Below are 72,089 nucleotides of genomic sequence, written 5' to 3' on the forward strand. Positions count from 1 at the left end.
AAAAAAAGAAGTTTTGATTTTAGATTAGTTTTCAATCATTTCTAGGGGGAGCACATAGATATTTCACATTTTTGGGATGTGTCTGATTAAAAAATTCATTAAAAAAATACACATTATAAAATTACCCAAAAAATTTGGGATAAACTGCATAGTGTTAGGTAACTATTGACCAAAGCGATTAAAGATTTTCAAAAAAAAAGTTAAAATTTTAGGGGGGCCACACTTTGTACTATGTTATGTTTTTTTGGAATAAACAGTACCACTTTTTGTGGCCCCCTTTTTTGAGGACCTAAAACTAAACCATTTTGGAAAAAAATAGTAGTTTAGAAACTAGATTCAAAGGACTATGACTTTTGTTTTTGTCATATCTTAAAATTTTGAGTGTAACTATCTTCAAATTCTTGTTGAAGTCTAGAAATTACTGATTTTAGGAAAAAGGTGTCCACTTATACCCCCCTTTTGGCACCACAACTTGGTGCACTTACCCATATATCCAGTAGATTGATAATCTAATATTAGTAGCAATCAACTATTTTTTTAATGTCTTCATTGGAATTGATTAGCTCCAAAGTTTTACTCAAATTTTAGCTTAAATTGAAATTGGAAGCTGACCTAGTTGATATCAATGAATGAAAAACATATATATTTCTAGAATAGACAAAGATACACACCAGGATTTCAGTTGCTTCATAAGACACATCGCATTGGCTTCCCCTAAGAGCTTGTAATGCTTCTTTAAAATCTTTATCACGACCAACCTTTGCCTAGAATGCATTGACAAAAAATGTATTAGTAAGAGTACCACATTTCAAACATGTAGGGTTTTTTAAATTAGATATTGTACAGTTCTTAAATGGTCATTTAAAAAAATCTCACATTAATATGAAAATTGAGTGTGGAAAATAAGACAATTTTGACTATTTAATACTTTTAGTTTAGAAAAAAAGTCTTAGTATGTGATGTTTAAACCGTCTCTCATTAGATACCTCAAACTTCAAAGTTACAACTACTATATGTTTCTATTATAGTAAGAAAAGACTAAAAACTAGGAAAAGAGGATGACAAAACCAAATAGAACCAAGGCAAGAGTCGACAACATATCTGTGAATTCTGAGCCTCTCAACTCAATTAATCATGAAAGATAATAATAATTGATCTTAGCTTCCACTTATAGAATCATGGCAAATGACATGATTGTCACAACTATTAAGAGATAAATGCATCCAGTGATGATTTTGTCTGGATTCCCCTTGTTAGAGTAATTAGTTGTTTTCACTTATTAATTAAATTATTTTGATTTAATTGATTAAGTTTTCTATTACTCTATTTTGCTTAGGCTATCTCGCAGGTGCATATAATCAATATTTTATTAATTATAATGTGCAACCCTAGCTTTTTTAGGCTTTAGGTTACCCTTTTTGGGTTTTAATCTCCTTTATAAGGATTGATCTCTTTGTAAATTCTTGAATCCATTGAATAATATTTTTCTTCTTCATCTCAATTTTTTAGATCAAACCCTTGCCTCTTCTTCTCTTTCTCTTCTCCATGACAAGTTTTTTGCATGCAGGTTTTCTTAAGCTTCGTGGATTTGTTATGTGCTTTTTCTCAAATCCTACATGGTATCAGAGCTAGATCTACTATAGCTTGTTCAATGTTTCAAGAAAAAGGGAGAACAAGGGTTTGGTAGATTAGATCTTGTGTTTTTTTGAGTTTTTTCTGAGAAAGCAGGGGGGTCACCAATTTTTGGAGTAGTTTGAGGCCAAATAGACATCATGGATGGATTTAGAAGGCGTCAAAACCCCCATTTTGATATTATTTTTTTTTGATTTGGACAACATTGATTTGGGAGGCAAATTTTTTTTTGCCTGACAAGGCCGTACAACCCCTGGCATGCAGATCAAGGCAAAAATTGAATAATTGCAATTTTTTTTTGAAAAAAAGTAGTTTTTGGCCGTGGCGGTTAGGAAAGCCACTAGTGATCACCAAAACCACTAGCAGCTATGGTAAACCATCGGCGGTTATCGCCAGCGGTCCTGCAGACTACTAGCGGCTTGGTGACTATTGCGGCTCCACCACCGTCGGCCGCTAGCGGCTTAGCTACCCTTTCTGTGCTCCACCTCCACCGCAATAGTAGTACATTGCCCACCCACTGCCAGGCCACTACTCTACCGGCGGTGGAGTGTTTATTTTATTTTTATTAAAAAAAAAAATTTCATGCATTTTGGAGGCCCTGGAGGTTTTTTTCTCGTAACTCGAGCATACAAATGTATTTTTTCAATCCAAAAAATGCATTCAAAAGCTAGTTCCAAGACAGATTTGTTGGTATAGGTATTTTTGGGTTTTGATGCAGTTTGGTTGCTTGTTTTGGTAGTCAAATCTAGATGTTCTATTTTACACTTCGGGAGGCATATCTTGAGCATCCAATCTTCGATTTTGGACTTCTTTATATTGTTGGAAAGCTATTTTTGTGATCTTTCCAATGATGCTAGTTGTTGTTTTAGATTCTACTCTAGGAACTTTTTATTCAGTCTTATGCATTTTTGCATTCTAGTGGATACCTTGGTTGTTTCAGGTCCGGGGATCGATTTTGTTGTTTTGGATGTTTTGTTTTGGCTTGTACTTTCTATTGTACTAGTCTTACACTTTTTTTGATCATTGTTGATATCATTTGTAAGAATCTTTATGCAAACACACTGAGATAAAGTGCCACTCTTGCATTTTGGTATCCTTTTCATCATTATGATTCGTTGTACTCGCACTATTTTATAAAGTGCCATGGGGGGGGGGGGGATAATTGTTTTCCATTTTGTGCCCTCTTTTTCTTTTACCTCATGTAGTGTCAGTGACATGTGCCTTTATAGGTGTCTATATCTCACTCTCGATGTGTCTATTTCATGTGTTGTGGGAGATTTTTTGGCCCACCTTTTCAGTTGCCTATCACCTCACCTCGTTTGCATTAAGGTAGGGTTATATTGTTGGTTCTAATGCTTCCTTGGTTTGATGGTTCATTAGTGTGAGCTATGTATTTAGTACCTGATCCTACATACTAGGCGATTGTAGTGTTTGGATACCTATGCATTTCGGTGAGATGGATCATCTACCATATAGTTATGCTTGGTTTGTGCCTTCTATTTTTGTGGAGGTTCTACAGATCAACACCTTTTGACAGAGTTTTGCGGCTTTTCATGCTTCAGTGGTTCTCTTCATGATCTATCTTTGTTCCTATCTTCTAGAACAATCTTTGCTATCTCTTTTTGGAGTAGGGTGTTTCCCATGTGGTTTTCTCTATTTCTCTAGTTTACAGAGATTTCCTTGTATTGGGTGCCTAATTAGGCCTTGTTGCCAGGACCCATTTTTCTGCTTTCATAGTTGTGCTAGGTTAGCTTACCTCCTAAGCTTCTCTTAAGGGGGGGGGGGGTGTTAGAGTAATTAGTTGTTTTCACTTATTAATCAAATCACTTTGATTTAATTAATAAAGTTGCCTATTACTCTAGTTTGCTTAAGCTATCTTGTAGGTGCATATAATTAATATTTTATTAATTATAATATGCAACCCTAGCTTTTTTAGGCTTTAGGTTACCCTTTTTGAGTTTCAATCTCATTTATAAGGATTGATCTCTTTGTAAATTCTTGAATCCATTGAATAATATTTTTCTTCTTTGTTTGAGTTTTTCAGATCAAACCCTTGCCTCTTCTTGTCTTTTTCTTCTCTCTGATAGGTTTTCTGCATGCAGGTTTTCTTGGGCTTTGTGGATTTATTATGCACTTTTTCTCAAATCCCACACCCCTCATGTAGAAAGTTAGGGAATTGATGTTTTCTGAGGGAGGGTTTGATGAAGGCCAGAGCTAGCTTATAGTAGGACCACATAGGAAGCTCATGGCCATGGCTCCAGACACACACAACACTATACCCACAATCTTGAACTGGCTACTTGTAGACTTAATGTCTACTTTCTCCATCCTACAAACACAAAAAAGTACCAATTAGACCACAAGAGTATAAAAACCCAATCTTTGAAGAAGTAGAAAACATGTGATTAGAGAGTACTACTCACTCAAAATACTCACTTTCTCACCACCTTGTTTATGAATACTTATCTTTCTCACCATCTTGTTTATGAATACTTATCTCCATACTTAGCATTATTTTGTGTCTAGAGTGTCATCAATTTTTTTAAATGTAGAATGAAATGGTTGTAAGTATGCATTTCTACCACATGCAAATGATTTTGAGATATAGACCTATGTAATCCAATCTCTCAAGGAATAGACAACACCACTTATCACGATCTTTTCCAAAACAAGATTTATCATAAAGTGATGTTAGAATAGTTACTAAAATGGTCATAAATTATATTCTTATAGTAAAATAATAATTTGACTTAAGAAAAAAACTACACAATATTAAAACATGACATCGTGCTTTAAAAACTAAAAAGGTACCTGTAACGAAGAACTTCATTTGGACTTTCTAATTGGTTGTCACTATTAACTATAAGCTTATTTTTAAAGTTTGAGCTTCACTTGGTTTCGATAATAGTTTAATATTCTCCATTAAACAAAGCCAACCACATGAAGGTGGAAGCTCATTTCATCCCCACCTCCCCCCCCTCCTCCCCAACATCACTCTAAATTCACCATTAACATTTAATAACATTCATTCATTCATCCATTTTTGAAATATAACATTCAATCATTATAATCACATGATAACATTCATTAACACATAAAACTCATTAACACACAACATTCATGAATAATTCATTAACACAAAATTCATTAACACGCAACATTCAAGAGTAAGTCATTCATGAATAATTCATTAACACAATATTCATTAACACCCAACATTCATGAATAAGTCATTAACACATAAAATTCATTAACGTACAACAATCATTTCTTTTTGGCTTTCTTGCTGTTTTTTTTTTCATGAAATTTCTAAGAGAAATATCAATGTCCTCGTCATCCCCCTTCTCTACTGGTTCTAACACGTCTCGTCCTCATCCATTTAGGAACATCATGAGGCCGCTACACCAAAGTGGGGTCCACTGCAATAACAAGTACTTCATGAGTTAAATTCACACCATTTTATATTAGTGAATTACAAGTTTTGATTTAAGTAAAAGAATTATAAATCAAAAAAATTATTTAAAAGAACAAAACATAGATTTTCTTTACTTGAATGTGCAACATGAGCTACCTGTTGATCAGTCTAAACATCCTCCGGCACTCGTTCAACACAACATAATTCTATATCCTCTAAAATATACACAAAAAGGTTACACCAATTTCAATTAAAGATCTTGAATTGTATCAATAATTACATAATTAGTTTTGAATAGCAAATGAGCACATCCATGGATAGTACGATGCACATCAGGGGCTTCATGATGTGGCGTATGATCCCTGTCATGATTAACAAGCTACATTGCAATGTCATGCACATTATTATCAAATAGATTATTGCTCAAGTATTCAATTTCTAATATATTTTTTGGCATATTTACCTATGCACATGATGCAGGAGACTATTCGGTTGGGGCAATGGAAGCTTGCTGTAGGCGTTTAGCCATGGCTACATAGCCTTGCTTGAAGGCAATTCTTTTGTGTTCTTCTGTGGACTCTAGATTAAAATTCGCACCATGCATTTTTTATTAATTAAAAAATTTATTTGCATTTTGTAAATAATTTTTCTCTACAATTCATTTATTGCTACTTACAACTTGTGCTTTGATTTTAGAATATCCCCCAGAGCCAAGTTTGTGTTGCCCAACCTTTTCAAGCCTAGCCTTTTTTGCCTTTGATGTGTTCTGAAACTTATGAAAAGTTTGAAATATGTTAGATGATATAGATATACAAATCAGTACTAATTAGTGCATTATTACATTAACGTACTAGTAGTTAATGCTATTGCATACCTTCTCACACTTGTTGGTGTAAGTTCTCTTCGATCATCCCCTTTCTCCTTTGCATCTAAAATGAACTCATTCCATTCCCTCACTGTAATAAAGGGAGGGCACTCGTACTTTGAGTTTAGGATGAGACTCTTTCTATATGAGTCCCTCACAACCTTAAGATGTTTGCAAGCTTTTTGTAACATTTTCTTATGATAAAAAATATTATTACGAAACTCATGCTCTAAATCTTTGATGAGCTGATCTTTTAATTTTTTATCTTGAAAGTTCCACCTTTTAAGAAAAAACACAAAATTGTTAGATATAGCTACTAAAAGAAAAGACCCAAATGAAAGGAAAAATGTTGCACCAATTAATGATATGAAAAAAAAATAGTGGGATAAAATTAGTTCACTTATGATGTTCCACCTTGTACGTATGGTGGGCCTGAATATTTGTAGTGTGAGGTCATAAATCTTCCTATAAAATGTATTGTTTCCTACAAAAAATGTCATGGGATAATCAATCCAAAGCTTCTTATGAATAGGTAAGTGCATATTACAATATAAAAAATAATTATTTAAAGTAATTGGAATCTTAGGATATTTTAAAAGCATCGATTCATCATCGTCAATCAACAATGACTTTTGCATAGCTCCCGTGCTAGAAACATAGGTAGCTCTAGGAAATGATGGTGAATTATCACCAATACTTGCACTATGATCTGTATCTGGCATAGTAGACGATGCATCTCCTACCAAAAAAAAAAATCCACTATGTGATGCACCCAAGATAAAAGTACAAATTATCAACTCATAATTAACACAAAACCAAATATAGAAAAACAAGGATTTACCAGCTGGATGTCCTCTTGTTGCCAACATTGTAGTTAGTAATCTTGTATGGATGTTTATCGACCTCCTAGGAGTCTCCTGCACCTGATGACCTGAACAATACATTGTTAGCAAAGACATTCTGAAATAATAAAAGTAAGAGTTAACAAGTTTTTTAATGTTTGAAATAAAAAATTCCTTGTAACTTGTCAACTAAAAGATTATTTTACTAGTGGCAGTCAGAGCTTTGCTACTATCGGCCTCACTACGTTGTCCTTGACTAGGTTTTGGATTAGTTGCCAAAAAATCCTATAACAAGAACACATATTACATATTTTACTTCACAACATAAAAGATTATTAAATATAAATCTTTATTGAACTTTTGTTATAACTAAAGATTCATTACTGCTTACTTCATAACGATGAGCTTGAGCTCTCAAATTAGATAGCCTCTTCATCATCTCCTTGGATGAAATATTTGCCTCATCCAAAATTTTCATTATTTCTAAATTAAATTTTTTTTTTCTTCAACATTATTGTTACATTGGGAGTTTTGGCAATATCGTCATCAGAAGGGGTAGCTAGTGGCTTTGTACTTACTACAGGTGGTTTTCCCTTATCCTGAACATCAGATTGTGACAGGAATATCAGTAAAACTATCATAAAAACTCAAAAATTATAAATAAAATAACATAATAATATAAATTTTTTCAACTATCTAATTTGTACAATTTCAATAAGGTTTACCCTTACTAAAGAATGGGTGGGAGTAGCATCCTCGTGGCCTCTATCATCTGTTGGATCCATATTGTCCTGTCACAAAGATTAAACATAAAAACTTTAGCTAACTGAAAGCAATAGAAAACAACAAAAAAAAATATTAACAAAATGGTATATAGTACTTATAACCCTCATGATAGTAACTTTGTTTGTATTTATGAGATTTAAATGGTAATCTATTAGTAGTTCTTCCCCGACACTTATTGATTTTATTGCACAAACAAAAACTTCATTCACTTCAAGTGCCTCAAATATGAAATTGGGTTGCTTACTAATTGAGGAAGGTTGTGTACTATTTATAAAACCTACAATATTACCTATTGCTTTTGGTCTCCCATAAATGTACATAGAAAATCTTTTACTTTGATCATTTTCTTTCCATTGTATATAATTAGCTGATAGTGCATACTTATGCATACTTTTTTTATATCGAACAATCCGCATCCAATCACTGTAATTGTAACATGGACCGACATACTTGAACAATTTGATAACTTTTTCGTAACATACCTTTATCCCACATGGAAAATAGGCCCAAACCATGTAATGAGGATGGAGAAATGCAATATATCCTCTCATTAACACAAAAATCCGTGTTAATTGGAGGTAGCTCATTGGGTACCCATTCTTTCTCAATGTGTGTGTACCGAAAGGGCACCTTATGGTGGAAATAATAAAAAATGGCTAGGTTACTAAGAGGGGAGGGGTGAATCAGTAAGCTCAAATACTTTAAATCAATTCAGCACTTAACAATATAAATCATTTACCATTCATTCATCTAATCTACTACATGCATGAGAAAAGATAAGCATTCATAACACATGAACACACTATTTCGGTGACCCAAAAAGCGTCCAAAAAGAAAGTAAAAATAGTGTGGGGATGATACCCACAAAAATTCACTAGTATAGTATAAAGTTTCCTTGTTAGGGCTTACATTGACCACTTCTGATGATCTTATCTAGATCCACCTTGTTAGAGGTTTTACAAACATACATTGAAGTATGCACTTTGTTAAGAGATTTATAAAAAGACTGTTAATTCTACCCTGTTAAAAGATTTAGAGAACTGATTCACTTGTTAGGATGAAATAGTAGATCTAACTTACAACTTGATTTCTGATTAGATCCTTGAAGTACAAATCACCTCTTGTGATTGACATATCTTTATTGCTCGTTGTATTCCTTGCTAAATACTCTGCTCTACTGTTAATACACATTACATATCCATTCCTTGATATTATCATGCATAATTTTTCATACATCCATGTTTTGCAAATGATAGAATATATTACATATATACCATTCCAATATTTACAATTACAAGGTCGGCTAAAACACAAGTAAAAAAAATATTACTAAGTTGACCAAATAGTAGAAACTCAGGTTCTAAAGGTTAACTTGGTGAACTTATGATACTCAATGTCCACTACATTACTCGACATCATCATGCACTCAGTAGAAGTAGAAGCTTGGTCCATACTAGTCACACAACATAGCTTGGAACTCAGTAACCATTGGAGACTCGATAGATATAGTGTTACTCGGTAGATACTGAATCCTTTGTTTACCTTGCTGTCACTTGATAAAAACTACACATCCATCACTTAGTAACCACTAACTTCACATCACACAAATTGATGACTCAGTAGACACTATGAAGCTTGGTAACCATTATCTGCTCAATGAACACTGTAAACTCAGTAAGCACTGCTGAACTGCACACCCACTCGGTAGCTTCAAGAATGTGAATTGAGAAATATGGTTAACACTGGATTGCTCAATATAAACTGTAGACTTGCTTAGTATAAACTATAGACCAAGTGATGAGTTTGGTAACCATACAAGATTGAATAAGTGTTGTCACTAATGAAAAATACAACATAATGCCAATAATCTCCCTACAGGATTGAATAAGTGTTGTCACTAATGACAAATACAACATAATGCCAATAATCTCCCCCTTTGGTATTAGTGACAAAAACACTTATAAGCCTTATGTACATTGACATATTGATTTTGATTTTTCAAAATTGATCTTTGTGAAGCTGTTATATATACATATCTCACATATCTCCCCCATATATATGGCATAGTATATAAATAGACTCTTCTATACATATATCAATCTATTTTCTCCCTTATTATCTCCACAAGTCTCTTATCATCTCTTACTCCCCATTTTTGACAATAATGCCAAAGAGATATGCAAAATATTCAAATAGAAACACAAAAATGTGAGAGAAATTCAAAGTATACCTTGAGAATAAGAGCCAATGTCTTATCCCAGTTGCCTTGCAAAATTTTGCAAGTGGAGAGTGCCACTTGAACTTCTACAGAAAGTTTAATCATATGATCTGCTATGGAAAAATTATTACCCTGGACCAATCTTTTTGAATATGGAACATGTTTCTACATTGAGTCCATAACTAGAAGGATCATATTTTGGATATCAATCAGTGTGGACCTGATCTTGGTTTCCTCTCTTAGCAATTCTACCTACATCTCTGACAAAAATCTCACCTTGATGTGATGTGCTGAGCTTGAACTAGGGTCAAGCTATAGCCTTCATATCTACATCAATCTTGCTCAATTTCTCCTTTATCTCCTTAGTAAACTTGGTCACATCACACAACTTGGCAAAAAGTGATATTACATTTGAAAAAGAATGTTCAAGATTGCTCAAAATTGTAGATAGCTCAACCTAGTTTATAGCAATGTGTTGAGCAATGTGCTCAAGCAACTTATTATCAAACTTTTTCTCTTCCTTCTCAATAAGCTTTTCTTGGCTAGAGGTATCCCCATTGAACTTATTTACAACTTCTTCCAACTATAACAAAATGTGTTGAGATGAGTCCACATCAACACCTATAGCCTTAGTTATTATATTCTTAGCATTTTCAATTATTGTAAATTCTCTATCTCTTTCAACTCTTATCTATTTTTGCCTTGCCTTTTGCTCCAAAAGCTGATTGACCAGTCTCATTTCGTCAACTGTGGCAGTGTCCAGATCCAACTTAGGAATGACAATTTCCTTGTCCAAATCAATGTCTTCATCAATTTCTTTACCAGTAAGCAGAAGTTTTAGAGGAGTCTTTGGTTTTACTTCTGAGCTTACTTTCTTGGACTTAGAAATGGAAACAATTGTAGAAATTGCTGGACTTGCAGTGAAAATTTGAATGGGTCCAATTGAAGGAAAATTGAAAGAAGTGCTAACTATATCCAAAACTGATGTGCTACCCAAGAATGAAGTAAAAATACGTGAAGCACAAATTGGAGTACTTACAATAGATGAATTGACTGGAACAAAAGGTGCTATCAAAGCTGTAGTAGCCAAAACTATAGAACATGATGGGGCACTTACTGTACATGCTGTTGATGAAGTTGGCACAAATGTAGAACTAGACATAGAATATACTATTGAAGTAGATGACTCTGGAGTTGATGAAGAGGGTTGCAGCTCGATAGAAACTTGTGACTCGATGATCAAACAAAACTTTCATTACTCTCGACCTAGCTTGGTTGAGTTTGTGACTAACTTTTCTCAGTGTGATCTAATTTCATGTGGTCCTTCTATATTTGAAATACTGATTTGGATCTTCTGCATTTTCATTTGGAACTGCTCAAGATATGACTTGATGATATAGTTCCAGTTCCTCCTTCATGAATCTAATTGGAAATGGTGGAGTCACCCACTTCTTGAGTGACATGGCCATCATTTGAACTATTTTTCTCGGTAGATTTGGGAATCCACTACTGTCTCATCCGCTTCTTGATGTTATCAGCTTTAGCTTTCTTTTCATCTTCAACTCTTCCTATATTCATGTAGTTCTTTGCTATATGACCAAGTTTAGTGCATGTATAACATCTTACTACTGTATCCCTCTTTCTCAAGTGATGCCTTGTGTAGTCTATGCCAATGTGTCCATATTCTCCATAATAGTGACATCTACACCAAGTATTGTAGTCCCAACCAAATATTGCCTTGACAAGTTGTTTAGCTAGATTGAATGTTTTGGATTTGCATTCGGTTGCCTTGTGACCTTGTTTCTTGCATTTATGACATTTACCTTCAAATTTTGGTTTCTCCTTGCATTCATTAGCTTTATGACCATGCTGACTACAATTGTAGCATTTTCCATTAAAATTTTCCTTTCCATTACTCCAACATTTGTTTGATGTGTGACCTAACTTACCACAATGATTGCAAGTAGGTCTTTGATTCCTTTGGGTACCTTGCTTGGAAGATTCACCTTCTTCTTTGTATCCAAGTCCTACTTTTCCTTTTTGCCTATAAAGATTCTGCTCACTTTGCTAATTCAATTGATCCATGTCTACTTGGGATTTCATCATCCTTTCATTGAGTTACTTTTCAGAAATTAGATCAGCTTTCAATCTTTCATTGATATGTCTTTTAGTGATTAAATCATTCTTTAAACTTTCATTTTTAGATCTCAAATTCATGATTTCCTCATTTGCATTTGAGAGCTGACTGATAAAAATTTCTTGCTGAAGGGATTGATTTTGATTTGCATTGTTTCTTGTTTCCAAGTCTTCACTTGCCTTATTCCTTTGTTCCAAGATTTCACACATTCTTATTGATTGAATTTCTTGTTCTCTTCTCAATTTTCTTACCTCTTCTTGTAGGGAGCCATTCTTTTCTAGGATTTCTTTGATTGCCACATTTACTTCATCTAAACTGCTTAAGGGGAAGAAGTCTTCAATATTTTCTTCAACTTACTGATGGTCATTCATTTGTTTTGCAAGTTTCTTCTTTTTAGGGATTGGGAAAGATGCTCTTTTACTTCCTTGAGTGGAGCAATGGCCATCTCCAGATCTAGCTTTTCATTATCAATAGCTTTGTCAAGTCTAAATATCTCCATTGTCCTTGATCTTTGTTCAAGCTATCAAACTTTATCCTAAGAACCAAAAAGCTCTAATACTAATTGTTGCAAATAATCAAGACTAGCTAGGTTACTGAGAGGGGAGAAGTGAATTAGTAACCTCAAAAAACTTTAAATCAATTCAACACTTAATAGTATAAATCATTTACCATTCATTCATGTAATCTACTGCATGCATGAGAAAAGATAAGCATTCATAACACATGAACACACTATTTTGGTGACGCAGAAACCTTCCAAAAAGAAAGTAAAACTAGGGTGGGGATGATACCTACAAAAATTCACTATTGCAGTATAAAGTTGGCCTATTAGGGCTTATATTGACCACTTTTGATGATCTACCCTGTTAAGAGCAATTTTGATTGCTAGATCCACCTTGTTAGAGGTTTTACAAACATATAATGAAGTATGCACTCTATTAAAATATTTATACAAAGACTGTTAAGTCTACCCTATTAAAATATTTAGAGAACTGATTCACCTGTCAGGATGAAATAGTAGATTTGACTTACAACTTGATTGCTAATTAGATCTTTGAAGTACATATCACCTCTTGTGATTGATATATCTTTGCTACTCCTTATATACCTTGCTAAATACTCTACTCTGCTATTGATTTGCATTACATATCCATTCCTTCATATTCTCATGCATACTTGTTCATACATCCATGTTTTGCAAATGATAAAATATATTACATATATACCATTCCAATATTTACAATTACAAGGTTGGCTAAAACAAAAGTAAACAAAATATTACTGAGTTAGCCAAATAGTAGAAACTCGAGTTTTGAAGGCTGACTTGGTGAACTTTTGATACTCAGCGTCCACTGCATTACTTGGCATCATCATGCACTCGATAGAAGTAGAAGCTTTGTCCATAATAGTCACACAATGTAGCTTAGAAATTAGTAACCATTGGAGACTCGGTAGATATAGTGTTACCTATTAGATACTGAATCCTTTGTTTACCTTGCTGTCACTTGGTAAACACTACACATCCATCACTCAGTAACCACTAACTTCATGCTACACAAATTGATGACTCGGTAGACACTATGAAGCTCGATGACCATTATCTACTCGGTGAACACTGTAAGCTTGGTAAACACTGCTGAAATGCACACCCACTCAGTAGCTTTAGGAATGCTTAGTGTGAACTGAGAAACATGGTTAACACTAGATTTCTTGGTATAAATTGTAGATTGAGTGATGAGTTTGGTAACCATACAGGATTGAATAAGTGTTGTCACTAATGAAAAATGCAACACAATGCTAACACCTTGATGTCGCCTTTGGTCTCATCATCATAAGAACATGACTCCCCATTAGCAAGGAAAAAATGCATGCATTTATCAATTTTTTTCTAATCTTTTGACCTCTAGTTGATCTCCCTATTTTAGCTATACTACATGAAGAGCTTTCATCTACCATTTTCTCATTTCCCTCATTCGATGTAGATAGATCTAACAAGTACCTATTTGGTGGCACCTGTAATCCATCAAATAGAAATTTGATAATATTTAAATAATATATATAGAATAATCAAGTCATGACTCATACGTGCAATTCTTCCTTGTCTATATGTGAGAGATATAAAATGTAGTAAGTTGAAAGTGATTATACAATTATATTTCTATATGGACCTTCTTTGTCTATATATACATTATATGATTATATAATATGTCTATTTATAACATACATGGTCAATGATAAATAAGAAGAATATAAGAAAATTATGTCTATTTATTGACTTATACTTGCTGATCCATGTTGATGTGCACAATCCACGCCAAAGGGGTCAAATTTCTAGCATATGTTAATCTTTTATCTTAAGTGAGCTGAAAATTACATGATACACATATGCTACAAATAACTTAGAAGACAGCATGAACAATATGCAACATCGTAAACATGAACAAATCTATGTTATATATGGAATGTAAGATTTTCAATAGAAGGGGTGACGATGTCTGTAGTCAATTGACTGTTTGTAAAAAGGGTGATAATCAGACACAATATAAACAATGGTAATTATAAATAACATATGTTGTAATCATTATAATTGAACACAATAAATATGTAATCATATTTCCTACATAGGTTAATCATTTATCTTAAGTTAGCTAAAAATTACATGATACTTGTATGCTACAAATAACTTAGAAGACAACATGAACAATATGCAACATCATAAATATGAACAAATTTACCTTATATATGGAATGCAAGATTGTCAACAGAAGGCGTGAGGATGTCTGTAGTCAATTGACTATTTGCAAAAAGGGTGATAATCAGACACAATATAAACAATGGTAATTATAAATAACATATATTATAATCATTAGAATTGAACACAATAAATATGTAATCATATTTCTTGCATATGTTATTCATTTATCTTAAGCTAGCTAAAAATTACATGATACATGCATGCTACAAATAACTTAGAAGACAACATGAACAATATGCAACATTGTAAAAACGAAAAAAATTACCTTATATATGGAATGCAAGATTGTCAACAGAAGGGGTGACAATGTCTATAGTCAATTGACTGTTTGCAAAAAGGGTAATAATCAGACACAAAATAAATAATGGTAATTATAAATAACATATATTGTAATCATTAGAATTGAATAGAATATATATGTAATCATATTTCTTTCATATGTTAATCATTTATCTTATGTTAGCTAAAAATTGCATCATATGTGTATGCTACAAATAACTTAGAAGACAACATGATCATCATCATCTTCTTCTTCATCATCCTCATCATCATCGTCCTCATCATCACGTCCATCACCATCATCATCGCCATCATCACCATCATCATTGCCATTATCATTGCCATCATCACCATCACCATCGCTATCATCATCATCACCATCACCATCATCATCATCACCATCATCTACTTCTTCATCATCTTCAATATCTTCTTCTTACATAACATTATACTTTATTGGCCTTCCTCTTGGATCATGTCTAACAACAAATGACCAACCCTGTTTATGTGGAACTTCTAAATAAAACACTTGCTCACATTGGCTTGGAAGAACATAGGGCTCATCTCCAACTGGCTCAAATGACCTTGTATTAATCATTGTAAATCCATTATCATGTTGAATAACCATTCTATCTGGATCATTTTGATTTAGTCATAACCTGTACCATTTGATAATGAATAGAACTACTTTGAAGGAGTTAAAGTCACACTCAATTATATCATCCAAGATTCCATAGTATTGATTTTGAGATTGTTGAGGATGTATGTCATTTCTAGATGATATATTGGTGACCTCAGAAACTGCAGTTATCCCAGAATCACAAGTTTTCTTTGTGTCATCCAAATTTTTTATGTGAAATTTGTGGCCATGATAGTACATAGCTTTGTGGTGCTTGACCTAAAATTTTTGAAGTGTTTGCAAATTATTTTCATCATGAGTTGATACGAAACATACGTTGAATTATGATCATTAATAAATTTCTACATACCTCTCCACCTCTTAAACCCTTTACTAGATCAACTACCATCAACATAACATTGGAATCTCCCATTGGAATCTCCATTACAATGAGCTTTTGTAACCAATGAAGCAACACCTTCCCATGTTAATGAGCAACCATTTTGTTGACATCGTTCAATCCATACCATCATCCAATCAAAGATTGTTCGCAATATACAAATGTATTGCATCCCACTCTCGACCACCTGTATAAAAAATAAATAAACCAATTATAAATAACTTATATTGAATATTTATAAGAATTAATTAACTAAAATAACATCTTATATTTACCTCTCACTTTCCTCGATCTACCTTTTCCCATCAAGTACTCCCCTTCGAATTTGTTAATTGAGTTGGGATCCCAAATACGATCTACATGGATCTTTGCTACAAACTTAGGAAGATATTCACTAATGTGCACCATGGTTTGGTATACCATATATCCCTCCACCATAGAACACTCAAGATGTGCTCTCTGTCAAACTAAGCCTTTCAAAAATTTCAAGTGCCTCTCAACCATCCACGTTGACCTGGTTGGTACAGGTCCATACAATTCAATCTCCTCAACTTGATGTATGGGGTAGTGTTCTTGTGCATTGAAAAAATTTGAAGGTAGAAACTTTTGCATTTCACACATAAGAAGAGGAATTTTTCTCTTCCAATATTTTATATCTTCTTTATTGATTTCTTTAGATGATGACCACCTCATGTATTTTCCAACGTACTGCAATATTTGTAAAATGATCTTGTCAATATTTTATAAAAGAATGCAATTAAAACTACATGTAGTATACAAATATATAGTGAATACAAAATAACATGAGTTACCTTAATAAATGTATGCCAATCATGTGTTTTCAACCTTGGCCCAAATTCACTTTTCTTTGATATGAGATTGTTTATGCTTGCAAAAAATCCTGTGGGAAATCGTATTTTTTTATGACTTCTTTTATAGCATTGCTTTGCTACTCTGACAATAACCAACTAAGTGCACTTGTATCAATCTGGTCTCCATTGTTATTTGATTGAATGTCATTTTTCATTGCATGGTTGGATTCTTCAATGTCACTACAAGTTTTGACAATTTGATCTTTGTGATGCCTTCCATCCAAGATTTTCCATAACGTCTCTGTTACATTCTTTCCAATATACATAGGATCAAACAAATGCACAATTGGGAGTTGCTCATAGTATGACAATTCAGTAAATTGCATAGGATAAATTTTTAGTCCTGTTGGAAGTTGGTCATTGATGCCTTGGCGACCTTCGCAAGCATCAATTACATCATCAGTAAACAAAACACAATATCACAATATAAATTTGAAAAAAAAACCATAAGATGGAATGACATTACCTCGATAATTTATTTTATTGTATGCCAACTTCCATAGGTGAGGTGTCATTCTTTGTGGCTTTGACGTAGTCTCTTCTTTCCCATTGAAAAGATGTTTTTTGGTAATTTGGTACTTATGATTTTTATGCAGAAAGTGTCTATTCTCATTGAACACCTACTTTCTTAAACTTTTTGAATGACGAGATTTCATCTTTGGACCACAAATTGGACATGCAAATTTTCCCTTTGTCTGAAGACCTACAAGATTGTGTATAATTGGATTAAACGTGTTAACTTTGTGTTGTCACTATAAAATACCAAAAAAAAGGTCTTAAGAAGAGAACATGCCAAAAAAATGTGTTAACCCAAGGGCATCATGTATTGTCCATACAAGCATTACATGAAATTGAAATTGTCTTTGTCCTATTGGTCTACAGATGTCATACATAGTAACCCCATTCCATAACACCATCAAGTCATCGATAAGGGGTTCAATATATACATTTATATCTTTAACTTGGTACTTACCTAGTTGAATGAACAAAAATATTACATAATTATTATGACCATTTTGATGGATTAGTAATAATAAATTAATTTAGATGACCATTACATCAAAAAAATACTTGGAACAATCAGTGTCAACATTATGTGCTCTCTCTTTATGGACAACCAAGGAGGTATGTTATTGTTGATAACAAAAATATGCCACACCGAGTAAGTAGATCTCATCTCTCCAAAAGGATTGACACCATCTGCTACCAATGAAAGCTTGAGATTACAAGGTTCTTCTTTAAAGTGTGGCCATTTTTCTCTATTTCCTTAAATGATGAACCATCTGTAGGCATTCACATAATTTCATCTTGACTTCTATTGCATGCATGGTAATCCATAAATTGTGCCAAGCTATTGCACCTGAATAATCATTGTAGACGTGGAATAATGGGACTATGCTAAAGAACCTTGTGAGACACCTTTTTTGTTAATCGATCTAATTAATATCTACTAGTATGATAGATAGGGCATTGTGTTGCAAATTCATGCTATTTAAGATATATAATATGATCATTCAGACATGCATGTATTCTTTGGTACTCCATTCCAATATCTTTCATGATGGCAGATAATTCTCAGTACAAGTGAGATAGAATGTTTGATGGTGGTAACAAACTCTCACCTATCAACCTATGACACAAATATAATTTGTTAATTTCAATAATATGAATTGCTACATGAACCAATGTTATTTGTAAGGGAACTATGAGTAAAATAATGAAAGAAGATGACATACCTTAACATACATGTCATTGCTACATTGGATAAACATTTCATAACCTTCAAGTTCAACAACAATACAACAACAAGAAGAGTTGTTTTAGAGCCTTCATATAGGGACTCGTGTGCCTTCTCAAGTATAGGTACATCAAGCTCTGCATCAACATCATCATCATTATCATCATCTTGATTATCGTGATCATCTTTATCATTGTGTTCTTCATCATCGTGGTCTTCTTCCATGTTATCATTACCTTTTACTTCAATATTCACACCTCCATGTTCCCTCATTTGGAAATTTGCACTCTCTGAATTGTCATGGTCCATAACATGAAACTCAGGGACATTGACCTATATGAAAATGGTGACCTTATATTAGCCATGACCATGATGTCATCATTAAATCATGTCTTATATAATTTATAAATTATTAAAATACATACCAATGGACAATATTCATTTCCTCCTTCAATCTAACCATGTTTCTTACAATGTTCCTCAACTATTTTGATTAGATGTCTTCAACTCTTTAAGCCCTTACAATTTTTGCAAGGACAATAACATTTTCCATCACCTTTTCTTTTTAAGTTAGACTATAGTCTACCAATTGTATCCCTATTTTTTTGTGCATTGATATCATCAAACATGGTCTTTCTTGAATAGAATGACTCATTGGTGGAAGAAGGATGATTTGTTTGCAACCTACAAATGGAGTAGTAAGAGGAAGACACATATAGAAATGAATACTAAAGCAAGACAACTAGAAAGAGGTATAGATAGAGAGATAGATTGATAAAGACATAAAGAAATATAAAAAATGAAAAGAAACAAATACTTAGTTGACCTTCTATAGCTCTACCTCTACATATTGCACTTGTTACATACAAGCATTTCCTGAGAAAATGGGTAGCAACAACCAAGAAGGGAATAGGATAGTCCATTTGGATCAAGATGAGGATGCACAAAGTAACCAAGGGGCAAGAGGGAATGTTGATCCAGAGAGAGGAGAGTCTATAATGTTTAATAGAACCTTACTAAAGACTGTCATAGAGAAAGAACCTCCCCAAAGAAAGACATTATTCAGAACTCTTTGCAAGGTAAGAGGTAAGGTCTGCAAAGTTATTGTAGATTCTGGTTCAACTAATAATATAGCCTCAGTAGAAATGGTAGAGAAGCTTGGATTGAAGAAGTTGCCTCATCCTAACCCTTATAAGGTTTCATGGCTAAATAAGAAGCAACAGGTCATAGTAAATGAACAAGTTCATGTTCAATTTCAAATAGGGGAGTACAAAGGCAAGATTGTCTATGATGTTGCAAAAATGGATGCTTGTCACCTATTGTTAGGTAGGCCCTGACAATTTGATGTCAATTCTAAGCATGATGGAAGGAGCAATGTTTACATCATCTCCAAAAATGGGAAGGAATACACGATGAGACCACTGCCAGAAGATAGGAAGGAGATCCAACATGCATATAGCGTGATGATGGTTGGAGAGAAGGAGTTTTCGAAGACCCTCAAGGTTAAAAACACCCCTTGCTTTTCCATAGTAGTAAAGCCAAAAGTTGGAGAAAAAGGAAATGAGTTAGGTCTGTGAACCAAGTAGGAGTTAGGACATGCTGGAGTGGGATCAGCCCAAGATATTTTTGAATCTTCAAGAACTTGGTAAAGGGTATCTGGAAAGGTGAAAATAAACAAGTATTATCATAGCTACAAAGGAGAAATCAAGAGCATTATAAATAATGATGAAGAAACTTAAATCCATACGGCTTCACCTCTATTTACAATTTGACCTTTCTGCATGTGAAATATGACAATATACAAAATTTCTAGTCACATTTTCACTTACAAAAGAACACCAAATATACCTTTGGTACAATATCTTCTTTAGATTCTTCACTATCAAATTCTTTAGAACTACAAGTTCCTGTGTAAAAAAAAGATGAGATGTACTAAGTATTTTTTGATGGGAAATATTTAAATAAATCAATTATTAAAAAAACAATTTATGAAATTTAGTTGCTTTATTATGTACTGAAGACTTGGATTAACCATGGAGTACCTCATCAGAAGATTCATCCTCACTTGATTCTTCTTTACCATTTTTTAAAGTTGCAACTGACCCATTCTTCACTACAATTGAGTTATTCTTTCCTAAAGCACTTGGTTTTTTATGTGTTTCCTGTAATGCACTTTGAAAAATATTAAATAGAAATTTCTTATCTCTCTTTCAAAAAGTACAAAAAAAATTTATAAAATGAAAAATGACATGATATTATAGAAATATTTAAAGATAAAAAACAAGTATCTATTAATGTTATGCTAGGAAAGTACAATGAATGTCTTCATCATTTAGAGAGCACCAATTTTTTTGTTTGATTTTCATTTTGAAATAAGGCATTTCAATTAACCATTTGCTCACTATTGAACATCAAAATTCCATAAGCTTGTGATTCCACTTAAACATGATTCTATTCTATAGATAATTATCCACAACAAAATGACTAACCTCCTCAGAAGAAGAATTCTCATGCTAGAATCTTTTGCTGGCAACTTCTTTGCGATTGCAATATTTTTTCTTACAAGATGTTTCAACTTTATCTATAGAGCATTAACACAAAAATGAGTACCATAAAGTCAAAACATATGTTATATTATCAATATGATCCCAAAAAGAAATAAAATAACTGGCATTCTTCAGATTTGGTATTTTTTCAACATAAATGTTCTAGTTCGCTCATTTAAAATCTCAGTAGGAGGGGTCTCAAAATAGTTAGATATGTTATTGAAACCAAACTCAACCCTTTAGGAGTGATCATGAATTTCCAAGTCATCAAAGTGAAAAAATTACAAAAATTGTCAATGACAACTTTGATAGCAATATTAGAAAGTCACCAAGAAATGGGGATCGATGAAGAAAGTAGGTACATGGACAATAGAATTATATAAGCTCACTTGAAATAATTTTGAGGGGTTGGAGTTCCCAGTGTATGAAATATTGACTAATAAAGCAAATTGTTTGATGAATCATTCCAAGTAATTTCTTAGTGCATTAATTAAGTTCCCATTTTATGTTTTGGTAGTTGTATATAAATTTTTTCTTCTTGGCTAGTTCACTGGCCTAGGTAGAGTAGTTGGTGCAGGAGTCCCACACACAACCAAGCCAATGGTGCAGCTTATGAAGACCACAAAGACAACAAGAGGAAATTAGGGAATTAATTGGCAAGTTATAAGAATTAGACTAATATGATGATTCAAATATTTGTAATGTCCTTAATAGGACTAAATGAAATTCTAATGGACTGTCATTGTCCAAGAACAAATAACATTGGAGTGTTTAGAGTCTAGGAATGTTAGTGATCATAAAAGATCAAAATTTGGTTAATGGTCTTTTTGTTTAAAGGGATTCCATAAAATATATGTCGATATTAGTTTGAGTTTTTTCTATTTTAAAACCAAACCATTCAACTAACTGATGACAGTTGTATTGGTTTTGAGTTAGTTTTAGGCATTTCTATATTTTTGTTTTGAGTCCCTGTTATAAGAGAGACATTCGGGTGTACGGATAGAGGAGAAAGGAAACAATAAGAAAACTCTTTTCTTTGCAATTTATTTCCATTACTTTGGATCTCCAATCAATTGGTTTGTATTCAAAAGACTTTGACAAGGTTTTATGCATGAACTACTATGTTTTATTGGATCGTTTCATAACATTGTTTTAAGTCTTGAATTAAAATAGTTAAGTCAACACAACAAGCCTACAGTTAAGTCAAGACAACAAGCCTAAAGTAGGCTTGTTGTCTTGACTTGATATGTCTTGACTTAAAATAGTTACTCTTGATTTCAATTTGCTATTGTAGTAACACCTTAGGTAGAATGAAGATCATCCCATGAACATAGAGGCCTAACCTTCATCAGATGAAATTGTTAACATGTATTATAAATTGCTAACAATGCATATTCAATTTTGTGGGGTGTAGAAGTGATCACAAGTTGAAGATATATTGGAATTGAAATTTGTATATAATAGGGAATATTTTGCCCAAATGTGGAGTGAATCCTATGTTGGAAAAATATATAACATATCAAATTTGTGTGTGGAGGTAAGAGTTTGAGGGAACTCTAGTCAAATCAGGTTTGAGTCAAGATTTAGGGACTGTGGTGTTGCAGGGCCTGAGAGGTCAATCATTTATAGTCATCTCACAACTCTGGTGTGAGTTTGGAGAGATAAGGATAGTGGGTTTTATGTCCCTTATTAAATTGATGAATTGTCATGCAAAGATGTGGGGTACATTTATGTATATCCTAGTGGTCTATGGTAACCATATACAATCCTTTGATATGTTATAAAACTCTTTAAAAAGGGTATTAGGAAGTGTCTTTAGATTGCCAAACATTTTGAGGAAAACCAAAGTTGTCCCCATTCCAAGCATGCAATAGGCCTGACAGGTAGGGTATTGTGCATTTGAGCCAAATTTATAGAAGTATGGTATTGTCTTAGAGTCTTAAAGATCCTTGTGCTAGTTAATTGGGTGTCTAAGAAACCAAGTCAGCATCTAGGAATATTGTGATTCCTTGAAAAATTTGAAGTTTTTGATAGGCACAAGTATCTAAGTCTCTTAAGTTTGCAACTATTATTGTGTATTTAATACCAACCACCCTTCCTTTGCATCAATAGTTATCATAGAAATTGCTCTAATTTGATTTCTAATTGTTGGAACACAACAACCTTTAAGAATCTATTAGGGAACTATAAATAACTTGGGGTCAATATGAAATGATCTTCTATTTTTGGAATCAATCCCTAGATGGATTCAAGCATACCCGACAAGGTGACTTGATGGTTATAGGGTTTGGATAGAGGAGTAGTTCAATTGGTTTGTGCCAATCAAGGATTGGAGTATGTATAGAAATATCTAAAGGTACAGTTTCCAACAACGAAGAAGGATTTGAATCCTTTTGTGTTCCTTTTGAATCTTTGTAAGGTCCATCAACAAGTAAAGTCTTAAAATCCTTCTAAGTAGGTTATTTTATAGGAATGAGTTGTACGGAGGGGTTGAAGAACTAAAACCTTGAAAATATTCAAGCTCTCTAAAACCATAACTTAATTGGTATCTTCTTGAGTTTTTTTTGAAATATTTCCAAAATAGAAAATTTGGAGGCCTAATTAGGGCAAAAGGCTACTAGCCCTAAAATAAGGGTTTGAGGAGATTAGTAAGAAACCATGGAATTTTTTGAGGAACAACACTTTGAATCTAATCAAATAGACTTGTATGGGATCCCTCCATCCTAATACAACACTAGTGAAGTCCTTGCTGAGTTGAATGAATCTTGATGCTTTGAGTCTTGCATCTTGTTAAAGTGAAATATTGAAGTAGGAAATTGGTAGAGACATCCTTGGAAAGAATAGGAGGATTAAGTATAGAATTATCCTAGTCTAGGGTTTTGGAGTAAATCCTAAGAAGGCTTATTAGTGAGCCTTGTGAGGTCCTAGTAAAAGTTAATTAATATTTGCTTACCATTACGACAAGTTGACTCTGACAACATTCCATACATTTTTTGGGCCCTAATTCATAGTTGTCAAATTATTTTTGTAAAAAGAGAAGCAATCAGTCTCTTCAACAAGAGAAGAGAGTTAACTAATTTGCTTCATTTCTTTACATTTTTTATGAAGATTGTAACTTTCAGATATATATGAGATTTTTAATTTCCTAAGATTTAATTTTGTTGCTTTATGTGAACTCTACTTTGCAGATTCTCAAATATGATAATAAAAGCATTCGAATTTGATATGTGTTTCAATCTTTTAGTGAAGCTTTCAATACTTACCTCATAGCTTTTGGAGGTCTTGGAGGTCTTTGAGCTCCCATTTCTATCTTTTTCTATTTTAAACCTTACAAAAATAGTGCAAATGTATACACTTTAGAGAAGTTGATGGAGGTCATCTGAATTATCAAATTCCTATTAAACCAGAGTTCAATTTATTATGATATAAGGTAGTTGACTTCATGTGAAAAATGCATCTATGATGATAATAAAATACTTAAGAAGAATTCATTATAGGCAGTAATATAAGAAATACAATAAACTTATAAAGTATAAATCTCATATCAACTACATATTATACTTACTAAATAGTGCAGAGACAATTCTTCTATAAATTGGGTAGAGCAAGTTTTTGAATAAATTATACTTTGAAATAAGGAATCACCATTTGGCCTACAATATACACCAAGCATCATGCACTCCTTGAATTTAACACAAAGTTTAGTAGAGGAGAAGCACTGCAAAGGAAAAAAATAATTCCATATTAATTGCATAATACTTACTACCTAGCACAGAGGAAGCTCTTCTGGAAAGTTCCACAAACCTCAATTAAAACTTTGTGAATGGCCTATTTCCTACTGCATAGACTCCTTCAAGTTAAAAGGTAATCAGCCAAGTTGATTTGATAAAATGCACCATCGATTATGTACAAATAAATATAAGCCTAAGATTTAATATAGAATTTATACAAAAGCCAATATAACTCCTATTAATTTAATAAATATACTTACCCATTAGTGATCTACTTGTCAAGGGAAATTCTATATAAATCTTGGATCAACCTTCTTTTGCAAGGCATTCGTCAAGTTTTACACCAGTACATTACTATGCACTATTCTGTCAAATAGTTTCTCCTCTCTCAAATTCTTCATGTAATTGCATAAGGATCCATAGTTCATGAATGTTTTACCATATCTATGCAAATCTCCCTGATAGAACTAGGATCTTCTCTATGGAGACTGAAACACTCAATATAAGCTTAGGGGAGAGTACCAGAATCCCCAATATGGCATTTAGCTATGGGATTAAAATCCAAGGACCTAGTTTTATAGGTTAAGCATTTGTTGGAATATATTATGTAATGGTCACTACTACATTTGACCCTATTTTTCAACCAAAAATTTTGACCATCAATTAAAAATGTTTAGGTTGGTTGGATTGTAGAAGGAAATTTTTCTCTTTTTTTAAAATCTAACCTGTGTTGGTTGAAATTTTGACCAACACGAGCTTTAACTTTAAATCATTTCACTGAGCATGGGAAGGAGCTGGAGTTTAAGTTTTAATTTGAAAATTTTGTCATGAAACTGAGATTGAGATTGAAGGAGCTAGTTTGATGAAGAGGCAAAAATGGTTGCACAATTCGATGTTTCTGATTTCCTATTGCTAGTCTCCATTCTAGAGGCATAGGAGTCAAGCAAAGGAGGTAGATCAGGGTTTTCTAAAGCAAGAGATGATGTTCAAAAGTAGGAATGGAGGGCATAATAAGCATGGTCATATTTCTAGGTTTGGCTATTCTTTCTTATTTTCCTGTCCTTGTTTTCGTTCTTGCTCTTTTTTGATAACTGGCCTTGTATGCTTGTGTTTTGTTCCCACGTTTACTAAAAATTTTCATTTGTTCTACAAAATTTCTCCATCAACCAGATACATGAAACTTCTAAAACTTGCCCCCCAATTTATTCTTTGTAGGGTTTGTGAACTGTCCTCAACCAGATACATGCAACTTCTAAAAAATTACCACCCCCCAATTTATTCTTTGTAGGGATTGTGAATTGTTATGTCCAATGTATTCAGATTATATTTCTACTCATGTTGAGTGTGGTGTACAATCTTTTGCATATTTTATGTTTATTATTTATAATTATATTTACAATGTTGTGAAATTTCCATAATGCTAAGGAATGGTTGCTTCTCTTAAGAATAGAATCATCTTAGGGAACAAAATGTGTTTGTTAGTTTAGGATTCTAGTGTAGGATTTTCAATTATGTTATTATTAGAATTTACATTTGCTAGCAGATACAATATAAGGTATACTTTAGACACTATAGCATTAACCATGGAGTAAAAGTTAAAGCATGGGTATAACCTCTTTTGACTCATTCACATTTTTTTTGTTGATATCTTTCTATTTTGCTTTGGTTTATATGAAGAGATACTTGGAACTCTAATAATTAAGCTACAATAGATGGTGAGCAATGAGAATCAATGACAACATACATAAAATTATTTTTCTTGTTTGATAGACCTGTTCTAGTGTTCTTGTTATAGAAAAAATACTGTCAGTTACAACAAGTAGGTATTAACTAACATATTCATCAAATACATATCTACATATAATTTGTGGTTGATTACAGGTATCAATGACATTTCTTTATAGTTCCTCCATTGTTCCATATTACTGTCACACCTTGCAGACCTTGTTCTGTGAAGTCTATATGTAAAGCTCTTTTGTACTTAAAAGTGTAGATTATTAATTTGTGATATTTTTTGGGAGTATCAATTATTCATATCAAGCCATGGTAAAAGCTTCTAGAGATGTAGATCTAACAAGAGTGACTATTTTAACTTTCTAGATATTTGCACATACATAATAGTCAACAACCTACATAACCAATTGGGATTCCTTTGATTAATAAACAACTATGGTGTTGATGGAGTTGCATATAGAATAGAAACTAAAAGGAACAAAACACCTTGATATAAGACAAGATTGATAGTTTGAGAATAAGATCACTTACATAACATATTTCTATAAATATGTAAACCTGTGAAAAGAAGCTATAGCCTTCAATTTAGCATTAATCTGGAGATTGTATAGAAGTTTTTTGTAACATGAGTTCTTGTTGTAGTGGGAAGCTAATCATATTTTACTTTTGTGGACTGTGTCTGATTTTTAAGCTATTCTATATCCTTCATTTGTGCTTTAAAATTCATAATGTCCTAGTGGAAGGTTTTGAATTTCATTTCATTTTGAAGGTTGCTACAAAAGAAATTTCAAACATTATATAGGCCTCAGTAAAATATGTTTGCAAAGTGGGACATGTTCTGGATTTCAAGAGATTAGTCATAGGTAGTATTGAAATGTTTCTTCTGCTTCTTGTAGTGCAGGCATCCTGTATTTTCTTTGTCAGGTTGGGAGAAAGATTTGTATTAGGAGACTTTGTGAGAAACTTTTACATTTTCTTGTCTCTACATACTATTGATTCACTTATTAGACTGTGTAATATGCTATTGCCACCTTTAATAAATCTCTCACTATAATGTCTCAGTCATAGACTCGAGAGAGTTTAATAGGAATAGTTTTTGATTGAAGTATGAGAGCCAGTTGATTGAAACAATATATCAGTGAAGGATAAGGAGAGTAAAAAAGTAGTAATATCAAAGCTTTAATGATTTCATCTTGTGCACTCGCTTCAAATACCCACACTGTACTGAGGAATTGTGGAATATTTGCATCAAAATCAATTTATAATAAGCCTTAGTTGTATTAGTGACCTGCCTAATATGTATGATGATAACAAGTAGATTGTAATAGTAGAATAGAGAAGCAAAAACTTAAACATGAACAAGATCATTAATCATATGATGATGACATATTGGAAATGATAAACTTATGCTTGAACAATGATAAAGTTTATTGTTAATCAATATTCTATCAAAGTTTCAAACTGATTAGGTATTGAATTAAGCTTGATAAACAATGAGCTGATACACAAACAAAAAATTGGAAAAAAATTCAGAAATCTCAATCAAGGTCCTTAGCTATCATGCTCTCTACCGATTACCCACTACTTGGGATATGTGTACCTAGTACTTGGGTACATGGGTACGAGTTCCAAGGGTATGGGTACAAGTACCCATGCAATGTTGATAGTTTATTAGAACACCAATTTTTTTTTTCTTGAAAGTGAACTTTGGTGTACAAAAAGCAATTAAAATAATTCTAATAATCCTAAGGTACAACACCCTTTTATTTTTCTTGGTCTTTCTTATATGCAAGTTCCCTCATTAGAATCCATTATTATTTGTCTTTAGAGAGAGAAAATATAAATTGGTAATGGCTGGAGTAGAATGTGGCCTTAATTTGGTCAACAAAGATAGCCCTTAGGCATTTGGTAATAGAACATGGGCCTGCTTGAGTGATAGGCCATGTAATTGTACAAGATTATAAATGATTGAATATCAACCTTCTATAGAAAAAAATGGTAAAACGCTGCTTCAGTGAGCACTCCATCATGAGGTGGAGGCCTACCTCCAGTTTTTAAATGCCTAAAAAATAAAAAAACACTTGCTTCCTTTTTACCATAGTCTTACAGTTTCTTTCTATATTTGTAGCTCTGGAAAGTGCTAGATAGTTCACTGGAGAAAAGGTCACAAGCAAGAATGTCAGCCACCAAATAGCAGCACTAAATCTAATTTTCCAATTCCATTCAAGACGGATGAAGTTAAATCTTTTGATGTAAATATATAAGAGGCAAGAAACTTCAGTTCTGGATCTCAAATGTTGGGTTCTTCTATTAGTGCCAAAGTTTCTGAAACCTTTGCTTTAGGAGTGATTGATTTGTAGAAGACTAATTCTGAAGCAACAGAAGAAATGTCAGAGATTTTGGTTTCTAATGCAACTGAACCTAGAGAACTAGTTGTTTCTATTGTTGAACCTGAAGCAAACAACTCAGATACCCATCTATCATGTAGCATCTCAACATATGTTTGTGCAAAGAATTCTCCCATGGATGGCAAGCATGGCTATCAATGTACACTCTCGAATTATTGCATTATAGGTACGAAGGCTTTACAAGATTATGTCAACTCAAATACTGGCAGCTCCTATGAAGGAATCAATCTTTCCTCTGAAAATAATGTGAATCAAGTCACCTCCTTGGTAGATGAAGTGAATCTTATCCCTTGTTTCAGTGAGAGAACAATCAAAATTTGTGATGATCCAGTGTCTCCCAGTTTCGCCAAAAATGTGACAGGTTTTCTAGTTTTTGAATAGAAAATTAATAGGTCTTTGAGCTGCACTCATGATCTTTTGAATTCTGGTGGGTTTATTACTGAAATAACTCTAGATAGTACACATGAAGGATCTAAAACAAAGAATAATATCTGTGACCATCCTCTTGATGAATCTTCAAGTACTGATCATCATATTGTTGATACTGTTATTTCTGAAAATCATATTTCAAATACTGTTAGTGAGTTATGTCATGTGGATGTTCCATTTTCTGGGAATTCTGATATTAGTATCTTTAGTTCTGCCATTTTGAGCATCAATGTCCCTTTTCTTCAGATTTCTACTAGCTTAGGTTCAGAAGGAGCTTTGCTAATCGGTGATCTTGGTTCTAGCTCATTATTGAATTTCATTAAGTTCCAAAGTCAGGAGCCAAATGAATCCAATACAAAAATTTCAAAAGATGAACTCCAAAGTTCAAACACTTCTATATTGTTCTATGATACTTATGAAATGCTAAACACACCTTAAATATAACCTACACACATATTTGCAATGCCACTCACAATTACAACATTCCTTTTTGCATTTACAGCTTTCAACTTGGAGAGTATGGAGAAGAGGAAGGAGACTTGTATAGTTTATGACACGTCACCCTAAAGTATTCACTTTACTCACACAAATGAAACTCATGGCTTTAAATCTTGAAATTCAAAATACACCTTCCTTGATGCGAAATATGAAGATTTTATACAAAATCTACAAGTGGTCCCAAGGGCACCCCAAGGAAGTTGGATACTTTGGTTTTCCTGCAAGCTTCTTCCCCTTATAAAATCCTAAACTAAACCTTATATATGATCCATTCACCCATTTCCATGACAAATCAACTACCACAATCATTTTTGCACTTACAACTATTACCTGAAGAGGAAGGAGAGAAGAGGATAGGAGCATGCATTGTCTACCACTAGTCACCCATGAATGGTCACATTTATTGCACAAATCAAACTCATGGTGTGAAATAATAAAATGAAAAATACACTTTTTGATGCCAAATATGATGCCCTTCTACACAATCTACACATGTTACTGAAGGCACCTCAGAAAAGTTGGATACAATAGATAGGTACAAGTGTTCTGTTGGAACAATATGCTTGAGTACTTTTCCCATAATAGTGTTTCAAGCTTGGAAACAAGGTTTGTTGGGTGCTATTCTTTGGTTGTTTAGCTCTGCAGCCTAAAAGATTCATTTCCATTGCTTCTATTTCTTTTGCCAAATTGGGGGTGGCTGTAGTTACAAAGTACACATTCTTTTCTCTCCTAAACATATAGTAGCTAGATAGAAATCTGCCCCTCCTTGGACACACGTATCCTATCCGTATGGATACGATATGGATACATATTAGATAACATACCCACACGAGCCTAACAAATCTTAATTTTTAGACTGTGCATGATATTGTGTGAAAATTTGACATAAACCTTCCTAAACTTATTTAACAAAACCGAAACCAAATGAGGATGAAAAATGAAATGTTTTTTCTATTTTGGGGACCCATTTTTTGGGTTATCTTTTGATGCAACTCTACAATTTTTTTTCATAGTGAATTTATTAATGTAAACTTATAAATATGTATGGAGCAATTATTTGTCTATATTGCTTTAGAAGTAATTCAAATAGGGTGAGATTACATTTGGGTTTACTTTTGGTGATGTCATTAACTGAAGTTCAAGAGACTCATTTTTTATCATTGAGTTCATCATGTAGGAATGACAATGATGCTGAATGAAAATTTTCTAACTCTTAAGTGTTTGTAGAGCCTATGGAAGCATTAATTATGTAGAGCATCTTGAGTTGGATGTTTCCTAGGGTGCATTTAGACAGTCATCATTAGCTGAGAAGCAAGAGACTCATCTTGGACAGTTGAGTCCATCACGTGGGATTGACAATCATACTGTTGAGAAAAATTGATCTAGCTCTGATGTTCTTGGAGATCGTAATGCAGAACATAATATTAGAACTTCAGTTTGGGTGTTTGTTGGATGAAGAGTTCTAGTTGTGAAGGTTTATTTTCTACTCAATGATTATGCTATATGTCTTCAACTACTAAGCTCATGTTTTTGAAGTTTAAACTTTAAAAGTAATTTAGACATTTTATCTTGCGACTTCCAATTTAATCATGTTTTGATCTTCTTTGGGTAATAATTTACACTTTTGGAAAATTTTATATTATCTTTTAATAGATTTATATTTATTCTTGGACAAATGTATAGACACCACAATGTATATGGGAGGTCCTTTGCTTATGAAAATGCATGCATCCACTATATGTAGATGCTTTTTTAATGTAAAATTGTAAGTGGATCTGCATGATAGTGGTTATTGGTTAAACATTTTTAGGTAGAAGGAAATACAGTGCATATAATGAAGGCATTGGCTAGTCGCCCCGGAGCAGGACAAAGTCTGATTGAAGATGATTCAGTTCAACTTTTATTTCAAATGGTTGCAAAAGGGGAAAATATTGGTACACTTCCTTTCAACATAGTTCAACTTCACCGACATGTTGTGCAGGTTAGATTTAGCCATAATTTATGCCAATTCTAGGAATAATATGAGGGTTTCCTTTGAAATTTTGAGCTCTCTTAATTATAAGATTTTAACTGCCATTTTAGTTGTAATGCAGATACTTGGTCTCCTTTTGGTCAATGATAATGGAAGCATAGCCAAGTACATTCACACTTGGCATTTGGTGTGTTTTTTGATGACTAATTAGGCTTATTAATTCAATGTATTCAGCAGTCAAATAATCATTCAGTGGATGAATGACCTTGAACTTATTATAGTTTTATAACTTGTTAAATATTTGATTTCTATGGATTTTAATTTTCTAAGCTAAAGTGCATGTTGATCTTTGTTACTATTAGAGTTATTTCTTTATCTAGGGGAAAAGATAAAATGATTGTTTTTTATTTCAAGTTTCAAAATTATTTTTATCAGTCGTTTGTTTCCTAGCTAGATTTTTCTTTGTTGGTTCTTGTTCATTGCTATCTCGGAACCATTCCATTAATTCTCAAAATACATCTAATCAAATGGCTAATGTAGATAGTGAACAAAGAGGAAGGTCTCTATATTGTTGCAAATATTATGAATTTGAGGTATACTTTGATTGTTATTTAGGCATTTGATGCTGAAGTTGGCTCATTCATAATATTTCTCCATCAGAACTATTCCACTTTTTGCTATGTCATATTTTAGATTTATAAAGATGGATACAGTTTCTAGCTCAAGTGGTTTATCTTTAATACACATGCTATTGGTCCAATGGAAAGTCAATTGAAGGAAGAAAAATAAACTAGAATTCCTTTCGCCATGGTGGGATCTACAGTTCAGACTCTCAGTTAATCAATTTTTATTGATTTTCCTATCAAAAAATTCAAATTTCAGGTAGAGAATCTGTAATCTCAAATATAAATTTGAGTGTTATAAAAAATAGTTGTGGAAAGAGTAACTTCAACAATTAGAACCATTTGTATCTTTCTTCATTCATTCTGGGTAATATAGTTGATGAGGATATAACCTCCTTTTGTGGTTGATGAGGGGATGCACACTAGTACATTTGAGATCATTTTTTGACCATTTATTAAATTGGTCGGTAGGGAAAGGGAAAATATGGCTTTTTTTAAATCTATGCCCATGTTGGTCAAAATTTCAACCAACATGAGCTTAATATGTAAAAAGGGAAAATGCCGCTCATTTCATTGATTCTATTCAGCTTCAACACGTGTGGGAGTTGAGGAACCAGAGCTATTTGACCAGAGATTTGCTCTGATGGGTGCATTGATCTTGAATTTATTTCACTTTTTTCCTGTTATCATTCAGTTCTAGAGAAAATAGCATCAAGGTAGGGTTTACATTTGTTGGGAAAGAGCTACATTGCACGATGTGAGATATGGGCTAACTGGGGCTCGATTTGTTAAAATAGTATTGATACTTTTTTTTTTGGCATTCGATGCGTTTTATACAGAGTTAAATTCATTATGATGTAATAATTTAGAATTCCTGAATCATTGGATATCGTAGGTAGATTGGGGTTTAGTCCAAAAAATTTAAATTTAGTATTATGCTATAAGATACCTCATGTGTTGGTACTTGATGTTGAGACTTACATGTAGGCAAGTGTCTTGCAGAAGAGTTATCACATTCATATGACAAAACAATGAACCATACTGCAACTCTTACATCTACCAAATATGGTGTTAGTAGAATGAACATGCTCAAAGCTTGCTTCTCTCGAGAAGTACTGCTTATGAAGAGAAACTCTTTTGTCTACATATTTAAAGCAGGACAAATGAGTCACTTGGATCCCAAATTTGGGGAGCTCAAGCATTCCTTTTATTTATCTTATCAGAGAAAGAAGAATGAATCCTGACAAATATATAATGCAGATTGCAATTATTGGGGCAATCACAATGATGCTATTTTTGCACACAAAAATGCACCAGCAGAACATTATAGATGGAAATCTATATATGGGAGCTATGTTCTTTAGTCTAGTGCATATGATGTTTAATAGATTTCCAGAAATGTCAATGACACTTGGCCGCCTTCCAGTTTTCTACAAGCAAAGAGACCTCCTATTCTATCCAACTTGGGCTTATGCATTACCAGCATGGATAATGAAGATCCCACTATCTTTTCTAGAAGCATTGATTTCGGTTTCAGTTACATACTATGTTATTGGCTTTGCACCAGAAGCTGAGAGGTAACTCTAAAACTCTGTATCTTTTCTCATATGCAATCTTGGATGCATAAAAGTCATTCTAATCCACTCACAAGAGGTTTAATAGTTCTTTGTGAATAATACTGTTTCATAGATGTGAGAGAAATAATAAGAAATATAATGATTTTAATCTTAACTATTATACATCACTTGCTGTATTTATAATACTGTATTGAAGTGATTCTTTTCAACACCAACATTCCATCTATGGTCAAGAGATGGACAGAATAATTAGTTCTTCAAATTACTTTACCTAAACAATACTAAGCTTGAGCCTCCTTAATTTAAACAAAGCACTTAGTAATGATCTTCATGATGATTTCAAGAACACAAAAATTGGTCTGCTGTTGTAGCAGATAATTTGGAAGCTCACAATGTATTATTTGTATCTCAATTCTACCTCTTATTTACCAAGTTCAATGATCCTTACTTATTTGTTAGAAGTTGAGTTTAGAAAATGTTACACATTGAAAAAAATAGATTCATGCTATGTAGCTCATGCTTATGATGCTCTGTACTCTGCTAGCTAGTCAAATTTGTATCCCCCACAATAGCCGATTTTGGATTTTGTAAATATTTTATTTTAATTTCCTTTTAGTTATGCAATTAGAAACATGTTAGATGAGCAAAGAGATTTTTTTAAAACTTTGAATTCTATATAGAAGTGCACACAAACATGGCTCGGTTTGTTAGGTAGAGGTGAAATCAATCTTGACACTTAATAGTTTCTTCCTACAAATCACCATCTGCTAAATCTTATCAATACATATTTGGGCCTTGAACTCTGAAGTGTCCTAGTTTTTCTCATTCCAATGTTTCTTCCATGCAGACGGAAACCAAAATTTCAATGCAAGCTTGTTTTATTCAGTTGTCTGCGATCATTTTGATGTTATTTGAGAAAACAATTTTACTTTTTCCCCCAAAAATTAACTTGTTGAAACCCGTCAGCTAAAAGATCTTTGTTCCACAAACTGGGAAGGTAGATAAGTGTTGATTTCTATTAATTACAAAACCCTCAACAAACCAGTACAAGAACTATTCACTCCATCGAATTGATTGTCTCCTTGAACAACAATAGACAAAAGACTCCACAAAGATTGTTTGTGTTGTTATGTCGTCGAATTCGTGCACAACATGCCGATGTATGATAAAAATCTTACAAAGCTAACCATGTTGATGATATTTCAATTATAGTGCTAGCTCAAAAGATCGTATTACATGTTCAAGAAGCCATCCTTAAATTTCTTTACGACATAAAAATGGGTGTGGGGAGTATTGAGTGGGTATTGGAAGGGAGTGACAAAACAAGAGTTTGGGACAATATTTTTTGAAACTAGGAGGATTCTTTAGTATGTCATGAATGCATGTGCTATGATTCAGTTTCTCTAAGTGAAGCCCGCATTCAAGAAGCCAGCCACCAAAGGTAGAAGACCTCTACGATCACTACTCAACATCTTTACTTACTAAGATATTATATGATAGAAGAATTAGTCATGTTGTTTGTATACAAATAAACCAGTGGTCATCAACCTGTTAACCTTCTTGGACTATGCCCTTTAAGATGAGATGTTGTTAAATCTTCACTAATTTTGTCCATGAATTGATACTGCTTAAATAGGCATATTCCTTTGTCTATGGGGAACATTTAAAGAAGACAACCTTTAAAAATCATTAGTCCCACATATTTTGGCTGATTAGGAATATAAGCACCTTCAATCATGTAAGGGAATGGACTCACATCATGTAAGTCTCAACATCATGTATATCTCGATTCTCATAACCCTACTCCACATGAAAATCCCCCCAGCACTACTTTAATCAAATGCATCAGGCGCGCACAATCGAGACAAAAGAAGAAAGGAGATTCTCATTTGGCTGTAGATCATCTTATTCTAGGATTACTGGAGGATTCACAGATTGTGGACAACTTTGAAGAAGCAGGCGTGAGTGCTTTGGGTGTTAAATCTAAAATTGAGAAGCTGAGGGTAGAAGGAAAGAAGTCGGAGACTAACTTTGGTCATACAAACTACCAGGCTCTGAAGATCTATGGGGGCAACCTGGTGGAACTAGCTAGGAAGCTTGACCTAGTTATTGGCAGAGATGAAGAGACCAAGAGAATCATTAGAATTCTGTGTCGGAGGACGAAGAACAATCCAGTGCTAATTGGAGAGGCTGGTGTTGGAAAGACTGTTGTGGTGGAGGGACTGGCTCAAACGATTGTTAGAGGAGATGTGCCAAGGCAAGTTGTTTTCTGCTAAACAGGTTCTTATTTTTAGCAATTTTGAAGTAAAGAAAAAGCTTAATAAGAGAGGAACATTTGACATTTATGCTAGTCTTTTTATTTTTATTTTATATACCCTAGGGCTTCCTGTAGGATAGATAGTAGTAAGCATACATTAGTACTTGCAGAAGGATTTCATAATCTGTTTTATGTCAGTTATATTATTGTTCAAACTTTACATTCGAATTTTCCTTTGGTGGCAATATATACGTTACATTGTTCTACATGGCACACCTCTTTCTAAATTAGCAATTGACAGTTCAAATGATGCAACACTATGCCCCCTTATATATTACTACAAGCTGAAATTAATAACACTGAAGCAACTTGCACAAGCTATTCTAAGCTCTAGATATCTGGTCAGCATGATTCCTTTTGCATTCTGGTTAAAGATTGGCATGTGTCCTTGTAAACTAGTTTTTCCTTTGTAAGCTAACATATAATAAAATGTTGATGCTTGGTAATATTTAAGTAGTATTAGGATAGGGATTGGCATTAAATTGCAGTTTTTGCAGTTGGTTTGGGACTTCATGAATTTGCACTTTGACATTCATAAAATTTATTTGGAATGTTGCAATGATTTGCTGGAATTTAGATTGATAGAATTGGATATGGGAGCCCTAGTTGCTGGAACAACATACAGGGGTGACTTTGAAGAAAGACTAAAATCTATTTTGAAGGAGGTGGATGAATCCCAAGGAAGAGTCATTCTTTTTATTGATGAAATACATTTGGTTCTCGATGCTGGTGAGTGTTTTTTTTTTATTGTTTTCTTTCTCCATTTGATTAAATCTAAATATGTATCATTATAATTAGTTGTCTTCAATTTGAAAAAGGGGGTTTCTCCCATGACGTGCTGAGGGTTCAATGGATGCTGCTAATTTATTGAAACCAATGCTTTCCTACGGCTATCTGAGGTGTGTGGGAGCAACTACACTGGACGAGTATCAAAAATACATAGAGAACGATGCTGCATTCGAGCGCCAATTTCAGAAAGTTGGCCCTTGATTAATTTTATTGGTGCATTTTATTTTTAGGTCTGTATCACTGTAGGATCATAGATCACCTTGTGAGTAGATTATCTCAACAAGTGTCTTTGGCAGGTGTACGTGGCTGAACCAAGTGTGGCCGACACAATCAGCATTTTGCATTGTCTGAAAGAAAAATAGGAGGGTCACCATGGTGTGAGGATCATGGATAGAGCGTTAGTGGTTGCTGCCCAGTTATCCAGTCATTATATAACTGGTAAGTTCTTCAAATATATATTCATATGATTTAAGTGGTGATAGAAAAAGATGACATTGTGTGGCAGCTCTTTAGATATGAGATTTTATCATAAATGGACAAAATTTTGATTTTAATCAAGTGATTGTGTATAATTAATTACTTGATTTTAAAGTATAAGAAGTTTGTTGAAGCTTGAGACACTAATTTTCATTGAGTAGAATGCAGACATTTTGTGGGTTTTGTGAAATTGATTAATTATTGTTTTCTTGTTTGGACTATGAACAGACCAGAATCTTCCTGACAAAGCAATTGATCTGATTGATGAGGCATGTGCAAATGTCAGAGTGCAATTAAATAGTCAACTTGAAGAAATTGATGCACTTGAATAAAAAAAAATTCAATTAGAAATTGAGCTCCACGCTCTTGAAAAGGAGAAAGACAGAGCAAGCAAGGCTTGGCTTGTGGAGGTTAGTATGGAGATCTACCTTTCTTTTAAAAAGACTGTTTTGCTATATTGCATGAGCATTGTATACACACATAGAAAGAAAAGATTACTGTGGTATGCAAGGGATTTCTATAGGATAACGTACTGTTCTTATTTTTCAAATTCCACAGGTTCAAAATGAGCTTAATGAGGTTAGAATGTTGGGATTTAATAAATGGTTATAAGAAGGTATTAATGGCCGTGGACGAACTACCCACCAAATAGCATTCTCATTGTCATATTGTGGTGAGCATTCATATCTGTAAACAAATTGGGCACCAAAATTAGTAGGAATGATCATGAGGGAGTTCCATTGTTTAACATTCAACCTTACAAGAGATGTTCTCTTGTGAATCATTCTGTGTGAAAAGATGCATCATATAGATTGATTTCATTCAATAAATGTGCAGTTGATTCCCAAAAAAGTGACATCTATATCTTTTAAAAGTTATGCTACTAAATGTTGGGCTCGATCTAGCATAATGAGCTACTTTACATTCCTCCTATGACCTTATTCTAAATCTCTCTAGGATAGATGTTTATTATTAAATCCATTCTCTACTTTGCATGTTATATAGCAGCTTGAGGTGTCCCTTATTGCTTGCATTGTGGTAATAGCCAGTGTTTGTTTGTAGAAAAAGGGTGAAGTTGAATTCCTTTTTCTAAAGAGATGAGCTACTTACTACAAACTCTCACGAGGAAACAAGAAGTTGACAAGAACATTAGGGATACATTGGACAAAGTTCTGGTTCTTCATTTTGGAAGGGCCACAGATATTGTCTGCATGCAGCTTGATGAAATTGTAATGTTTCCTCTCTAATGCCACCAACTACAATTAGGCCATCAACCCCTACCCACTACTCAAAGAAGAATGACTAAAACACAGTGGAACTATGCTTTTGGCTCCACAGTCACCGTGAAAGATCTGTAACTTTCATAATAGTTCTCTAATCTCCAAGATACATTTGTAACCACCACCTGCTGCAATTAGCAATTTGGAAATCCCTATGATGCTATAACTGTCTATTTTTCCATTTTCAAAATTGAATTCTATTTTCTGTTTTTGGGATAAGGAGCTTATTTTAGTCACATATGATCTCAAGGGGTATTAACCATCATATAGGTTAACCATTTGAAAATTTTATAGACTCCTGTTCAACTACTACACTTTATTAACAAGATCATATTTCCACAATCAGTCATAGTAGAGAGATGCATATTCTAGATTCAAATTTGTTTTATCTCCTATAGCTCTTCTCATCCTGATGATGGATCACTGAGTGTGATTCGAAATGTTGATGCCAAAATGTGGCACACAATCGAATCCAAAATATGCATCTCTCTGGTACACTTTACTTTTAGTTGTATTTTATTTTTAAGAGTGCTTACAAGTTCCATCATTGCCTTATTCTTTATTTATGAATTGTGTTTTTCATCATCAAATGTTTTGGTGTCTTGAAATTCATGTTCTATGTCATTAGCCCGTGTGAAATGACTAATAAGATTGCTCATTTCAATTTCCAATACTAAAGGTTCTTACTCTTTTGAGTTACTAGAGTTGAAGAATAAGTAATCTTTTTTTCATCAGGGTGAATTTCACTTGTTCGCTCTTGTTATGAGAAACATCTTTTGACTGTTTTATGCCCCATACCTCCTATTTCATGTCTGTCTGTTTCTTTTATTAGAAAATATCTAGAATCATAGAATGACTTGTCTGTCTTGGGTTTAACTGTAGCACTAATTATATTTTTATTAATTTTTTTTTTTCTTTCAAATGATTTCATCCCTTTGACTTGAAGAAAATAATAGCCTAGTTCCAAACACTACATGGTTTTCTTAGCCTTTGATGAGTAGTTGTTGATGCACAATGAATTATGGAAAACAGATGTCTGACACCAACCACAATTTCATTCTAAAAAGTGAAAATTATTAGTTGGGCCTGTATAATAAAGTTTTTCTTCTTTGTTCATTTACTCTTTTATTTTTTATTAATAACTTACTCATTAAAAATTATGCAGATCTTTCACCTCCACATTTTAGCCCTCTTGTGATTTGTGTCTTGCAAAAGTGCCTTTGAGTTGTCGAGTCAAGGTCCAAAAGTCAGAAGCTTTCCCACCGGACAATGATTTCATTCTATGTGGCCAGTGTGATGAACTTTATTTTGTAGGCTCAGGTGTGTATCTGTTCTTCCTCATATAGTTCATTCTGAGTTTGAAGTCAGATCCTTATGTTGACAATTGGATATTTCCTCTCACAAGATAATTCAAGGTCATTATCTTTCACAATTGTGACTACTTTTCTTCCAAAAATCAATCAAGTATATCAATTTGATCATGGTTCAGAAGATTTTCTTTGTGAATGGAGTCCATTGAGAAGTTTGCTTCATTTTTCCCAAGGCATATTATCCAAAGAGCAAGTGAGATCCAGTTTGGAATCAATAGATACTCACTTTTTGGGAAAAGGCAATCCTACTATTCAACGATCTCTTTCACAAGTGTTGTCACTTGTAGAGAATACAAATTGTGAGAGGAAATCTGGTGTAGCAACTGCATTTGCATCCTCCATAGTATCTGCAATGCCAGAGGAAATAGTGGAAAACTTTCCTTCCCTTGTTACATTATGCCATAAAGTGTTTGGAAATAACTTTTCTATCTTGTTGGCTTTGTTGTGTGCACACAGAGATCTTTTTGGTAGAATTGCTAAGGCCTGGGATGATTATTTCTTATTCAGTCTGAAGCTTGCCAGATATTTTTATCAGACAAGTAGAGATAATGGTAATCTCAAAGTACATCATGTTGATAAGCAAGACTCTTCTTTGGATGATGGGTTCAAATTTTATCAAATGAGACATAAAAGTACAGAGAAGCAGTCACTGTCTGTTTCCATGGGTGGTGGATGTTCTAATGATTCAGCTACTGTAGCTTTTGTTTCTTTTATCCAATCCATACCATTCTCTATTTTGTTTATGTTAAGTGCAAATTGTTATCAATCAAAACTTTTGATGACCGAACTCAAAGAGTCAACTTGGCGAGCATACTTGAATAGTTGACTTGGTGGGGCAAGTTGGTGAGCCAACTTAGCGAGTCCACTTGGTGAGGCGAGAGTTGAGTCAACTTGGTGCGGCGACTTGGTGAGATGACTTGGTGAGCGAACTTAAAGATTGACCTTGATGAGGTGCTTTGGTGGGGTGACTTGATGAGTGAACTTAAAGAGTCAACTTTGTGAGCATACTCGAACAATCAACTTGGTGACATGACTTGGTGGGCTAGCTTGGCGAGCTGACCTAGCATGCGTACTTGAACAGTAGACTTGGTGAGCTAACTGAAAGAGTCAAATCATTGAGGTGACTGGGTGGGAGTGACTTGGTGAGAAAACTTGGAGAGTTGACCTAGGGGATGGGCTTGGTGAGAAAACTTAAAGAGTTGACTTGGTGAGCGCACTTGAATTGTCAGCTTGGTGGGTAGACTTGGGGACTTGGTGGGACATGTGGGTGAGGTGACTTGGTGAGGCGACTTGGTGACATGAATTGGTGGGCTAGCTTGGTGAACCAACCTTAAAGAGCCAACTTTGTGAGTGTACTCAAACAATCAACTTGGTGGGCTTGGCGAGCCAACCTGGCGTGCATACTTGAACAGTAGACTTGGTGAGCTGACTTAAAGAGTCAACTTGTTGAGGTGACTCGGTGGGGGTAACTTGGTGGGCTAACCTGGAGAGTTTACCTAAGGGGCAGAATTGGTGAGTAAACTTAAAGAGTTGACTTGGTGAGCATACTTGAATTGTCAGCTTGGTGAGCTGACTATGGGAGTCGGCCTGGCAAGCTGATATGGTGAGTCGACTTAAAGTGGCGACTTGGTGGTGCAAGTTGGTGAGCTGACTTATCGAGGCCACTTGGTGAGGCAACTTGGTGAGCTGACCTACTAAGTGTACTTAAAGACTGACCTTGATGAGGTGCTTTGGTTGGGTGACTTGATGAGAAAACTTAAAGTGTAAACTTGGTGTGCTGACCAAGTGAGTTTACATGGTGAGTAAGCTTAGAGAAGCAACTCTATGGGGCAACTTTGTAAGCACACTGAGTGAGCCCACTTGCTGGGGCAAGGTGGTAAAACCACTAGGTGAGTCGACTTCATGAGCTAACTTAATGAGTCAACTCGTTGAGGTGACTGGGTGGGGGTGACTTGGTGAGCTGACCTGGAGAGTTGGCCTAGGGGGCAGACTTGGTGAGTGAACTTAGAGAGTCAACTTGGTGAGCGTACTTCAATTGTTATCTTGGTGAGATGACTTGGGGAGTTGACTTGGAAATCTAACATGGTGAGTGGGCTTAAAGTGGCAACTTGGTGGGGCAAGTTGGTGAGCCGACTTAGCGAGGCCACTTAGAGACATGACATGGCGAGCTAACTTGGTGAGCAAGCTCGATGAGCGGAACTAAAGACTGACCTTGATGAGGCACTTTGGTGGGGTGACTTGATGACCAAACTCAAAGAGTCAACTTGGTGAGCATACTTGCACTAGTGCATTTGGGTTCATTTTTCGACCTTCATTTATCAAATTTTTGACCCAATTTTTGACCAAATTTGACCAACCCATTGGTCAAAATTTATCTGGTCAAAATTTTGATGAACTCACTGGTACATGATTTGTCTCAATCATATAACTATTTATATATTTTTCATATTAGTTACTGTCAATTTTTTTTAGGCATTCTATAAAACAGTTCACATGCCTTGCGTATGATATGACATTTTGCATGCATTCTGCACTCTCTCTCATCCGGCTAATGATGGATTATGTAGAGTGATGTAAAACCATGATGCTAAAAAACACACAATCATATCCAAAATGAACTTGCACTACAAATGGATTGTGGAAATGTGATATTGGTAAAATTGCATGCATGTCTACCAGGACTATCACAACTTAAACATATATTTGTCCTAGTAGACATGCATGCAAAATTAACAATATCAGATTTCCACAATCCATTTGTAATGCAAGTTCATTTTGGATTTGATTGTGTGTGTTTTTTAGCATCATGGTTTCAGATCACTCTCCGTAATCCATCATCATCCGGATGAGAGAGTGCAGGATGCATGCAAAATGTCATATCATATGCAACGCATGTGATTTTTTTATAGAATGCCTGAAAAAAGTTTTACACCTACTTGTTGGTAGAAATTTCTACCTTCATTGGTCAAAATTTTTGACCTTCATTGGTCAAAATTTCTACCTTCATTGGTCAAAATTTTTGACCTTCATTGGTCAAAATTTCTACCTTTATTGGTTGAAAATTTTGACCTTCATTGGTCAAAATTTCTACCTTTATTGGTCGAATTTTTTTCCTTCATTGGTCAAAATTTCTACCTTTATTGGTCAAAATTTTCTACCTTCATTGGTCAAAATTTTGACCAATTCCCGGTAGAACTTGCACCATGGCTATGGAGGTTTTTCTACCAACGTATTGGTCGAAATTTTGACCAACCAGAAGGTTGGTCAAAATTTTGACTGGAAAAATTTTGACCAATGGGTTTGTCAAAGTTGGTCGAAGTTTGGTCGAAAATTGGGTCAAATTTTTGACCAATAATGGTCGAAAAATGGTCTCAAATGTACTAGTGGCATATGCATGCTATTTATTATGATAGGCAGAGAGCATTTTCTTTGCTCTTTTTTGCAGTGGAGAACGAACCATTTACTGAACTTCTGGTGGTAGATTTTCATTCCTGGCCTCAGCATGTTCATGAGAAGAAGATTCAAATTGGTCTTGCTCTAGCTGCTATAGTTAGGATACACAAACAAACAAATGATACCTTGAAGCCTCAAAATGGTCTATCTATATATCCTCTTTGGCCCATAGGTAATTGGCCCACTAGAATAGATCCAATTGGATTTCCAATTACATTAACTGTAACCAAGGATAGAGCAGCAATGATTAAACTAGTAATTGCAACACCATCCTAAGAAACACAATAAACATATTCAAAGGTTAATTCATTTAATATTCTCACAAACATTCAGGCTTTTATTATAATGATTGGTTGATGTATCAAAAATAATCTCTTATTCAAAAACTCTTAGAAGAAAGAAAGGAACCATTATTTTATTTCTAATCTCATTGTGGCATTCTTTTCCAACTGATCTAATACCTCCATCATTACTACCACATTGAAACTGGTTCTTTTCTGACTAATCTAATGTCCCTGTGGCTTTGAATATGTTAGGAATTCTCGTCTACTCTCAACAAGTATTTGAAGGATGTATGAATTTGATGTAATCATCTAAATCTCTATCCTTTATATTGATTCTTATACCCATGTGTGTATGCCAACTATATTGATCAACATGAAGGGATCTTGTAGATCAATTTGGTAATATGTCAGAGATTCAACACTCTTTATGCAATATTTAATAATGTTCCTAATTTTTGTCGCTACTATGAATAGTATTGTTCTAGCTATGGTTGACAGAATACCTCCTTTAATTGGTGGTTGTTTGATCTCCAATAGTGAATATTCTTCTGAATATAATTTCTAGATATATTCAAATGTCTATAATCTAATCCTATACAAGTTTTGTGCCTTATCTTCTTCTCTATCTTTGTCAACAACTGACTTTGATTGCTATTGATTTATTTTATTTTAATTTTGTCATGATTTCTCCTCTTGTCTGAACATATCTTGGAATCTATGACCTTTTTCTGTACTTCTTCCTTGTGTAAATATTCAACAGTTAAAGTCAAATGGCTAATTGTTCAAATACACATATCTAATGAATAAAAGGGGACTGAGGTCTAATCTCATATCCTCTCCAAAATGAGATTGAGAAACTTTATATCTAGTCAATATGGAATGATGAATCATGTTCCTCATTGATAAGTAGGAGATATTTTCCACAGCAAGTCAAATTATGATATTACTATCATGATTTAACTCATGAAGCACAGGTCAATGAGTTTGACTAAAAAAAAATTACATAGTTAAATTCTGATCGTGATATCACAATGTCCCATATTACTAATATCATGGCTACTTAGATTCTTAACAAATATTTCCTAAGGGTAATCATATTAATTCATAGTATTTGGTTATTGTGTGTATCAATGTCTCGGTGTGCATTTGTAGTGGTAATCTTACTAGTTAGCAATTTGTATGATGCCTGTTGGTGGAATTATCATGTGGCAATGATTATTCAAAGGGATATCTGTTATATTATTAATTATGTGTCTCACTAGGAAATTTATAAGGAGACATCCAATGTAGATGACTATTTCAACATTGGTATATTGTATCTAGCTAGAAGCCATGTTAGAAATACAATGCTGAACCCTTATTTCAATGTTCATGTCCCATTATCTCAGAATCATTTTTGTCAGTCTTTTCTCTTTATGTGATGTTGCCTAGCCAATTCCTATTATGCTTGTTTTATGGCAATATTATCCTTCTTGGAATATTCATGTGTAGGTCTGTGAAGGCTTCCCCAAATTATATTTTAGAGCAAAAGAAAAATTTTCCAAGGCTAAAAAAAGTGGTCAACCAGAGCCACTTTTTATTTGTCCTTCTACACAGTGGTATGCATGTGAAGAGAAGCTTGAAGGCATAGGTTCTGATTTGATTCATGTACCATTTATTTCTAGAAGACAAATGAAATTAGTACTAAAAGGAGTAGAAAGAGACCAGTTTGGTGTTTGGCATGTTTGTTTTTCTATGCACTCATCTAAAGAGGAACTTGAAGAAGCATTAATGGTTCTGAATCCCAAAGAAGTCATTTCAACCACTTCCAACTACAAAGCGATTGAACTGCAGTATGGTAGTAAGACAATTGGAAATACTCGAAAATGGTCTCAAAATGATTCAAGTTTGCAGTCTAGAACTACAAATACATTCTGTCAAGATGGTTCAATATTAGGAATCAAACAAGATAGGGTTAATGATGTAACTGCATTTCATGTTTCAAATCAACTGAAATTTATTTTGAAATGAGAGAGAAACTTAGATTTGAGAGTAGCTTTAGAAGAGAAGCATTCTCACACACACGTCTACTTTTCTTCACCACTTAAACCCATTCCTCTTTTTGGGATAACAAGATACAGTCTTCCGCCATCTCCACCTATGTCTTTTAGTGATGAGGAGGATATTTTTAGCTCTTCAGAGTGCAAGACTTCAATAAATGATGCAGGACCTTTGTCACCTTCTCATTTGCCACAATATATTAAGCATTTTATGTGTGGTGGAAAGAAAACATCTCAATTTACAAATTCAATAAGGGCTAGAAAGCTTGATGATGAATCCAGAAGCTCCACAGATCATGCAGAGGACTGCACACAGTCATCTAGAAGGATAGCTTTGCATATCAATGAGGAAGTGAAGAAGCCAGATGTATTAAGTGGCCATTCAGAAGAGAGTGAGCATCCACTTGACTATATTGACCATCCAAGTCCTAAAAAATATGGTGCAAGTGATAGTGAACAAGTAGGTTGCATGTAAATTTACATGATGGAAGAGAGCTTCCTGAGTTTTGATAGCCATTTCAAGCATCCTAGGTCACTTCATGAAAATTTTAGAAAAACGTAAAGATCATTAGATGTACCAATTTGTCAGCCCCTTTTTTCATTATTGGACCTTGCAAATATCACCGAGCAACCTAAAATTTGAAACTCTCAAAGTTAATCAATTGAAAAGAGATCACTGTGGCTTCTCATTCAAACTCCTTTCCTATTCATTTGCTAGATAAAAATTGGAGTCTAGATTAAGATAGTAGAATTTCATTCTATTATTCATTATTATAATGATTTTGTAAATTACCTTATTCTATGTACTATGATAATTATATTTTCTTATCAAGAATGTCATGACACTCAATTGCTTCAGCTCAGTGGGGCTGGCTGTATACTAGTTGAAACATTTAGTTGTACTCCAATGTAGTCCAGTTTGAAATTTAGTCAAATGTTCATTGTTCAAAAGCTATTATTATTCTATGCAATATCATATATTTTTGAATTCAAGTGCATTTAATACCGACTCAGTCTTCATGCTTATTAGCCAAAAATAATATTAGAAAGAAATTATTTAAAATTTGGCAGCATGGAGTTCCTGACATTTGCTACAGTGAATGTTTAAAAGAGAGAAATTCTTATGCAGTAGCTAAATGGTTATATCTTCTAGATCAACATGGTTATATCTTCCAGATCAATATGACCTAAACATTAGTAATGCATTTAAGCACCATACTTGAAAAGAGTTGTTCATTTGTCTTATCAAAAGAAGTTTCCTTGAATCTAAGAAAAGGATTTGGCAAATGTTTCTTTTGCATATGGTACCCATGTGGTGATACATAACATAATTAATTGTACTTGGCATAAATACAAATGTTAGTTTCACTGCCATTTTTGTGAACAATATATTTTTTGTGCTTGCAATCAATATCCCTTACTAATGTTTTTCATCCTACTTGTATAAACTAAGTCTTTTCTTGTGAACCATATTGAATTAAAGGATGCTTTTTCTTGAACAAGATTGTTATGATTTTAGCAGATGTATAAACTATCAGTGTTGGAGATCTATTTCTCATGAAACATTTTGAGTTTTTGATCACTTCATGTATAAATCTTTCAGGCTCTGAAGAAATTTCTGAATGGAGATGGCATATTAACATTAGATCCAAAAATAAATAGAAACCCTGATGCAAACTTGGTGATAGAGAAAGTGCTATTAAGGAGTGGTTAAAAGGCTTGGCAGTGATTTGATTTTATCAATCAGGTATGCTTCATGTGTCCAGAATTTGTCTACTCATAATTTAGCTCTTGTTTATGGACTATTACTATTATGAGCTTTATAAGTTTATATAGTTCATTTCTCTGTTCAAAATTTCTATTACATTTTGGTTTTCTTTGTGTTGTACATAATCCAAATTAAACCCATTTATTTCTTATTACAGGGCCACATTAGCCTTATGCTTGAAAAAAGAAGAGGAAGCCTCATGTTATAAGAGCAGAACCACAAGAGCCATAGGAGAATGTCAAAGATAGTCATGATGTGCCTATTAGCATCATGACTATCTTTGGCATTCTCCTATGGCTTGTAAGGGAGATCAGCTAGCGAAGATTCTCTGTTAGCTTTTAATATGCTTCATAGATGAGATTGCATTATATGAGATTCATTACTACACTCTGGAATGGGCTCATCTTCAATCTTCAGAAGATTGAAGATGAGCCCATTCTAAGTGTAGTAATGAATCTCAAAGCTCCTTCAGCCTGAGCATATGATGTCTTTCAGATGATCTTTCTAAAGCTGCATCAACATTGTATCCTTTAGGTGTTTGATTCTTCATCTTTCTTCTTTATTATTCTATAAAACAATTCTTATGGTTTAATTTTTTTAGCATCAATTTGTAATTTGAGTCAAAAATCTCTATATATCTTTTCTTGCCAGACAGGGTTGCTTAGTTTTTATGTAAATGTCTTTGCTTTTGCAGCTTGGACTTGAATTCACCACCAATGTTCTTTATGCTTAGCCAACAATATATTTGTACCAAGTATAGTGCATTGTAATGGTATTGTTCATACAATGTTGATGTTTACTCAAGAAGACTATTTTTATTTAGTTTTATTTGCCAAGTTTCCTTTTCAGTTTGATTTTGAGCTGGTGATGCTTGAGACTCAAATGCCTACAAATGCTTCATGCAGTGTCTTGTCTCAAGCCCTGATCACTAGGCAAGCTCCTAGCTCTTATTACAGTTTGCTTACTGCAATGTCACATCCAGTTTGCATGTGATTCTACTGACCTAAAGGATCCTTAACCACAAAAAATAATAGTCTCCTTTACCCAAGATAATACAACTTTGTTTGGATTTAAATAAGAAAATCATAGTATCATTATTAGTGAGGATTTGTATCTACTCAGAAACTTCTTATCTAAGAAAGCCTTCTTGAGGCTTGTGAGCTTGTGTACTTCTCCTTTACATCAAAGGTTCAATGCAAGCATGTTGCTAGGACCCTGCCCGAGGTTAAAAATGCAAAGTGAACTAGTTTTTAATGCTTCTCACTAGCAATAAAGCATGTTTTATTAGCCCATTATCTAGCTAGTTCACCTTTATTTCAAATTTAATGCAAGGAAGAGGAGCTTCTTGGTTAGGGTCTTGCATTGAATGATGAATTAGATCGTGTGCTAAGGAAACAAGACTCCATTACTACAGGGTCTCTTGTTACATGAAAAAGAACAAAAGAGAGTAAACTAGAATAAATTTGGTAACTTTCCACATTTCAAATGTGGATTATACCTCTGAACTATTGCATAGAGAGAGAGGGGGGCAGGGTGTTGCAAAACTATTGCATAGCCAAGGAGACAATAAAGGAGCCTCCTTGTCTCCCCTACCCCCACATGTGAGAGAGAACACTATTGCATAGAAAGGTAGGCAATAGAATAAGAACATGCACTAGAGTTCTCCCTAAACTAGGTGTTCCCAAAGGTAAATAACTGAGGCTGTCCATGGTTACAAGAAAAGAGAGAATAAGTGCACATGATATAAAAGTAGCAACTCATGTTGAAGTAAACCATTAAAGATAATTCTTAGAATAAATAGAAAAGCATAAAGAGGAGTAATAGTAGCAGATGCTTTGTAATGGAGTACCACTTTGACAAAGAACTTCCATGGAAGGAAAATACAGATCCTTCAATTTTCCTACACTTTGCAAGCTTGAGTTCACTCTCTGAGTTATATAAAATTGTGAACTGGTAGAGAGATCTAGGCAACTAAAACTTGTGATCCTTCTAGAGTAGACAAAGGGACAATCTATTTGTAAACAACAAGTATCTCAGGATTTTATATGGAAGCCATATTTTTTCTGCATAATCTTCTTGAGATAAGTCATTCTGATTGACACTATTAGTGATATAATCCTTTTGCAGCCACAAAATTCCAAGCTTTACAACTAATTCGATTTCACCTATACTATTTGTTGGGTCTACTCAGGTCAAAAGAAAGACTGGTGCTTCATGTGTGAGCTTGAGTTTCTTGTCTTGAGGGTGAGAGGAGGAGATGGTGCCTTATCACCAATTAGAATACTTCCTAGAATTAAAAACATTGGCAATCACCTTGGATATGGAAAACAAGAAGATGCTTATGAGTTTTTAAGGTAACATGAATTGAAAAGTGCTTAGAGTCTTTCAAATTTTAAATCATACAGACATATATCAAGATAAAATGCTCATAGAAAGGAGTATTTAAGGATATGCTACAAATTATGTGCACACAAAAATTAATCTCCATTGATGTGCTTAAACATACTTACATGGCACATGCATGCATGCACACACACAGATTGATATCTTGTTTTTCTTTTCCCTTTTAGATTTGCAGTTGATACTATGTAGTCGATATGCCTTGATGAAGCTGGTGGAGAGGAAGCCATTCATCCAATAGCACATGTGACTACGTTCATTCAACAAACATTTGGCGGTTATCTTCAGTCAAAGGTTTTAGTGTTGTTTAGATTGTCGAACCTCCTGTAACTCAAAATTGAGTGTCCACAGGTGGTTTTTTTCTTGAACAGTTACTTAAAGATGTAAATAAATATTCATTGAAACATGGGTCAATGAGTTTGACCCAAAAATCTACACAATTGAAGTCTGATAGCAATATCACAATTTGACTTTGGAAAATAGGATCAACAATAACACTACTAAGAAAAATTTCTGCCCACATACATGTGGGAAAAGTAGATATCTAGACCTTACATCAATATCCTTACTAGCTTGTAGCATAAGAAAGCTCTCAAGGTCACAGAATGAGTTTTCTAGTAGTGGTTCTACTCCTAAATTAATGTATCAAGCAGATTATTTTTTAATATAGTAACTCTTGTTGGGGTTGCTATTTTTTGGAATCTGTGTATTTTGATATCCTTCTTGATACTGCTTGTATTCCTAATAAACCTTTACCTATTTCTGTAGAAGTCCTATTATCTCTAGATATTGACAGTAACGTGGAAGTACAGGTTCTTACTTCTCCCAATTGTGGTTGTGGTTATTATTGATTTCTGGAGAACTATCTTCTCTGGCTTTGGTAAGTCATATCAAAAGAGGTGATTGTAACCTCAAGCCACAAAGCTTAAGTGCACCTTAGGTTTGATTAAAAGTCAACCTTGTAATATCTTCAAGCCACAGAGCTTGAGCACAAGGAGCCATAACAGGCATAAATAGTGAATAGTAGTCAAACTTTCAACAATCTACCTTGAACCATAACAAGTTTTAAGCACTCCAAGGAACAATCAAGCATGTGATGATTTTTGAAAAGCCTCTCTGAAGCAACAAATTCTAAATATGGCCTCAAACCAACTTTTAGCTTGACCCTTGAGTGTGGATTCACCATTCAAGTCTCCCTCTGAGACTGCAACTAGGTTTGAAAATGCCAAGACACCCAAACTTTTTTGGTGGGCATCAATTGAATTTTTTAGTCTATCTGAAGCAGTAACATGCACTGAATACAACAAGTCACACCTAGCTTTGCTTGTTGAATGAAAATTTTTAGACATCACCTCAAGCCATCACAAATTGAGGTTTCCAAACCATACTCAAACTCGAGTAGTGAGATTACACAAGCAGCCAACAATTACATTATATTTCTTGATGGAATCTAGTCAATAAAATTGACCACCAAGAAACCACTATAACTTAGGTGACTTCATCTAACATATTTATATTTCTCAAATGTATTTATATGTCATTTTACCTTTCAATGTAGCTCCTGAATCATCTTTTTCATTGATGTAAGAGTTTTTTAATGTAGCATCGTTAATATCAATTTAAATTATGGCTATAAAAACTCAAATATTTGAACATCTTATTATAATTGCTGTGATTGCTATATTCCATATGAATTTTCTTTGATATGTGCATGTGGAAAAAGTGATTTTTCTACTACTCCCAGGAAGTTATGTGTGAGGTGGCATGTTGGGTTAAGTTTTGCAAATGTGTGACAAGATGCCAAATTTTTATACACATTGTTTAGGTTTTGACTGGCTATGACTCAGGATTATCAAATTTTTTAATTCAGATCCATGGGAGGACTATGTTAATACTGGTTTGTTATCATTGATTATAACTTATCATTACCAGCGAGTTATAGAATGTGAAATCATCGGGCTCATGTGAATTAAGGCTTTCTTACAAGCTAGGGTTGCCATTGCACCAAAAGATCATCCAGTCAATGCTTGATACAACCACTAGACTTGTAGAATCCACATTTATTTTTGGACAAATGTATAGACACCACAATGTATATTGGAGGTCCTTTGCTTATGAAAATGCATGCATCCACTATATGTAGATGCTTTTTTAATGTAAAATTGTAAGTGGATCTGCATGATAGTGGTTATTGGTTAAACATTTTTAGGTAGAAGGAAATATAGTGCATATAACGAAGGCATTGGCTAGTCGCCCCGGAGCAGCACAAAGTCTGATTGAAGATGATTCACTTCAAATTTTATTTCAAATGGTTGCAAAAGGGGAAAATATGAGGGTTGAGTGACCCTCATTAATAACCATGATCTCTTGTCAAATCTCATTGGAGATTCTAAACTAGATAAAAATGAATCAAGAAACAAAAATGCAGAATGAAAAGTTGGGATGATTGAAGAATTATTTTATCAAAGATTGTGGTATTCATAAGTACCAATGCTGATGGTGCTTTGGATGGGACTGCTAGTTCCTAGAGACTGAATTGTCAAGGGTTCTCCCCTTATGGAAAACTTGAATCATGTTGCTACCAAATTTATTCAATTTTGTGATGCCTATTCTTGAATTTGTTGTTATTCAAATTTATTCACTATTGTTCTACAACTCAGCAAGAGTTGCTTGAACAAACAAAAAGGGGAAACAATTGGTTGAAGTTAAATGCTCATGATGAAAAAATCACAGTATTTTTTAACAGGTATATTCCTTAGTAATGGCTGGTTTGTTCATTTGAATAATTTAAACTGGGGTTGGCTTGGTATACACTACTTTTAAAAAGATTTTTAATACTGCATTTTTTCTTGATGCTGGAAAATGAATATCGTGTACTTGTGATTTTCATGTTTGTGTAGGTTGAGGTCATTAGAACTGGAAAATATAGAGTGGCAAAATAATCTTCTTGCAAAGCATACAGAGAGTAAGTTTTTGGTCCTTTAATTTTTTTTTGTAATCGTTAAGCTTAGTCTTGGTATTATGATATATTGCAGATGCATCTAATAGTTGTACATAAGGCATAGATTTATTTATGTGACAAAACCTTAAATTATGTTTTTGTTACCTGATTTGGAGCTCAAAAATGAGGTGAAGAGACTTCAATCATTGCTATCTGAAAGGTTGATGCAAAAATATTTACACAATCGACAAGTTGCAAATATCTCATGGATTGTGGAAATCTACTTGTTCTTAAATAGCCATGTTTTCAACAGATACCATTTGATGAGAAGATGACTTCATTCTCTGTGATTTAGAAGAAGACCCCATTTCAAAAGCATAGAGAAGAAGAGGAGGATAAGAAAAAGGTACATATCATCAACTTTGAGATTTAGTCATGAATGATTTTTTTTTTCTTGATTATATAATCTCCTTGTTAAGCTATCTTGTATGATTTGTTCTTGCGGTGCAAAGAGCAGATGAAGAAGCAGCTTGCTTGTATGAAGAGTCTATGGAATCTTTCAAGGCAGATGATGTACCTGGTGGCAAAGCATTTGTATGGGGAGGAACTATCAATCCTAATGATCAATCAAAGGATAGAAATGAAGGTTTGCATGAATATGTACTCAGGTCTTTTGTTGCCCAATTGGTCTATTTCCACCTTGTTGACAAAGGGGTTTTTTTATTTATTTCATAATAATAGGCGTGTCATCCAAAGATGGGGCTTTTGGTTCGAAGAAAGGAAGTAGGTATTTGCATAGATACTACATTATTGCTAATGCTTGGCATGCATTTCTTAGAAAATAGTAGGCTCTTAAAACTAATAAGGGGTCATTGAAGTTCAAACATGTACTGCCACATGGGGTAGCTTGCTACACTTGCAGCACTAATTATTCCTAACTTTTGAACTATCTAATTAAACTTTAAGATTGAAAGAGGAGATGCAATTTTTCTCTGGAATAGGCAAATTTCAAATTTTTCATCATTCTAGTCCTTTCTCTTGGGCATTGTTGTCCTTATCATGTTCAGAGCATCGATATGCTTTTTTTAATATTGTCTACATAACAATTAGCTAGTTAATCTTGGATTTCTTAGAAGCAAAAATTTCTTCCTTAGATTGGGTTTTCTTCATTTATGCTGATATTAGTGCAAGAAGTTGGTCAAGCTGGTGCAGTCTACAACTATGACGGCTTATTACTGTCTGATGACTAGACCTCTGTAGATCACCATGGAATGCTGTAGTTATCCTTGTTGGACATCATCTTCTATGATACCATTTTTATTAAGTCATATAGAAATCCAAGATTTAATCTACTTATCACTAGATATATATATTTGTTATATAGATAAATCTATAGGTACAAGAAGTCTCGTGATGAACTCTAAACTAAATACGTGCTAAAGCTATTGGACTCTATTGGTTGCACACTTGAGAAGAACTACTATTTACTAGCCTAAGGTATTGTAAAGGGATAGAAGCCTAAGGTATTGTAAAGGGATAGAAATATGGGACCCTCCAATGGCAGTATAGGTCATTATGAGTAGGTTTTACATGTCAAGCTATAACTTTTCTTATACAATAGAAGTATAATGAATTTATAAAGGATATGGTTCTACACTTTTGGAGTGTTATCATTCTATATATATATTTGGAATATCCCTTGAAAGCTACTTTTTTGGCACAATAACTAAATCCAAAATTTTTAATGGATCACAGGTGTTGGGGTCCTAGCTCTAGGCCTTCTAATCAGGAAAATGTTGAGAGCATAAACTATAATGTATTAGTGTGTGTATCTTCTCCTTGATCATATTAATAGGGTCCTATTTAATACATTCAAATAGAAATATGCCATTTATTACTCAAAGGTTTTGTTTAAGGATAGAGTTTATTGGAATCTCCAAAGTTCTGAAACCCATCGGTTATTTTTGGCAGCTGTTGGATGCAAAATTGCAAGTCTGCATACGCAATTAAAGTGCAAACAGTTTCCAAGGCATGTGCCTCCTTTTGGTTTTGGAAGGATACTGTTTACATATTATTTATAGAACATTCCTTCAATATTGTATGATTGATATGATCATGAAACCCAATTTTTTTTTACATTTTGAAGGATATGGGGCATAGTATAGGGCCCTCTGGTTGGCTGCATATTAGAACAGTTTGTACTATAATGCTTTTGTGTATGATTTGTCATCAACATGTAGTCTCCAAGAGCATTTATGAAACTAAGTTGGTTGTCCAAATCTATCATGAGAGTCTATAAGTATGTGTCTATCTTTAAGATTGACGTTTCTTGGAAATTCAAATGAGAAAACTTAAATAGAGACAATTTTGCATCTAATTCTAATTCAAATCATATCAAGACTGAAATTTGCATCTACTTCTATTTTGATAATTTGATTTCCTTTGCCTATTTAAAGAGTTGGAATTGGAAAATTGGTCTTTACTATAGTACACAACACATGGTGACACTAAAATACTATCATGAATCTTGTGTCTCATTTGCATAGCTTCAGGGTACAGTTATGGACTTCAACCATAATGTGCATTGAAGGTTTTAAATTTCAATTTCTGAAGCTATAATACCACAAGCAATAAAACTTCAATTTTTGCAAGATTTCCTTGATCCTTTGGAGTCTCATATCAGGTTGGTTTTCTTTATTAATGCATTGATAGGATTTATTAACCACCCACATTTCTAATTGATGTTTTCCACATTGTGTTTAACTTGCTGCCACACTAGTTGTAGAACCTGTGACTTCTTTTAACTATTTACTTTCTTCAATAGAATTTAAGAATAATGGAATCATTCCATGAGTATGGGGGATCGATATTCATGGAATGATAAGAATTGGCTGCATGTATTATAAGTTGCTAACCAGGCACATGCAGGATTAAACAAGATAGGAGTGATCTCAGTTAAACAACAACATGACAATTGAACTATTCGTCTAGGACTACACATTTTGCATGCATGTCTACCAGGGCAATTGCAACTTAAAAAAATAAAATCTCTCAATATATCTATTTTGTGCATATCCAACAACCATGGCTTTTGATGACCACATTACGTTTAGGCATCCTGTGAAATAGTTCACATGACTTATCTATGCTTCCATTTTGCAAGCATGTCTCCCAAGGCAAATGCTACTACTTCATCTATACCATCTAATAGAATCCTTTATGCTTTGATGGATGCCTATAGCATATCCAAAAGCTCTCATTCAATAGTTATGAGATGATCAATCAAGAGGAAATAGTTGAGAGCTTAAAGTGAGACAATTTTTAGATGATCAAATGAAATGAAATGGGCATGTGAGTAGATAGAAACTAGAAAGACTTTGTGTATAGATGAAGGCATGAAATCGATGGTTTTCAAGCACTCAGCATAGACGCTCAGCATTCAGTATGTATCATCATTCAAGATCAAATGGATGTGTGGGATTATACGCATAGTGAATAATAAAGGAGGGAATTGAACCCCCCTTGAGGTTCACACTTGTTGAGGTCCACTTCAAAAATGACCCTTCCTGTGAAATTTCTATCGAAAACCTTTCTAATGAGATAATGTGTTATGAGCTCTTCATCAATGGGATGGAACATGAATCCAGGAGGCAGTTGTGCATCACCCATATCATGATTGTAACTAAAGTTAAGAGCCTCTATTATTGAATTCTCTTCCCTATCACCCATATTCATTTCCTTTGCTATTCATGCTTCACATGGGAGTCTTTTTATATGATGATTTATTGTCAATCATGTCCATTCACTACCAAACAATTCTTATTCTACAAATTTGAGATGCTAGAATTTTTGTGGATGTGCAGGCCATCAGAACATACTGTAGGGAGGATGACGAACTTATTCTCAACTATCAGACTCAGGCAAGTGATACAAATTGTAGAATCTTAACATATGGTTGTTCAAATTCTATATCTCCTAAATGATTTCCTTTTATCATATAACTTGTTGTGCATAGTTGCTAAGTTTTCTTATTGTATCAGGCATATTAATGAAGAAGCATATTAGTTATTGTTGATGTTTTTCAGGCATTCTATAAAATAGTTCACATCCCTACGTATGATATGACATTTTGCATGCATCCTGCACTCTCTCATTTGGCTGATGATGGATTACGAAGAGTGATCTAAAATGATGATGCTAAAAAACACGCACAATCAAATCCAAAATGAACTTGCATTACAAATGGATTGTGGAAATCTGATATTGTTAATTTTGCATGAATGTCTACTAGGACAATCACAATGTTTAAGTTGTGATTGTCCTGGTAGACATGCATGCAGAATTAACAATATCAGATTTCCACAATCCATTTGTAATGCAAGTTCATTTTGGATTTGATTGTGTGTGTTTTTTAGCATCACCATTTTAGATCACTCTCTGTAATCCATCATCAGCCAGATGAGAGAGTGCAAGATGCATGCAAAATGTCATATCATATGCAGGGATGTGAGCTGTTTTATAGAATAACTAAATTTTTTTTGACACCTTAGCGTTGGTAGAAATTTCTACCTTCATTGGTCAAAATTTTTAACCTTCGTTGGTTGAAATTTCTACCTTCATTGGTCAAAATTTTCTACCTTCATTGGTCAAAATTTCTACCTTTATTGGTCAAAATTTTCTACCTTCATTGGTCAAAATTTCTACCTTCATTGGTCAAAATTTGTACCTTTTTTGGTCAAAATTTTCTACCTTCATTGGTCAAAATTTCTACGTTCATTGGTTGAAATTTTCTACCTTCATTGGTCAAAATTTTGACCAATTCTTGGCAGAACTTGCAGCATGGCTATGGAAGTTTTTCGACCAATGTTTTGGTCAAAATTTCAACCAAAAAATTTATGACCAATGAGTTGGTCGAAGTTGGTCGAAGTTTGGTTGAAAACTGGGTCAAAATTTTGACCAATAATGGTCTAAAAATGGTCTCAAATGTACTAGTGGGGGTTGGGGAAGGGGCCTATTTTATTCACCTCACAACTTGATAAACTTGTTGGAATAAAAATTCTTACTACTTGGTGGACTACACTATTTCTCCCCCCACACAAGTTAATTTATATTGGGGCAGACACCATTGAGGTAGTCATTGAAGAAATCGATAAGGTACTCTCCTTTTCTAAGGAAAATATATATAGAGACCTTTTATTACATTGGGATAAAGAAATTATTTGTTGATGGGGTTCTTCTTCGCATCCATCCCAAGGTTTGGAGTATTGATGTTTAGGGAAATGGGAGAACTATCATTGATTTTGGCACCACCTTGACCTATATTGTGGAGCCTACATACCAGATAATCCTTGCAACATTTAGAATGACTATTGTATCTGAGAATAAGATTTGTATAGAGCTAATTTGATCTATGAATCAATGTCTCAGGTATTGCCAGACTCTAATTACCAAAGCTTACAATTATTTTCAAGGGTGGCACAATATTTAATTCTCCTCCTTTAAACTATTTCATTAATGTTGTTAATGACAAGTGCCTGACATTACAGGGTGTCCCTTCTCTTATTGTTTTCTCTATTCTTGGTAAGATTTTGTAGCAGAACTTTTTTATCATGTATGATAGGGAATTTTATAGACTTGATTTTTCTCATAGTGATTGTCCCACATCTTAGGATGTACATTTTTCTTGAGATTATTGTCATTTGAAGTGCTATCATCATAGATAAAAATTCATTTTCCTTTGATTTTGACTATGCTCCTTAATGTACATTTGCTAGCCATAACATATATCAGACAAGAAGCTTGTCTGTTACACTTTATTTTCTAAGTGATTATATCTATATGCCAAGTTTGATGAAAAAGGAAACTAAGGATAATTTGGAGTATTGGAAAGAAAACATTCATAGTGACTCAAGGACAATGACAAAGTGCAACACAGGGTTCTTAAAAATAAGAGGACAAGTTGCAGAAGGCATTGTTTTCTTTTGCTTCAACGAAAAATAGCCCCACATACACATTTTCTCAACTTAATTTTACCAATTCCAACAAAAGAATTATATATTACCTCTACTCAAATTTCAAAGGACCAATAAATTTCAACGTATTTCTTAGTTGAACATTACAAACTCTTTCTTTATTCCAAGGTTGAAACTAGATAAAGATTTCTTTTATTCTTCTTAGTTTATTAATAGAAGAAAACTTGTTGTACAATGGAGGTGAGCCTACTTATAAATTTTGTGAAAATTAATTTGTTAATCATCTAGCTAGGAATTAATGCTTTAACACTCATTTTGGGTGCCTTAATAGCTAATTCGATGTATCTTGGAAGATATTGGACCATTGTCTGCTACTATTTAAAAACTTATATGAATGTCTGCTCCTTTACCTTTGTAGTAGCTACACATATTAGTTTATCCCTTTCAAGCATTAAATATTTAATATGCATATTTATTTATATACTTTTCTATATCCAAATCATATATTGATTCCTATTAATATAAACCTAAAATATAATGTACAATAGATATATATTACATATATTAATATAATTATTTGTTATCAAACAATTATATTAATATGAATGATAGAAACAATCATGTCTACAATGATCAAGAAAGGAAATCATCAACAAACTAGTCAAAATGCAATAATAACCATAAAAAATTTAGGGATGCAGAGAACAACAAACTTCAACAGTTTTAGTATTACTAACGACATCGATAATGGGGGGGATATTTGAAGATACATTTTATTTATACAATCAATTCAAAAATTTTGTTAGAAAAATTTCATATTGCTCAAGATATTAATCAATATAGTAAGCATTGACATCTAGAGAAAGACGTGAATTAGACAATTGTATAAAGAGCAACACCTGGTATATTCCAAAAGTTGCTACCACTTACTTGTAAAGGATACATTATGAGATTTGATCTCACATCTAGAATGGTATAATAAAATATTATTTTTTCTTATTTATCCATACTTGGATCATGCAAAGTGAGTAGAGGCTCCCTTAAGACATTCAGTTGGACATATTAAAACATCAAGAATGACACCAAAGGACATCACCATTTGAATTATTATATCAGACAAGAGATTACCCTAAAGTAAGTGGTTTGATCAAACCAAAACTGTAGAAATCATTACACATTTCTAAAGGAATATTAGGAATGTTAATTATTGTTATGTCATCATGAGTGATAAGGAAGGGATCAATTGATTAATTTACATAGTAATGTCTGAGACAACCAAATAAAGTCCTTTCTTTATAATCTAATATATATATATATATATATATCAAAATGATATCCTCAACCCTAACATTCTAAATTATTATTTATATAAAACTACAAAAAAGAAAACCATTAGCTATGCAGTACCTAGATGTACCTAAAATTGGCATGGAGAAAATAAAATACTTGGATAAAGTACTACTACCATTCATATATCAACCCAAAATGAAACGTTCAGAGACATCTCTTTACAATCTCCATGTGAAAATGATAATCATGGCTCCATATGACCAAATTAAAGCAAAATGTGGTAAAATTCACAAATCTTAAGATAAAAAAGACCAAGACTCAAGCCACTATCTATCCGAGTTAAGCACAAAACAAGTTCACGCAGAATCATTAGTCATCCAAGCCTCCATATTTGTTTCAAAATACTCACCAAAATGTAGAGACAAATTCTTAAATAAAGGGCTAATACACCATAAAATCCCTTACCATGGATGCCACTCTCAATTTATGTCTCAGCTTACAAACACTCTTATTTAGGCCCTCATAACTAGGGCTTCCTCAAACTATGCCTTCCCCCAATCAATCCCCAATCAATGATTATTTAAACAAGAAGGTATCAACTCACCTATTCACCTATTCATTGGTTGTGACGTGAAGCTAGGCAAGCTCATCTATGCTCGAATGACGGTCGATAGTTCCAGTTTAGGGCTGCAGCAGATGGGTTTCCAAATGCTGCAAGGATGAAGAATGCTAGAAATCCTCAAATTATCTGTGAATGATGCTCGACTAGTATGGTGCTCAAGTGAAATGCTCAACTAACTTGCTGCTCAAGTGAAATGCTCAACTGACATGCCGCTTTTATTTTTTGTCTTTATGTTGCCGTGTTGGTCGTAATTGAGACCAACAAAAAATTGAATGCATTGGTCACAATTGCGACCAACACAGGGATGCATTAAAAAAAAAACAAAAGTTTCCTTTATAATGATGACCAACCAAGCCATTTAAATTTGTTGGTCAAAATTTAAGGTTGAAATTTAGGGTTAAATGTGCTAGTGAGATCATAAGGTGGGGCATAGCAAAAGATTATTTCAAAAATTAATAGACTACATAGTCTTATCATGAATTTTCAAGAAATATGTTATTCAATGATACATGATGTTGAAATGTAAACTTACTTAATGGCTTCCAAAACCTTATACTATCTTTAGACTATAATTTCTAAAATTCCATCACAATTTTCACAAAATATATTATTCAATTTCCTTAAATTGATGAAGCATTAAATCTTCTACACATACATGAATAAAACAAAAAACCATTTATAAAAATATACACTAATTTAAATTCTAAGTATGTAATATAATCCATCTCATCTATCATAACACACCATTTCTATATTTTCCCAAATTAGTTCAACATCGGTTTATATTTTACAAATCTATCTCCATTATCAAAGCACATCGAATTAAATTTCTCAAAGAATCCCAAAACATTACAACACCAAATTAAGTTCTTAAAATAACAAAATTAAAGGAGAATCTGATTAAAAAATGTTCAAACAAAAGAAAAAAAATATCAGCTAAACCACACGACGGGGTAACATAATCCTTAGTAGAGTTGCATGGCTTCTCAACTAGAGCTACATGGATTCTCAACCCCTATTGAAATTTACCATACTTAAGTCATTTAATTCATTTTTCCATGTCTTCATTTGGAACATAAACTCATCGTCATTTTATTTTGGGAGTGTTTACACATGGAGTCCTTGAAGATTGTTCTTGTCCCGATATTGTTGGCATTTATTGGTGTAAGACTGTTGGATTATTTAAACAAGAGGGTGACATTCTCACTACAAATAAGCTGATTAGCTTAAATATCTTCTATGTGTCAAGATATGCTGGATTACTCAATATATATGTTAATGCCACTATTTCATATATTTATTGACTGCCAGAACAAATGCTATACTTGTGTAATCATTTTTTGAGATAGGAAAATTATACTTGTGTAATTACTTTTAGAAAGGGAAATAAAAGAAAAAGTAGGAAATTATGTAAAAAAATGAGAATGCCTCTAGTCATAAATAATTTTGTTGGCTTTTTTTGTTTTGAGTACTATCAAAACACCATCCTTTAGAATAGTAGGGCTCATCTAATTGATAATGTCCTATCATTCGGGTTAACCTAAAGAATATCAATGCTAAAATTTATAATTTGCATATGAAAATAACATCTTTTTAAGGAATATAGAGATGAATAATTAATTCTCTCACGATCCTTGCTAGTGAATCAACATTATTTAATTTGTTGAATATCCTAAATTATTAGTGAAGCTCATCTTTATTTATAGACAAGAGAACTTTGATCATTGTAAAATAGTAGAACAATGAGCTTTGTATACATGTGCTTGTACATATATTCATAAGAAATTGTCCCTTTTGTTGTGGGTAACTAGTATTTTGACTATATTGTTGTGGCTAACTAGTCTTTTGACCATAGGTATGCTTTATCAATTGTTAATAACATGTTAATCCTACTGTAAAATCATTACATAATTAGAATAACATATGTTATATTATTTTGAAAAAAATGTTTAGTACATAAAATTTTATTGAAACATCAATAATTTATTATTCTTTTGAATAAAATATATTGGTTCAAGGTAGGAATGTTTATGAAAATGTGCTTTTAAGTAATACAAGAAACAATACAAGGAAAATGATATTTTGGTATAAAATATCAAGAATAAATTAAATATAAAATAAAATAAATATATACATTCTTTTTGCATTTAAGCTTGATTGATCCTACACCTATTGCAATATTTTCACATTTGGATACTACTATTTTACTATGAAGAGGATTGATTGCCAAGAACATCTATCAACAATAGATCTGCTAGATTCTACATCGAGTATGCTCCAACCTTTGATTGTAGGAGAACATTATGAAATTATGCAAGGAGTTGAACAAAATTTCTAATGTTATTAGGTTCTTTAAGATATTATAGCTACTCTTGGATTAGATGAATTATTAGAAGATGATCATTAAATCATGACAAGAGCAAGAAAAAATGAATTGTTTGTAATTCCTTGCCAGGGAACCCAAAATAAATTAACCTAAAGTTTCACTAAGTTTTTGAAACATATTTATTTTTATTTTTAAAGATAAAAACTTAACAACAAAAGATAAAATATAGTGGAAGCATTAGCTCAAATACATACAACCACCAAATAGATTACATCTCCTAAGGGTCCCATGGCTTTGAATCACATTTAAGTTTAATTAATACTAAATCTGACTCATAACAAATGTACATAAAAGAATAATCATAAATACAAAACCATTTTAAATAATTTACAATTACAGGATGCCACATAATGCATAATAAGTGCTGTACATATCATAGGGTATGAAAAGCTTAAAGAATATACATCATGGATAATATACAACATCTCAAAAGATCTATGATAAAACAAGTACAATGCAATAGAATATAATCATTGAGCATAAATATGAGATCAGAATGAAAGGAACAACTGCACAGGTACATCCAACAATGACATCCAACAATCAAATCTCAATGGTATAAGAAAAATGCACTACCACCCAACCTCGTGGAACCTAAATGGCTCACTCCCACTGTGCTGAGAAGATAATCTCAAGTCCCATACAAATGTCAATCCCAAAAGTCACACTAACATCTAGTTAAAAAAAACACCTAAAAGAAAACTATCTCAAAGGTACCAAGACACAAGTATCATCTAATACTAGAGGCAACACAGACACGCAGGAAATCTACTATGCAAGTGGGAAAGTGTCATCACATGAGCCAACTCTAAGGTTACCTTGGCAACTTCTTTGGACTCTGACCCCTAGTGTCTCTATGCGGCACTAGTATCCTTTCATAGAGACAAGGCATACTAACGAAGCAAGGTCACAACCAAGCATCCTTTCTACTCCCATCCTAGCTTGTACTAGCACTGAAGGAGTGGGCAAGGAAAAACACTAACTCTTATTAGTTCATTTAAACCTATTTAATGAAATGTAATCACTTACTAAAAAAATTACAATGCGTTACCTAGGTAACCACTAAGGCCTCCAACGTCCATTGCAAGCCACTTCCCAACATACACATAGATTACCCACCCGAGGCTCATAAAAGTATAACTCATAAGATCACAATTCTCACCTCAACCCTTTACAAGTGACTAGAAAGAACCTATAGATAAAACATAATATTCACCTTAGTCCTATACAAGCAATTGGGAAACACCTAAAGATAAAACATAACATTCACCTCAATCCTATGCAAGCAATTTGAAAGCACCACAAGACAAATCACAATAATCACCTTAGTCCTATACAAGAAAACTAGAAAGCACTAGAAGATAACTGATTGAAAGCTCAACGGTTACAACAAGAAAGTCACAATTATCACCTTAGTTCTATAAAAGCAACTGGAAAACACTAAAAAACACTAATCAAATCTTGTCATAGAAAACACATGATGACACATGACCATGGTCAGGTATAAAAGATCATATACATAACACCATCATAGAACAAAAATCCCCAAGCCTTTGGTAAACATCCTAATTGGTCAAAGTACTAAGTGAAACCCAAAACCCAACATGGAATACAATATAAATCTCATCATAATTTAACAACTATATTTCATAGTTCATTTGTTTTCAAAACACAAATGTTCAATATGCAATCCAAGTTTTCGGTTTTCATTTTCATTGTATCAAGATAACTAAGGGTTTCAAAGTATAGAAATCATTTTCATATTTAAATTAAACCATTAAGTAAAAACATGGAGTTTACTTAAAATATTCATTTTCCCAATTACTATTATCAATTTTACTTTGCAAAAATTTAACAATAAAACCCTTCATTTAAAAATTATTCAAAGGAGACAATAATTATTAAATTACTAAAGATAATAATAATTTATTTATTAATAAAATAACTTATATTAAATTATTAATCTAATAATACAATAATAATTATTATTAACTTTTAACATTTAATAATTACTAAAAATTTATTATATTTAAATTAACATATAATTAAATTATTAATAAAATTTAATAAAACTAAAAAAAACTAAATAGAACTTACCATTTAAAAGTTTACAACCTACTAGCTTGCTACCGTTGCTTAGGTAGCCTTGGCTATCACAATAGCTACGATTGCTGCTAGTAGGCCTAGCTGCCTTTGTAGTCGATGACCAAAGGAGTAAGGGAAGGGGGAGGAGGAAGTCATTGCCCCAATTCCCTCTTTCTATATATAGATAAAAATATAATTTTTATAAATAAAAACATAGAACTATTGCCCCTGCCCCCCCCCCCCCCCCCCCCCCTTCCCCATTAAACGAAAAAAATGATTACCAACAAAATTAATATGTGATAAAAATTATCAAAATAAATTATTTGCTGTGGTAATTTTTATTATATATATTTTTAATTATTTATTTTATAATAGATCTGATAGGGAAAAACACAAATAACCAGTTGAATTTTGCATTTTGCATTTCAATTTCTTTTCCAAACCCTCATCTTGATTTCCAACCAATTAAACCAAGGTTTCAAAACTAAATTCATTCACAAATGTTTCCAAAATGAAGAATAATAAATTCATGAATGAGGGTTTTAGATTAAATCACAAATAATTCAATAATGAAAATCATTTTTTCTCAAACAAAGGTTTCAACCCAAATAAATTTTGAAACAAATCCATCAATCATGAAGAAGACATAATGATTTCACAAAGGAAACTACTGTGCAAAACTCACGAGATCCTACCTAGATCTGATGCTAAAAAATGAATGCACATAGCTCACAAGCAATTTCCCTTTCCTTTGAAAATCCTCTTCTTAGAAATTGGCTCCTCCAAATCTGTTTATGGAGAAATAAGCTCTAATTTCCTAATAAAGAGCTTTCCCCAAATTAGGGCTTCAATTTTGCAAGCACACAAAACCTTTTTGTTAATTAATTTGTTATATTTTAATTTTCATGTCCAACCTTTTTACATTTTAATTAAAATAAACTTTTATTAAATCAATTCCTTTCTCTCTTTTATTAATTCATAAGATGCCTTTAATAAAATATTTATTATTTAACTAATAATATATATTTTTTGATTAGTAAATGGCCTAAGCCTTTGATTATATAGATAAACTTAAAAATTACAAATAGTGAGCATCTCCATTCAAACGAGCATTGGTAGGAAAGAACGAAGAAGAAAACCTCTAGTCTAGCCCGAGACCATAGTCCTTTACAAAGTACAATATAAAAGGGGCATACCCCAACCTTTTATACATATTTCTGGTATTACCTTCCTTAATTTATTTTAATCTCTAAATCTTGATATACAATTATTTGGAGGCAAATACAACCTCTGCAATTTGTTAAAGTCTAAAAATTGATTTTAGGATCATCCATTCCCATCTTAATTTAACTAATAATATTATTTAGAGTTTATTATTAAAATAAAACTCTTAAATAAATTATTATTAAATTAAATAAATACAAATACACCAAAATTAGAACTTTAATAAAATCTTTTAAATTTAATTCTTTTATTTAATTTATTTTTCAATTAATTAACCAAAAAGCCTACAATGCAACTGTAACTTAGGAGCCTCTCATGTGGGAGGTCTTGGGTTCGAATCTATCTTCGCTTAACATATAATAGTAATTAATTCCAATAAATAATAATAATTAATCTAGGTTTCGACCATTTACCGATAAAAAAAAATAAAAAAAATTTCTCAATTAATTAAATATAATTAAGTATTGAATTTTCTTTTTAAAATTTTCATTAAATTTTCTTTTAACTTGATTTAATTATAATTGAAAATCACAATAGACCCACAAAACCAAATACAAAAACTCAACTGAAAGATAAAACATAGAATCAAACTCCAAGTTCAAAATCATGAATTCATGTCACTTGACAAATTCATACAAGTAAAACTTAGATACTTGTCCTACTTTCTAGGACAATTGGCTTAGAGTTAGGATTTGGACTCAAGAATTATCTCCCCTCTTTTACCATTTAGATACTGCAATAGGGCACGCTCATCCTAGCAATTTAAAGAAGACAATGCTCAGTACCTACAATCTGTATAAAATCTGAGCATGTACATACACATATAATCTAAACTAAATAGGCAATGGGAGGAAGTGGTGCATCATGTAGATCCTGATTGGTAGGTGACTATGACTCCCTCCCTCAACCACATCAGAAATGTCAAACATAAAGTAAAATATACACATACATCATACACATGCAAGTATGGGGTGAGTAACCATAGAAACTACATATAAATAATCCATCTATCTCTCATCATGAGATAACCGAAATCACTGTATACTAGCATCATAATCGAAAGAGTAATCATGAACAAATGGAATAACTAAGTATCAAGTAGCTCATCAAATAAATCAACTAAGTATGAAATAACATCTAATCAATCTGATAATTGAATACAGATAATCATAAAACATAATCATAAAATAGGCCTATAAGAATCCAGCAATCTAACATGAAAAGTAAGCTAGGGGTAGGCATGACACTATTATTGTCACAACCCTTTTCGAAGCACATGTATTCATTGATTCCCCGTTAAATATGTTAGTCTAATAGAGACAATTAGTAACTAATCCACCTAGTACCCTTGAAGACTGGTGGGAATGAAAATGAGAAAATAACACCATAACTCTTCTTAGGAATGAATACTGGCTCATCTATCTATATATCTATCTGGCCAAATAAATCAAGAAAGTTTTTTTCTAGCAATCTCCATTCCTAACAATTCCCTCAAGCATGATTTGTATAATTCCTTGTAAAAAAGTTGGCAAACATGTAAGAAAATGACCTTTTGGTCTGGATATGGAAAAAATCTATCCAGTTTTTGATGGAGATAGAGTTTCACAAATTCTTTCCAAAACTAGAAGATCATTTCTAGATTCTTGAGCATATTCGAAGGTTCAATGTGACTATTGCAACTTCGGCCAACACACAAGATGATAATCTACCATCATGGAGTGACTATTAGTAGTTGACAAGTGATTCCCAATGTAGGGGTGCAAGAATAATTATAATTTATATGAACCAAACAAATTTTAAAAATATTTCAACATTTTAATAACACTTAGAAAAAAATAAATTAAAGGAATAATAAGACAAATACAAAAGAAGAACAACATAATTCACTTAATTTTTTTCACAACAAAACATATTTAACATATGAAATAGAAAATTTAATGAAGAACCATGTATGACCATAAAGCATATTATTTTACCAACTATTATGTATTACTATAAAACACATTTTTTTATTCTTAATAATGCTTCTGGTAATATTGTGTGTACGTTTATTAGCATCAACGTTTCGGATCATACTGCATGATCCATCATCAGGATGAGAGAGCTAAGAAAAAACATTTTATTATTATCAACAATTGTATATTAAAATACAATTGTAAAGACATTGTAGAGTATAGATAAATTATATCTCCACAACCTTACATGAACAATTGCCTCCATATCTCTAACCTAAGCATATAACATATACAAAAAGACAAATTAAGAAATTAATGAAGGTTTCCAATACCATGGGCCAAAAGTTGAGCACTTTTCCCAAAGCCATGTTCAATATTCCAATTCTCTCCACATGGTGAGTCCACCTTTTTAAAATGGAAATTATGAAGATAAATCCCACTTACCATAATTAATAACCCCTTAGTATATTCAAATCTTTTCAAATATGTTAGATATACATTATAATGTAGTCAAAGGTTTGCCACAAATTTTCTTGGCCCACATTGTGACTCCTTTATATACACACTCTTGCCCATTATAAGTTAAAATTTTTAACTTACAATATTATAGACGCTTAGTACACTTTGTATGATATAAATCCTCTTCTAAGATCTACAATATAGATAAATAATGGTTGAAGTGATTATATGGTGTTTTAGTATTTTATTCAAGAGAAACATTCTTTTTAAGTGACTAATTATTTATAATACTAGCACTTGCACCTTAGAAGGGTGCAAGGGTTAAGCTGATAGTTATATATATATAGAATGATTTCATTGTGTTGTTGATGTGAAAAGATTGCTAGTAAGTTTTATTCTAGGATTGGTCATAATATTTTTATCCTATCGCTATTTGATTTATCAAATTTTAGTAATGATATGAAGTGCATGGGAATTAGGGTTCAATCTAAGACCAAATATTTAAAAAAACATAATAGGATCATTTTTATTATTTTGGTTAGAAAAAAATGACATTAAACACTTGGTAGTGATGGAGAAACCTTTTCTTTCGTGGGGATAAACTTAGAATGAATGATTTTTGGTTGTTATCTATTACTATAGGACAACAATCCAGTGTAAATTATGAATCCAAAAAAAATTATATGCCCTTCACCAGAATGAGTTCTAAGTATTTCATTTTTTATCATTAGAGATTGGATCTTTCGAACCACCATTCATAAAGTATTGGTTGGTAATTTTGAATGAGTACTTGTACAATATCTACTATAAGTATCAAAATTTAGTTTGATAGCAATATCAAAATTTAATTGTGCAAATAATGTACGACAAGTATGAACAAAATGTTGAAGAACTACCATTAACAAAGACTAATGGGGAGCATGTAAATCAAGAAGTTTTTTTTAAAAATCTATTTAATTTAATGAATATATGACCAAAATATAACTAGTTTAAAATAAATCAATATTTAAATTAACATATAATGTTTACTTTCTAAAATATTACTATAAATAAAATAATAAATACAAAATATGTTAAGTTATTAAAATAAAAAAGATTTATAATACATTTATTTTTATATTTACTAAATTAAGGTACCAATATAACTTCATTGATCTATTTTTATGAGGTTGATAAAATTCAAAAATAATATTATGAGAATCATAGATCAAATATCCTTCTGAAAATATTTTTAAAATGGTAACAAATTGAGAAGGCATGACTAAAGCATCCTTGGTAGAATCATCCCTCGAATCTCCAACTGGAAATAATTTTTAAATGGAAAATATTTTGTAAGCCATTACTAAATACTTTAGAAGCTATTATCAACTACTTGGTGTTAAGGCTTTCATTCATACTTTCTTCAATCAAATGTAAGATGATCAACAACTTCTCTCTACGAGAATGGATGCCTCCACTTCAATTACAAACTCAGCCTTAGATATAACCCATTTTATTTAGCATCTTTATTCTTCCCTTGAAATTCTTTCCATTATTCTCTCCACCATCATTCTAATTGCCATTCTCTCTCTCTCCATAGATCTCATAACCATTCCTCTCTAAATCTCCCAACTGGTAAAGCCTTTCCTCTGATTGGAAAAGTCACTTCGATCAGAATCGTCATAACAATTTTTTGCAGAGAGAGCAAAGAAATTTGGGTTGTTTTGATCAAGACAAGCGGGCATCCCACAATAGTACTTGGTGGGCTTATAGGAAACTATTTAATTCTATGTAATGAGGGGAAATTGGTATAGATGTCATGACCAGAATTATCCATGCAGCTATTAGGGAAGGATTCAATTAGGTGAAAACATAGTGAGGAGCACTACACCATATGCAATTGACATGTCCACAAATAATAGCATTTTACACTTAGTTGTGAAATATCCAAATGAAGATACTATGGGAATAGAGGTCAGAGAAGATTTTCTACTTAGGTGTGATGAGGAAACTATTTATAAGTTTGTAAATGCTACCATAGATGAGACATGGAGGACTGCTCTTCCCACTGCTTTTGCAAAAGAAAATGCACAAATAACTGAAGTGCTTCTTGACCACTGTGTTTTAGTAATTGCTAAAGACTGTGATTTTATCAATGCCATAGAGGAGAGTAGTAAATTGCTCTTCATTGTGGACACATCTATGCACCACTTGTTTATCATGGTTTCTTAGTGACTGTTCAAGATTAAAAAGTGTGCTCATTGTTCCACTATCTGCTAAGTGCCCATGTTCATACTTCTCATGCAGTGTAGAGTTTGACATCCACAGAACATTTTCTGACACAATCACACTTTTTGTGGGCACCATTGTTGCATTTATCGGTGTCCGACACCGCTGGAGTATCATAACATTCCAACGACAAACCTCATAGTAATAAGCCTATCAGCTTAATTATAATTCTATTTAAAATAATAATAATTTATAAGGTATGAAATTCTCTTAATTCCTTGGTTCTAATAGGAAAAAATAGGTGTAGTAGAGATAACATAATATTGAAAATATATTTGTTTTGGTCTATACACTATGTGAAGATGACACATACTAATTATTGAATTACAACATAATTCAATGGGTGATATTGAAAGAAAATTATAAATAAGCATATGATGATGGTTTTTCTTTTGTTCATTCCAAGATATCTTCCATGTAAATATATATTGGCTAATTAAATCAATTTGAACATCTTGGGTTTCCTAGTTTTACACAATATTTTATTGTATAATGGTTTGTAATAATTAATTTGTATTTACTGATAAAAGATAATAATTATTTGGGCTAGTCTCCTCATCCTAAGATGAAAGGAATGGATCATGAGGAACTGATGAAAAAGAATCATGATATTTATTTTTTCCCAAAAATCCAT

General features: G+C 33.1%; 1 pseudogene; it reads left to right on the plus strand.

Annotated features, from left to right (window-relative positions):
• Positions 1–10,690: 10,690 nt before the first annotated feature.
• LOC149547627 (chaperone protein ClpB1-like) lies at positions 10,691–46,056 on the plus strand (annotated as a pseudogene).
• The last annotated feature ends 26,033 nt before the right edge of the window (positions 46,057–72,089 follow it).

This window comes from Cupressus sempervirens, chromosome 7, assembly GCF_028749045.1.
Source record: "Cupressus sempervirens isolate cs-2001-9-10 chromosome 7, ASM2874904v1, whole genome shotgun sequence".
In the NCBI taxonomy this organism is placed as follows: Eukaryota; Viridiplantae; Streptophyta; class Pinopsida; order Cupressales; family Cupressaceae; genus Cupressus; species Cupressus sempervirens.